Genomic DNA, 72,089 nt, shown 5'->3' with positions numbered 1-72,089 from the left:
TTATACTGTTGTCTGAGGTCAACTTATGACGTTCGCGCGCGCAAGAAAGGTGATAGCCCGTCTGAAAAACACAAAAACACACTTCGCAAGCTGGAGTTACAAGTCCGAGTCTGATCACGAATGAACCAATAACACCTTCTCCAGCCTGTGACAGCGTGCTAAGGTATGTAATCAATAGATATCAAACGATCTGTATCAATGCAATACTAACACATATAAAAAAAAATGTTTTACTCACATAAGTGTGTTGCACCGTTCCTGTCGGATCCAATAAAGAAGGCACAGCATTGTGTTTTAATCTCAATCCAGTCTCGACCTGTATCTTGTTTACAATCGATTCCACAGTGAAATGAAGCAAACAAACGCAATGTCTTACACACGTGAGCTGGAACCGTCATGTTTATTGCTCGACCCGTTTAGCTCCACGAGTCGGTGGGCGGGCTTGAGGCGGTGCTTCTGCGTCCTACTACGTCAGTGGTCGGCATATTGTGAGAGCTCTCGTTTTCTGGGCCTGGTGTCTATAAAAGCTTTTCTTTGACTAACAAGGACTTTTTCAGCTCTGAAACTTACAGGATACTCTTATCTCAGAATGAACTTTTATATATCAAAGGCTCAAAGGAAAGTTGATTTCTCAATTCATCACCCATGTAGGGATAATGTACATCCAGCTGGTGGTTATCGCAGAATAAACCCAGACAGAGTGATCAGGTCTTGCGTCACTCTGAAGGGGTTTATTCTGTGATAACAACCGGCTGGATGTACATTATCCCGCTTATTACACGGCTACTTGTCTCAAGTAAATTAGACACAAAATATTGTTGAGAGTTTAAATATTTTATTAGCTCTTAGCTCTTATTAGCTCTACTCCACCCTCAATACCATGACTGAGGTGAGCTTGATCAAGGCACTGAACCCCCAACTGCTCCCCGGGCGCCGCAGCAATATGGCTGCCCACTGCTCCGGGTGTGTGTTCACGGTGTGTGTGTGTTCACTACTGTGTGTGTGTGCACATGGATGGGTTAAATGCAGAGCACAAATTCCAAGTAATGGGTCACCATACTTGGCCACACGTCACTTCACTTCACTTCACTTCACTTCAAAGCTTCCGCAAAGAAAAACAGTTCCAAACTGCTTTAAACCTTTATCTATTGCTGAAAAGATGTGTTTTTACCATATATGTTGAAATTAATGCTGAAAGGGATAGTTCACCCAAAAATGAAAATTAGCCCATGATTTACTCATCCTCAAGTCATCCTAGGTGTATATGACATTCTTCTTTCAGACGAATAAAATTATATATATAAAAAAAAGTTATATTAAAAAAGTCATTTTTTCCAAATCCTTTTTTCTAAAAAGTCTGCTGATCAAAGCTTTATAATAGCAGTAGTTTTTGAAGTCCATAAAATGCATCTGTCTGTCAAATGACATGCTCCACACAGCTCTGTAGGATTATTAAAGGCCTTCTGAATTGAATCGATGCGTTTGTGTAAGAAAAATATCCATATTTAAGACTTTATAAAGTAAAGTTCAGGCTGTGAAACCCTTGAAGTCTTCCATTGTAACCCGTGGTGGTTAAGTGTTTTTCAATCACAAGATGGTGCCAGACAGTCAACGAGAGCGGAGTGACATTTTATGCATAAGTACTACCAGTCGTAGTGCCCGGATGAGCGGTGTGTTATTCATTTTGGCGGTTGTTATCTGGGAATACGCGATTGACCAATCAGAATCAAGTATTCCACAGAGCCGTGTAATAAGAACTAGTAATGAACTGCACTTTTAAAGCATTTATTGGTAACACTTTACAATAACAGTACATGAATAATCATGTATTAATACATGAATTAATAGTTTATTAAACATGAACTCATGATTAGTGAAGATATGAACTAATCATGAACAAATGAGGAGCTATCATGAACTAAGACAGGAGTCATAATGATTCATGCATGAATAACAGCAGCATTAATACATGTTAGTACATGTTTGATAATTAATGCATTAATTAACATGTATGGTTAAACTAAATCAAACAGGCTCCTTAAGAATAAATAAGAAGTACTCTGATTTTGAATTAAACATGTGATTTAATATTGTCATAATTTAAACTGTAATAGCCTATTATAATCTGCCATCTGCAGCTTTGTGATTTTTAGCCATTTTTTTGAGCCATTAATTACACACATTTGTCTAATCAAACGTGGAAAATAGACTAATAACTATCACTAATTATTTTAATTTGATATAAACCGTTTTCAGATTTTTATAGTTCAATTAGGCTACGTTTAGTCACAGCTAGTTTTCTTCCCGGAACTACAGTATGTAGGGTTTGTTTCTGGTGGGATACTCATTACACCGCTCTCAGTGCTCCTAGCGCGTTAGTTGTGTTCCTTCGGTATTGCTGGCATTTGCATCAAATAATATATGTCGACTGCTTTGGTTACCCAAAATAATAATTTAAGACATGATTGTTGTATTGGGATATTTCTGGAGGTGTGTAATTAACTGTATTTTTTAAATGTAACTTATATGCTTCGATTAGCATTAGCTGGTGGATGCGCCCTGTTTTACATGTAAACATGCCTTATGTGTGTCTTTACAGGTATGTTTGGGCTTTCTTTTAAGTCCATATATGTTTAATTATATAAATATAAATATAAATAAAAGAACTAGCCTACAAATACTTTTTATCTTTGTTGTTTTTTTGTACCAAGGGTGTAAAGGAATAAGGATTCTTAGTGTATATGTTTATTCATTTTGTATTGAATGAATTGTTAGTGCATCATTGTGTCATGACTTTACTTCAGGGGGCACAGCATTACGATCTCACGGTTAACTTACCATACACTAACATCAACTAATGGCTTGTTACTGTATGACTATGTCATGACTTTACTTGAGGGGGCACATCATGATTAATTCACTGTTAATCAAATTCAGCTCATGATTTATCATAAACTTACTATCAAATACACATGTAACTAGTATAACTAGTATTCAGCCCAGTTAAGAGAATGGAGGTACAGTATCATCACGGCCTGTGTCTGGGTGGAGAGAGAACTGTACGGATCCCAGCAGACGATCCCTCACTTCCTGACTTCACTGCATGTTTCCTGTTTGGTTATTTTTTGGTAACTGATTTCTCAGGAACTGTTATAAGTCACAGTAGGTTTAGTTTGATGGGAAAGAGAATATCACAAAACAGAGACCTTTTGAGATAAAATATAGCAGATTTAGTATTTTCTATGTTTGATAAGGGTGATCAGTGAAAGTAATGAAAAACTATTCCTGTGGCTTTCAGTAATATTTATGATGAAGCTTCTGATAAAAATGGTTTAAATTATGACAATAATACATTTTTTTATTGTATTTCAAAGTCAAAATATTTGTTATTCATTCTTAGAAAGCCTGTTTGATTTAGTTGAACCATACATGTTAATTAATGCATTAATTATCAAACATGTACTAAAATGTATTAATGCTGCTGTTATTCATGCATGAATCATTATGACTCCTGTCTTAGTTCATGATAGCTCCTCATTTGTTCATGATTAGTTCATATCTTCACTAATCATGAGTTCATGTTGAATTAACTATTAATTAATGTATTAATACATGATTATTCATGTACTGTTATTGTAAAGTGTTACCACGACTTCCGGCCAGCCCAGTGTCTCCACACTTATATTTATACAGTGTTTAGCTCACTGATCATATTCTTCATCATGACCATCATCATCTCTCTGCTCCTGCTGGCCTCTCTGCTGCCACACCTGACCTTCACTGGTGAGAATGATTATTTAACAGCATATTACAATGATTTTGAACAATATTTAATTGGTATGCCCTGAATACATTCACTGACAGCACTATCTCTCTCAGCTCATGTGAATGTGGGTATAGTGAACGGCAGGGAAGCCAAACCCCACTCCAGACCTTACATGGTTTCTCTTCAGAAGTATGGGCATTTCTGATCAGTTTGTCTTGACTGCTGCACATTGCCAAAATAAGTAAGTCTTTAATTTAGTATGAACTGCAATATGTGTTGATGTCATAATTTCAAAGAATCAGGTTAAAAAGGGGTATTGTTCATTATACTAATAAGACATTTTCTTCCTCAGAAATGAGAGACTAACAGCTGTGTTTGGTGCACACGACCTAAAAAATAAGCATGATTCTGTCAGTGTCAGTGTGAAGTCCTACCACAAGCATCCGGACTTTGACAATGACACTTTGCTTAATGACATTATGCTACTGGAGGTAAAAGTAGTTCAAATGACCCTTATTAAACCATTAATTGACCCATTAAATATGTATTTTAATGATGGTTATGTTAATGTATCACAGCTAGAGAAAAAGGTCCAACAAAACCACAATGTCAAGATGATTTCCATACCAACACAAGAGGAAGACATCAAACCGGATTCTGTTTGCAGTGTCGCGGGCTGGGGCAGACTGAGCTTTAAAGGGCGAAAGAGCAACCGTCTCATGGAAACAGACGTGAAGATCATGAATAACAAAGCATGCAAAAATAAATGGAACAACCACTACTCAGCCCCAAAGATGATCTGTGTCTATGGCCATGGAGGAAGCTGTAGTGTATGTAAAAACAACACCATTTTGAGACCATCACCATTGAGAAGTATCACTTTAGTCATGTGATGATCTGTTTTTTAACAGGGGGATTCCGGAGGTCCTTTGGTTTGTGGAGACACTGCAGTCGGTGTAACATCCTTTGGTGATCCAAAAGTCTGCAATAGCCGTGACCGAACTGAAATTTATGCCAGGATTTCAGCATATCTTCCGTGGAATTGCTGCATAATTTCAAACGTGAAGTGATTTTTGCAATGGAAAAGGTTGAAGTATTTGTGTGATTTCTTTTGAACTCTGTAATGTTCAATAAACTAACCGTTTGTCAAGCATCAATTTCAAGTTGTCCTCATTATTGCACTCCTAAAAAATAGTGAAAAAGATCCAGGTAGCCAAAATTACTTTGTCAACACTTTACAGTAAGGTTCATTAGTTAAAGGTGTCATGAACTTGCTTTTTTTTTTTTTTTTATACTGTTGTCTGAGGTCAACTTATGACGTTTGCATGTTTTTTACATTCAGAAACATCATAATGAATAAGTAATAGGCTATTTTCTGCCTTGGTTTTGAGGCTCTCTGGAAGTAAATGCCCACGGCTATGATTGGATAAGATTTGCATATTTAATGAGCTTCAGCTCCCCTCAGTACATGTGGGGATTGTTTTGAAAGCGTCTGGAGAAACGCTCACAGGACTCTCATCTCTCATCCACCCGCGATTGATTGGGATGTTATTTCTGTATCATTTCGCCCAATCATCAGTGAATATAACCGCAAACCGTACACACACTCGCGCGCAAGAAAGGCGATAGCCCGTCTGAAAAACACATAGCCCCGGGACTTTGGGCTTTGCGAGCTGGAGTCCGAGTCTGATTACGAATGAACCAATAACACAGGGCCGGCCCAAGCCCTTATGGGGCCCTAAGCAGAATTTTATTCGGGGGCCCCTCTGTGCCACCAATACGATTGACTATTGTCAATTCTTGATAACTCACACACCCAGTATCAATGTTAGTAGTTGTTGCTGTGTTGCTTACATCATATATGGCTGTCATGTTTTTACCCCTTTACAGTTTTTAATTGTACCAGTAACAAACCCACAAGAGTGGTCAGGTGTTAAAGGGTTAGTTCACCCAAAAATGAAAATTCTGTCATTAATTACTTACCCTCATGTCGTTCAACACCCGTAAGATCTTCGGAACAGAAATGAAGATATTTTAGTTGAAATCTGATGGCTCTGAAAGGCCTCCATTGGCACAATGCACGGTTCACTCTCAAAACCCTTAAAAAGTACTAAAGACGTCGTTACAAAGTCCATCTCACTACAGTGGTTCTAAAATAACTTTATAAATCGGCGAGAATAGTTTTTGTGCGCAAAAAAACCCTAAATAACGACTTACATAGTGATGACGATTTCAAAACAAGGCATCATGAAGCTTCGAAGCGTTATGAATCAGCGAGTCGAATCAGCGGTTTGAATCGCCAAATTTCAGCAGTTTGGCAGTTTGACACGCAATCCGAATCATGATTTGGCTCATTGATTCATAACGCTTCGAAGCTTATGCTAAATATGCTAACTTTTCCCCAGGATTCTTTGATGAATAGAAGGTTCAAAAGAACACCATTTCTCTGAAATAGAAAGCGTTAAAAAAAAATCCTAAAAACATTGTACACAACTGTTTTCAACACTGATAATCATAAATGTTTGTTGAGCATCAAATCATCATATTAGAATGATTTCTGAAGGATCATGTGACACTGAAAACTGGAGTAATGATGATAAATTCAACTTTGATCACAGGAATAAATTACACTTTACACCAAAAAAAAATGGTGCTATATGGCACTAAAAGTGGCTCTTTGTCGTAATCATGGGGAACCACTTTTGGTGCTATATCCCAGCAGGCACACAACATCATAAGACGTTGATATTGGGTTACATTTTGGTTGTGACGTCAGATGACCAAAATTCAACGTCAGCTCAACGTCTAATGCCAAAGTTAATTTGACGTCCAATACCAATGTCAGCTGATGTTAATATGTAGTTGTTTTTAGGTTGTGTTGTAAAGTAACCAAAATCCAACGTTGAGCCAACGTCTCAAGCCAACATCATATTGACGTCAGATTCTAACATCATTAGACGTTGATCCTTTGTTGGTTTTAGGTTGTGGTATTAACTAACCAAAATCTAACGTTGAGCCAACGTCTCAAGCCAACATCACATTGACGTCAGATTCATTCATTAGACGTTGATATTTTATTTGTTTTAGGTTGTGAAACTCTAACATGAAACAGGAAACTCTAACATCATTAGACACTGATATTTTGTTGGTTTTAACACATTTGTCTCATATCAGTGTTTCCCCTTTCAGGGGGGGTGGTAGACCTCCCGAAACTACTGGTGTCGAGGAGCGGGCGTGTTACGGATACGTGGTGTTGTCAGACGCGGCACGCAGTAGGCGGATGTTTGTATTGGTGCATTTCTACAGTGAGCTGAAATGACAAGAGTGCACATTTGGTAAATAAATATAAAACAACATTTATTCATCACACAACTATTTACAACACAACCAAGGAGGCTTTGCTAGAGTTGTTTCTCCGGATTTTGTTGTTTTTAAGAAAAAAAACCCTAATTGTGTCTGTTTAGTATTGTCACCTTTTCCGTTCTACATGGAGCTAAAAAAAAACAACGAGTCCGTTGTTGTTTTTTTGTTGTTTTTTTATATAAGGACTTGTATGATGATTTTTTTCTACTTGCCCTGCCAAAATTTTCACTGGCTCCACTACAAAAAAAAGTAATAAATAAAATAAAATAAAATAAGCCCAGTATTGTTTTTGTTGTTTTTGATCCATATAACCTTAATAAATAAGGTTATGACTCCAAAAACTACTAGCCTAACTAATGTATATTTTAAATATTTTAATCAGTAATCAGTAATATTACAATCAGTAATAAAATAAGAACAAATAATCATATTACGAGCAACAGCACAAATCAATACAGCAGAACAAACATACAAATGATGTAGGCTAATATAGGACTAAACTAGATTTTCAGGTACACAAATAGTAATCAAATGTAAAATATTACTGCAGAGTCTGCATTAAATTATATATCACTGCATATAAATATAGATTAACCCTTATTAAAAGTTATTCCGTCAAGAGTCGTGAGTGATTTTTTTTTCTGTCTTTTGTTATCTCTACGATATTTTCCACTTTCCATGTTATACGGTAGGGGGCGCTATTACCCTGAACGAGTACAGCATCTCTTGATTAAAACAGGCGAAGAAGAAGAAGCAGCAACGACAACGATTACAGACTGGTGATATCACTGAATTCATAGTGTGAAATATCCTAAACCATTGCTTTTGGTTCCATCTAATAATTGCTCAGTCAGTTGTTTGTTGTTTCTTCTCTTTTTTGTGTACATATTCACAACATACCTAAGTAAATGTTTAGACATTTTTAGGTTTTAGATTTTGGAATTGCAGGTTATCACTTGTGTTGCCAGAAGATAAAAACCTGGCAATCTGGGTGAGCCCATGACCTTCCATCTAGCACCAGAGTAGAACCAGTGTGATATCTGCATTAGATATGACGAACCTGACAAAAACTATGACAACCGGTTCATAATGTGTTACGTATTATTAATTATTTGGACATCCTTTTCTTTTTATATCCACAGGCTGATGACAAATGAGATAATGGCCAGTTTCAATATGAATGTAATGCAACGTCTGTCCAACGTTGGAGGTTGATGTCAATCTGGTGTTGAGTTTAGAACCCAATGTCAAATTGACGTCAACCTCCAACATTGGACGGACGTTGCATTTTGGTTTAAAATGAAAATCGGGTTGACGTCAGAGCCCAACATCAGACTGATGTCAGAACCCAACGTCAGACTGATGTCAACATCCAACGTTGGACGGATGTTGCAATTTGGTTGAAAATGAAAATCGGGTTGACGTCAGAACCCAACGTCAGACTGATGTCAACATCCAACGTTGGATGGACGTTGCATTTTGGTTGAAAATGAACATAGGGTTGACGTCAGAACCCAACGTCAGATTGATGTCAGAACCCAACGTCAGACTGATGTCAACATCCAACGTTGGACGGACGTTGCAATTTGGTTGAAAATGAAAATCGGGTTGACGTCAGAACCCAACGTCAATCTGATGTTGTGTTCTGACATCAACCCGATTTTCATTTTCAACCAAAATGCAACGTCTGTCCGACGTTGGGGTCCAACGTCAATCTGACGTCATATTGACGTCCGGTGCCTGCTGGGATAGCACCATATCTTAACAGGTTCTGTATATGGTAGCGGTGCTATATAGCACCTCAGCCAAAGAACCGCTGAAGAACCACTGAAGCACCAAGATTGGGGCTATATAGCACTAAAAGAGGTTCCCCTATGATTACGAGCCAAGAACCACTTTTAGTGCTATATAGCACTTTTTTTTAGAGTGTACTATATATTCACATAGAAAACAGCTGTTTTACATAATAATAATTAATATTTTTGCTGTATTTTTGATCAAATAAATGCAGCCTTGGTGAGAAAAACAAGAAATGTTGATTTATTTCAAACATTAAACAGAGCTTTTATTTTGCTAGAAATTAAATTAAATTTTTTGCATTCCATTTGAATGTGTAGAAAGAACCTTTTTATTTTCTAAAAATAAACTTCCAAAATGTAGGCTACACAATTTATAATTCCAAGGGGACGATATAGCACTTGCAGACAAACATTTACTGAGAAACTGGAAGCTATGCTGTAGCCAACTCCGTCCATCCATTCATAAAAAGGTTACCGTGCAACTGACAAGTATGCTTATTTTTCTTGCACTTTGGACTTTGAACCCTGGTGAACAGGCGAATAGTGTCCGATGGTGCTGCGAGCTCGTGCAGAGCTCAATCCGTGCATATTTTAGAAAACGTAACATTTTGCAGTTTATTTAGTAATTGTTTAAGGCCATTTCGTGATTTCAATCATCAAAATAACATGCAGCAAAAAGTCATTTCATGTGCTCTTGGGGGCCCCTGGGGACACATATAAAAAAACATGTTTTACTCACATAAGTGTGTTGCACCGTTCCTGTCGGATCCAATAAAGAAGGCACAGCATTGTGTTTTAATCTCAATCCAGTCTCGACCTCTATCTTGTTTACAATCGATTCCACGGTGAAATGAAGCAAACAAACGCAATGTCTTACACACGTGAGCTGGAACCGTCATGTTTATTGCTCGACCCGTTTAGCTCCACGAGTCGGGCGGGCTTGAGGTGGTGCTTCTGTGTCCTACTACGTCAGTGGTCAGCATATTGTGAGAGCTCTCGTTTTCTGGGCCTGGTGTCTATAAAAGCTTTTCTTTGACTAACAAGGACTTTTTCAGCTCTGAAACTTACAGGATATTCTTATATCACAATGAACTTTTATATATCAAAGGCTCAAAGGAAAGTTGATTTCTCAATTCATCACCCATGTAGGGATAATGTACATCCAGCTGGTGGTTATCGCAGAATAAACCCAGACAGAGTGATCAGGTCTTGCGTCACTCTGAAGGGGTTTATTCTGCGATAACAACCGGCTGGATGTACATTATCCCGCTTATTACACGGCTACTTGTCTCAAGTAAATTAGACATGAAATATTGTTGTGAGTTTAAATATTTGATTAGCTCTTAGCTCTTATTAGCTCTACTCCACCCTCAATACCATGACTGATGTGAGACTTGGGCAAGGCACTGAACCCCCAACTGCTCCCCGGGCGCCGCAGCAATATGGCTGCCCACTGCTCCGGGTGTGTGTTCACGGTGTGTGTGTGTTCACTACTGTGTGTGTGCACTTGGATGGGTTAAATGCAGAGCACAAATTCCAAGTGTGGGTCACCATACTTGGCCACACATCACTTCACTTCACTTCAAAGCTTCCGCGAAGAAAAACATTTCCAATCTGCTTTAAACCTTTATCTATTGCTGAAAATATGTGTTCCCTTTCGAAAGGGAACTCTCGCTGCGTCTAGCTGACGCTATGGGGAACGCCCTCGGCGTGACTGGTGTCTGAAGCTACTATCGAATCACGGCAAAGTCTTTGACCGACGTCAGCCCATGACGTCATCAACGTGCGACCCGGAAGTATAAAAGGGCGCCGTGCCAACACATACACATCTTTCTCGTCTTCAGGGACTGTCTGTTTGAACTGCTATACGAGTTAAGGTAAAACAAATTCAATTATTAATACACACGAGTGTGTATTTACTGCCTGGGATCAAGAGCATGCACAGTCAAGTTCATTTGAAGTTGTTTGTGTGTGAGTGTGAGCGGTTTTCAATCTGAGATCGTTCCACTCTAGTCTGGCTTTTTTCATGAGGGAAGAAAGTTTGGCATCTGGGACTGGATGATGCTGTCCCGCTCAAGCTGAGGCTGAGCGTTGGCATACATCATGGGTTCTCAGATGCAGCTCGCCGATCGTCGCGACGATCTGGCGGCTAACGAGACTAAACAGCAAGTGCTCTTAGGGATGGCTGGTGAGAGTGGTATGAATCCTCTCAGCCACCTTGACCGTGTATGCTGAGCTGATGAATGTTATGGAACGTGCTGCGGGCAGGCTGCTGCTGCCATGTTGGCGCGTTAGAGGAGAGATCGCTCGTGATAAATTGCATGATCGATTTCTCCTTGGCCATAAACCATCGGCTCAGATGAGCCTTCCATTCCTTCTTGATCTTCTTACAGAGATCGAGAGGGCATGGAAGAATCCATATTCTACCCAATGTTCATCAACATCAGCGTTTTAACTTCGCTGATGTCGAGGGGATAGGGGAATATGGATATGTGTTGAGGCTACCGACTGGCGAGGAAAGTTTGCGAACTTTTCTCGCATTTCGTGGGCATCAACACTGAAGAGCTCAAACTCTGCCTTTCTAAATCACGTTGTGCTTTAATGGCAGGGGCATACACGGCAGCGGGTCAGGCTGGTGCTGCTTTTCACACCATGGCGGTGTTTCAGGCGTACCAGGCGGACCTACTGGAGGATCTCGACCAGGGGGCCGGGCTGCCCCCTGAGGCGGTTGCTGAGCTGCGCCGCACCACAGATCTGTCTCTCCGGGCCACCAAGCAGACTGCTGCTGCTATCGGCCGCTCTATGGCGGCTATGGTGGTTACGGAGAGGCATCTGTGGTTGGGCCTGGCTGATATCGGGGAGAGAGAAAAGGGTTTTCTCTTCGATTCGCCGGTTTCGCCTACTGAACTTTTCGGCACCTCCGTGGAGGCGGTGGTTGGAAAGTTCAGGGAGGCGAAGGCGCGCTCAGCGGCATTTAAGAATAAAACATGCATACCGCTGAGATCCGCGCCCCCACCCAGGCAGGCGGGAACTGGTCCTTCACGGTCTGAGGACCGTAGGCAGGACCAGAGTGCTAGCGTCTCCTCTCGTGCCCCCCCCCCCCCCCTCCTTGGAGGAGCAGGGTACAGAGGAGATGGGATTCCCGCGGGGAAAAAGGATCTAAGGGAGGTGATCCAGGACAAACGTTCTCAACGAAGGCGTTGGTGATGGATCACTTCCCTTGAGGGCGATTACATCATAGCCCTCTCCTTTTTCCTTTTTAATGTCTTTTTATGATTTTTACCCAGGCGCTTCTTACATCAGGCCTGAGGCGGGCCTATGGTGAGTAGAACTATGTTCTGATGGCCCGCCCGGACTTGCTCAGTGAGAACGCCCCTTTCAGGCATTCAAGGGCGGTAGAACATGGTGGTGAGAACCGCACAATGAGTCTTCGCTCAGCATGCCGCAGGTGAGAGTGGTCATTTTTGTGTGTTATACTAAAAATATGTATTTCTTACAGACCCCAGGTTCCTGTATAGAGTTGGGTATTCATCAGAGAGAACTGTCTATTCCCCTGCTTAGTTAGGCTTTAACACAGCACCATTATTTGGGCTATGTTTGTGAGCGTGTGTTGGCTTTCCCTGGTTGGTCAAGATGGCGCCAGATAGGCCACCGCTTATGGTTATCAGAAGATGGGCCTCCTCTCATTTTGAGAGTAGTGTTTAGGCCGCCGCTCTTTTCTTTGAAATGTTTGCGGATTACTAGGCGGTAGCACACTTTTCTGATAGAATGTAGTGTTTGTCTACCGCCTAGGGTTACTATGTGTCTTCGGTTCCCTAAGCCACTGCAGGTTGGATTAGTTTGTCTCTGTTACGACTGAGCGCTGCGGCGTCAGTTGGTATGTGGATGAAGGAGGCGCGTTGCTGAGGCACCGTCACCTTTTTGTTGTACTTAGATCGGAGGCCTCCTCTCATTGAGAGTCGTTGGTTTTAATAGCAGTCAGTTTGTTTGTCTGGCAGTTATTTCTCGTTTTTTGCGAAACTCGTACAGCTTGTAGGCTTCTACAAGCCTCCCTGGAACGGGTCCCCATAGTAATGGGTAGCTATCATGTGTTAGGCCTCAGCAGGCCTCCATGAAAACGAGCCGTAGGGTCTAATATTACTACAACCCACATTTTTCAAATATGGCTGTCCCAGTTAGCAGGAAGGATTGCACCGTTCTCAAGATTAAACGGTGACAGTGGTAGGCCTTATCAGGCCTCTAGTAAGGCAGGTGACAATGCTTAAGCATCAAGGTACTACTAGCCTAGCTGGCTATCAGGTTAAATAGGGGTAAATACGCTCTCCTGAAGGTCGGCTGTCAATTGTAGGCCTCAGTAGGCCTCTTGAACAAGGCGCATTATCAGTTGGAAGGCCTCAAACAGGCCTCACTGGAGGTATGTACCGATGTGCGCATCAGGTCAGCTAGCCTGGAGGCTATCAGGTTGTAGGCCTCATCAGGCCTCCCCGAAATCCCGCTGGTAGGTGTAAGGCCTTACTAGGCCTCCTTGAGGGTGAGCTCTCAGGTTGTGATCACTACCAGAAGCAGGTTGTAGGCCTCATCAGGCCTCCCTGAAAGGCCTGCTGTTAACTCTAAGACCTTACTAGGCTTTCCTGAGGGTGAGTTCCCAGATTGTGGTCGCTCTCAGAGGCAGGTTGTAGGCCTCATCAGGCCTCCCTGAAAGCCTGCTGTTAATTCTAGGCCTTAATAGGCCTCCCTGACTCGAACAAGGTAGTAGGCCTCATCAGGCCTCCCTGAGGTGTTCCTGGGGTCCAGTCATCTGAAACAGTTAGCACGCATTGCAAACAGGTAGCAGGCCTCTCAAGGCCTCCCTAAAGGCTGCTTATCAGGTAGTAGGCCTTAATAGGCCTCCCTTGAGGGCGAGTTCCTTAATCAGGATGCTCGAAAAGCCTGCGTAGCTTGACTGTCGAGTCCCAGATGGTGGTCACTCGAACGAGGTAGTAGGCCCCATCAGGCCTCCCTAAGGTGTTCCTGGGACCCAGTCATTTAGCACGTATTGCAATCAGGTAGTAGGCCTCTCCAGGCCTCCCTAAAGGCTGGTTATCAGGTAGTAGGCCTTAATAGGCCTCCCTTGAGGACGGGTTCCTTAAACAGGATGCCCGACTAGCCTGCGTAGCTTGACTGTCAAGTAGTAGGCCTCCATTAGGCCTCCTTGAGAAAACAAGGGTAACCTCAGCAGGCGGTATTGCTGTCAGGTAGTAGGCCTCACTAAGGCCTCCCTGAGGACGGAGTCCCGAGCCTGGATGCTTGGGTTTCCAGCATGGCTTGCGGTTAGGTAGTAGGCCTCTATAGGCCTCCCTGGAATACCCGCTATCAAGTAGTAGGCCCACAGGGCCTCCTTGAAGTTGAAGTTCCTGAGCTAGGCACTTTGATTACCAGTTCTCTGTGAGAACTTGTGGTAGTTGGGCCTATAGCTGGAGGTTACTCGCCAGGCAGGCTCAGCTGCTCCCCTCAATGAGGGTCGTCTATGAGTGCTCAGCCGCCTGAGCCTGGTCAGACGGTCGTAGGCCTCTCATGAGGCCTCCCTGTTAGATCAGTCCTTAGGCCCTTTCGGCCTCCCTACTGCTTTGAAACACAAGCACCTGGTAGATCCTTGATTTGAGCAGGCAGACTCCCCTCGATAGCAAGGGTTGAAAAGCACTACGCTGAGTGTTGCTCTCTTGGATAACCCGTCTCTGAGTTCCGGGCTAAGTAAGACTGCCTGTGTTTCAGTCCCTTAGCTTGGACGCCCTTTGGGCACCATCCAGAGGCTCTGTTTTGAACAGACAGGGTTGGCTAAACCGAAGTGTCCATAACACGTAGGGCACCAGGTCAGGCCTCCCTGGTGGCACTCGGGAGAACTTTTTCCCGAGTAGTGACTGGCTGGGGTTCCTTCGGGTCCCCTAGCCACATTCCCTTGAAGGGACCCCTTCATTGGAAGTAGTGGTCCCGGGCCTTCGAGCGGTCTAGATGGAACTCCACGCAGTGCGTTAGGGTTCCGTATAGTTGTATAGCTTGGGCTATGACCGTAGGGAGTGCTGTCACTGTCAGCCCAGGACCTGAGGGGGAATCGCTCAGGTTTTTCTATGAATTACTTGAGTTGACAGTTGTCACTGCCAATGGGCAGACACTCCCCTCAGCATGGCGGCGTTGGTATATCGTTCCCCATAGCGTCAGCTAGACGCAGCGAGAGTTCCCTTTCGAAAGGGAACGTCTAAGGTTACGTATGTAACCTCTGTTCCCTGAGAACAGGGAACGAGCGCTGCGTCGCGTTGCCATGCTTCAGGGCCTATCTGCCATACAGTCCCTTCAGACGAGAAGATGTGTATGTGTTGGCACGGCGCCCTTTTATACTTCCGGGTCGCACGTTGATGACGTCATGGGCTGACGTCGGTCAAAGACTTTGCCGTGATTCGATAGTAGCTTCAGACACCAGTCACGCCGAGGGCGTTCCCCATAGCGTCAGCTAGACGCAGCGCTCGTTCCCTGTTCTCAGGGAACAGAGGTTACATACGTAACCTTAGACGTTTTTACCATATATGTTGAAATTAATGAAAATTAGCCCATGATTTACTCATCCTCAAGTCATCCTAGGTGTATATGACATTCTTCTTTCAGACAAATAAAATTATGTATATGAAAAAAAGTTATATTAAAAAAGTCATTTTTTCCAAGTCCTTTTTTCCAAAAAGTCTGCTGATCCAAGCTTTATTATAGCAGTAGTTTTTGAAGTTCATAAAAATGCATCTGTCTGTCAAATAACGTGCTCCACACAGCTCTGTAGGATTAATAAAGGCCTTCTGAATTGAATCGAAGCGTTTGTGTAAGAAAAATATCCATATTTAAACTTTATAAAGTAAAGTTCCGGCTGTGAAACCCTTGAAGTCTTCCATTGTAACCCGTGGTGGTTAAGTGTTTTTCAGTCACAAGATGGCGCCAGACAGTCAACGACAGCGGAGTGACATGTTATGCATACAAGTAGAACTGGTCGTAGTACCCGGATGAGCGGTGTGTTATTCACTTTGGCGGATGTTATCTGGGAATACGCGATTGACCAATCAGAATCAAGTATTCCACAGAGCCGTGTAATAAGAACTAGTAATGAACTGCACTTTTAACCTTAACTTAAAATAAACATTGTAATATGAAACATGACACCGCCCACTAGGGGAGCAGCCCGCTAGAAGAATTTAAAGTACCATTTCCATGGTAACGCAACGTCCAATTTCAAAACGGTTTTCACAGGAGGAATTTTGAGTTCGTAAGCTTTCGATTTTTGGTACCATGAGAGTGCAATAAGTCCATTCGTGAAATTTCCTCACAACGAAATATTCCACGGTCAACTGTTAGTGGTATTATAACAAAGTGGAAGCAATTGGGAACAACAGCAACTCAGCCACGAAGTGGTAGGCCACGTCAAATCACAGAGCGGGGTCAGCGCATGCAGAGGCGTACCGTGTGCAGAAGTCGCCAACTTTCTGCAGAATCAATAGCTACAGACCTCCAAACTTCGTGTGGCCTTCAGATTAGCTCAAGAACAGTGCATAGAGAGCTTCATGGATGGGTTTCCATAGCCGAGCAGCTGCATCCAAACCTTACATCACCAAGTGTCTGAATACTTTCAGTCTAAAAAGTAGACTGAAAGTATTCTTTTTATATTTGTAGTTTAAAAGAAGTATACTAATAGCACACTTGATTAAACTTCTTTTTTATAAGGGGCATGCATATGAGCTCAATTCTTATTGTCTATCTTTATTCTGAATGCAAGACCAGAAGGATTAACAGGAACTGTATCTTTTCATCACTGTGTTGCTCATACTGCAAGAAGAAAAAAAAGACTTAGTTTGATCTTAGATATGAGATTCTGACAGTTGTGGTTGGTGAAAGCATATTCATATATCTTAAAACTTCTGGTTACATGAGCCTAAGCTCTTTTCAATAAAATCCATGCAAAAGTTAATATCAGATCATTTTAGAATACAGTATAGGATGTACCGAATATTCTTATGCAAAACAAAAAAAATACGACAAATAGAATATCATTTTTTTAATGCTTTTTTGCATAATTCTGTTTGACACAGGAAAACTGTAACAATGTATCATACAAGGTAACACGATGTAACCTTGCTCTCACTTGAAATGTGTCACCACATTAAGTCCTTGAATTTGAGGGTATTTGACCTGGAAAGTCTTTGAAAGTTCCTTGAATTAACTTATTAATTAATAATGATAAAAATAATTAGTTACATTTATATAGCGCTTTTCTAGGCACTCAAATCGCTTTTACATAGAAGAGGGTAATCTCCTCATCCACCACCAATGTGCAGCATCCACCTGGATGATGCGACGGCAGCCATATTGCACCTGAACGCCCACCACACATCAGCTGATTGGTGGAGAGGAGACAGAGTGAAGAAGCCAATCATATGGGGATTATCAGGAGGCCATGATGGACATAGGCCAATGGGCAAATTTGGCCAGGATGCCACCACAGAGCGGAGAGACCTCGGTTTAACATCTAATCCGAAGGACGGTGCTCTCTGACAGTATAGTGTCCCCATCACTATGGGGCCTTAGGACCCACACAGACCACAGGGTGAGCACCCCCTGCTGGCCTCACTAACACCTCTACCAGCAGCAACCTAGTTTTCCCAGTTGGTCTGGCTCAGCCCTGCTTAGCTTCAGTGGGAAACCAGTCTTGGGTTACAGGGTGATATGGCTGCTGGTAATTAACTTAACCAAGGAGTGGGAACCCTGCTTTTTGAGAGCTGCAAATCCTTTGAAATCTTTCAGAGTCAAACTCTTCTGAGTATGTGAAGAGGAACAATTATAGCGTATCTCTGTCAACAATTGTACTACACAATTTTGAAACAGGGTTACACAATATACACTGATCAGCCACAACATTAAAACTGACAGTGGCAGGTGAAGTGAATAACATTGATTATATAATTTCAATGGCACCGGTCGAGATATAATCGGCAGAAACTGAACAATAAGTTCTTGAACTTCATGAGTTGGAAGCAGGAAAAATGGGCACGTGAAAAGATCTGAGTGACAAATAGTGATGACTGGGTCAGACAATCTTTTGTAGTTCAAATAAGTTTGAATACTAGCATTGTACCAATTAATGATATACACTCACCTAAAGGATCATTAGGAACACCATACTGATACTGTGTTTGACCCCCTTTCGCCTTCAGAACTGCCTTAATTCTACGTGGCATTGATTCAGCAAGGTGCTGAAAGCATTCTTTAGAAATGTTGGCCCATATTGATAGGATAGCATCTTGCAGTTGATGGAGATTTGTGGGATGCACATCCAGGGCACGAAGCTCCTGTTCCACCACATCCCAAAGATGCTCTATTGGGTTCAGATCTGGTGACTGTGGGGGCCATTTTAGTACAGTGAACTCATTGTCATGTTCAAGAAACCAATTTGAAATGATTCAAGCTTTGTGACATGGTGCATTATCCTGCTGGAAGTAGCCATCAAAGGATGGGTACATGGTGGTCATAAAGGGATGGACATGGTCAGAAACAATGCTCAGGTAGGCCATGGCATTTAAACGATGCCCAAATGGCACTAAGGGGCCTAAAGTGTGCCAAGAAAACATCCCCCACACCATTACACCACCACCAGCAGCCTGCACAGTGGTAACAAGGCATGATGGATCCATGTTCTCATTCTGTTTACGCCAAATTCTGACTCTACCATCTGAATGTCTCAACAGAAATCGAGACTCATCAGACCAGGCAACATTTTTCCAGTCTTCAACTGTCCAATTTTGGTGAGCTTGTGTAAATTGTAGCCTCTTTTTCCTATTTGTAGTTGAGATGAGTGGTACCCGGTGGGGTCTTCTGCTGTTGTAGCCCATCCGCCTCAAGGCTGTGCGTGTTGTGGCTTCACAAATGCTTTGCTGCATACCCTCAGTTGTAACGAGTGGTCATTCAGTCAAAGTTGCTCTTCTATCAGCTTGAATCAGTCGGCCCATTCTCCTCTGACCTCTAGAAAGCTTCCTAGTGGGACTTGAGAGGGGTTCAAGTCCAATGTATTTACGATCACTTCGATAGCACGTGAAGGCAACATAAAACTGAGGGACTTGATCTTAAAGTGCACATAATAAAGGTCTTTTGGCTCGCTTTACCATCAACAATGCTAAATCAATGGTGAGATTCATACACTGTAGCAATAAATATCCAACCTGGTGGTGCCAACAGTTTCGTTCTGTTTACAAAGTGTCAGATCATACAAAGCTAAAGTGTAAGATAAATTATTTATTCAATTTCAACTGAATATTATTTGGAACAATTTGTCATCCATCCAACTTCATCTACCTCTGCAATTCCCTCAATTCAACACCAGAGGTCAACATCCCCAGCTTTATGAAGCCACATTTCCACCGAAATTACCCAGAGAACATTTGTCCCAGGAAGGGTTTTCACCCAGACCCTTTGCTGTCTGCGTTTCCATCGCATTCTTAAGTATTGTGAAGATTAGGCAAATTAGTCTGGTGATGTAGGACTGCGTGACTTTCCAGTTCCCGCTGGATTTCGTCCTCCACATATAAAGCCCTGTTTCTACCGAAATTACCCAAAACATTTTAGCCACGTTTCCACCGCAGGAACTTTTCCCAGGAACTATAGGGACATCCAGGTGGTACTCAATGGATGAATCCGAAATCGCCCCCTAAACTCTCAATCACTATTCCCTACTTAAGACCACTAATACAGTTCACTTGAAGGAGTGAAAGAAAACGAATTAGTGAACTCGGACAGCCGCTGTGTGTACATCGGCTATAATCTCGTTATTGCGGAGCAATGTGGGATAGAATGAGTGCACTCAATAACGTCCACTATGGTTTCAGACACTACTACAAATTGCTGTCCCCTCAAATAGTGCCCTATTTAAGGGTATAGGGGGTGATTTCGGATTCAGCCAGTGTGTCTTGACCGCAGGGACCAGGGTCTAAATGAAGTTCCGGGTAAAAATGTTGCCCTTAAATAGTCAGGTGTTGAACCCTGGTTCCTGCAGTCGAAACACACGAGTATCATAATGAAAAATGAAAAGATGTAAAACTTTACTAGATGTTGCTGTGTTGCTGTAATCAGTCTGTGAAAAAGGTTCATGGACTGTGGTCCTTGAGACCACAAAGATTAACAAGAACAATACTTACTCATCCACAAACCAAAGGGGAAAAAAAAAGACTTACTGGCAGCTCAGTGTCTCCACCCACCCTTATATGTATACAGTGTTTTGTCATGAGAGCTCACTGATCGTCTTCTTCATCATGACCATCATCATCATCATCTCTCTGCTTCTGCTGGCCTCTCTGCTGCCACACCAGACCTTCACTGGTGAGATTGACTGACTGAAATGAATGTTGATTCTTCTCTAAAAGATGTCAGTATGGTCTCAGCATTTTTGTTGATGCCCGATATGTTTCTTGTGTGGTGAATAAGTGGAGTGACAGCTCTCTCTCTCTCTCTCTCTCTCTCTCTCTCTCTCTCTCTCTCTCTCTCTCTCTCTCTCTCTCTCTCTCTCTCTCTCTCTCTCTCTCTCTCTCTCTCTCTCTCTCTCTCTCTCAGCTCGTGTGAATGCGAGTATAGTGAACGGCAACGAAGCCACACCCCATTCCAGACCTTACATGGTTTCTCTTCAGAAGAACAATGCACATATCTGTGGTGGATTCCTCATTTCTGATCAGTTTGTCCTGACTGCTGCACATTGCCAAATGAAGTAAGACTTTCATTTAGTCTAAACTGCAATAATGATTGATTATATATGGATTGTATCTGAAATGACAGTAGTATATACATTTTGTCATCAAATCAGTACACTCAATATGCTTTTATAAAACAATGCATAAAACTGTGATAAACGTTCACTATAATACTACTTTCTTTCAGAAGAAATGAAATACTGACAGCTGTGGTTGGGGCACATGACCTGAAAAAAGAAAATGAAGGTTCTGTCCGCATCGGAGTGAAGTCCTACCTCAAGCATCCAAAATGTAGTGTGGGACCTGTTCAGAATGACATTATGCTTTTGAAGGTAAATATCTTGTTCCAGTTGCAGAAAAACATAATTAAAGGGTTAGTTCACCCAAAAATGAAAATTAGCCCATGATTTACTCACCCTCAAGCCTTCCTAGGTGTATATGACATTCTTCTTTCAGACGATTACAATCGGAGTTGTATTAAAAAATGCCCTGGCTCTTCCAAGCTTTATAATGGCAGTGAATGTTGCTTTGTTTTTGAAGTCCATAAAAGTGCATCAAAAGTGTCCATCATATAACTGCTCCACAACTGCTTTAATAATGGCCTATAACTGCCTTTTTATTTTATTTTATCCTATAATTACTGCCTTCTGAAGCGAAGCGATGCGTTTGTGTAAGGAAAATATCCATATTTAAAACTTTAAAAAGTAACATTTCTAACTTCCGACGGACCGTCTTCTGTTTTCAACTTACGGAAAAAGAGTAATGCCTCTTGCAGTTCAAAATGCTTGCGCCACGTCTGACGACATTGCACACCGGTTACGCTCATCCGACGTAGTGTAAGCATTTGCTTCAGAAGGCCTTTATTAACCCCCTGGAGCCGTGTAGAGAAGTTATATGATGGATAGATGCACTTTTACTTCAAAAACGAAGCAACATTCACTGCCATTATAAAGCTTGGAAGTGCAAGGACATTTTTTAATAGAACTCTGATTGTGTTCATTGAGAAGAATGTCATATACACCTATAGGATGGCTTGAGGGTGAGTAAATCATGGGCTAATTTTCCTTTTTGGGTGAATTAACCCTTTAAAATAAAACAAATTAATAAGTAAAAATGCGCTTTCAGGGCTATACTGTACTAACTTCATAGTAAACTTAGAAAACAATATAATAAACTGTGGTTTAATTTTATGGAAGATGATGATTAAATCTGGTCATTAATAATAAATGCTTTTGAATTACAGCTGGAGAAAAAAGTTAAACGAAGCAAACATGTTGATTGGATATCATTACCAAAGAAAAAATCCACTGACAAAACAAAAACTGACTGTAGTGTTGCGGGCTGGGGACGTCCGAACATGAAAGGTCCAGAGAGTGATCGTCTAATGGAGGCCAATGTGAATATAATGGATAACAAAACATGTAAAAAAAAATGGAAACAAAGTAAAATAAAACAGAGATTCTCAGACTCCCAGATGATGTGTGCATATGGCTGCAGTGGATCCTGCAAAGTATGTAAATCATTTTATGAACTGAGTTTTAACTGTGATATGGCATTTTAGTGACGTGTTGATCTGTGTTTCTTAACAGGGGGATTCAGGAGGTCCTTTGGTTTGTGGAGACACTGCAGTTGGTGTCACATCTTTCGGGGACCCTGGTCGCTGTAATTCACCTGAGCATCCTAATGTGTATACTAAGATTTCAGCATATCTTAAATGGATACATAAAAAAATGAAAAATGTTAAGTTACTTCATGAAAAATAAAAAAAGAAAGTACTTTTTTTTCTGAATTCTTCCAAAAACTAAATTTTCATTAAAAGTATCACATGGCAAGCATCAATCAGTCAAAGTGTCTTCATTATCACAACCATATACTCCATTTAGGCATAACATTATGACCAGTGAAGTGAACAACACTGATTATCTCTTCGTCACGGCACCTGTTAGTGGGTGGGATATATTAGGCAGCAAGTAACATTGTCCTCAAAGTTGATGTGTTGGAAGCAGGAAAAATGGGCAAGCGTAAGGATTTGAGCGAGTTTGACAAGGGCCAAACTGCAGCTCTTGGGGGGTGTTCCCGGTAGGCAGTGGTCAGTATCTATCAAAAGTGGTCCAAGGAAGGAACAGTGGTGAACCGGTGACAGGGTCATGGGCGGCCAAGGCTCATTTATGCATGTTGGGAGCGAAGGTTGGCCCGTGTGGTCTGATCAAACAGACGAGCTACTATAGCTCAAATTGCTCAAGAAGTAAATGCTGGTTCTGATATAAAGGTGTCAGAATACACAGTGCATCGCAGTTTGTTGCGTATGGGGCTGCATAGCCGCAGACCAGTCAGAGTGCCCATGCTGACCCCTGTCCACCACCGAAAGCGCCAACGGTGGGCACGTGACCATCAGAACTGGACCACGGAGCAATGGGAGCTAAGGTTGCCAAAACTGGAATAACTATATTACACTGAGATTCTTTAGCTCAAGGGTCAGTGACATGACATGACATGCATATTTTTGTGTCCAAGTGCATTATTTCCTTTTAAAATAATCTAATAAATTCATGGAATGTTTCACTTTATTCTATAAAACTATTTAATTTGAATACATTTTCAGTAAATTAAAATAATAACTATTATGTTTCGGTATCTTAACCCCCCCAAATGTCAGGATGGCATAACTGCAAACATGCTTTTATTATTATTATGAAGTGAAAATCTAATAACTGTAAACATTATAATGCATAATTCTGGATGAACCCAAATGATCCTTGTGGTAGAGTTAAAAGGTTTGTAGAGCTCTCTCAAATATACTGAAAAAAAATACTGGTTATTTAATCATAAAACTCTTGATTGTATTTAAAAATATATATGTATGAACTTGTGGTAATGTGGCAAACGAAGCAAAGCTTTTTTTAATAATTCCAATCAATTTAATAATTCTGTTATTTTTAAGTTATTTTTAAGTTATGTATCAAAAGAGGTAAACCTGAAATTCTAATGTAAAATATAAAAACAAACGGCATTCTCTTGACATTATTATGTATTGTTTTGCTGTATCATACAAACATTTCAAGTTGTTTTACACTGTAGTAATTAATAAAATACAACCCCAAATCAGAAAAAGTTGGGACAGTATGGAAAACGCAAAAAAAAAAAGAAGTGATTTCTAAATTTACTTTGACTTGTATTTCATTGCAGACAATATGAACACAAAATATTTCATGTTTTGTCTGGTCAACTTCATGTCATTTGTAAATATGCATCCTTTCCTGTCATTCAGACCTGCAACACATTTCAAAAAAAGTTGGGACAGTAAAGCATTTACCACTTTGTAATGTTGCCATTCCTTTTCACGACACTTAAAAGACGTTTAGGGACTGAAGACACCAAGTGATGAACTGTTTCAGGTGTAATTTTGTCCCATTCTTCCAGCAAACAAGTCTTAAGGTGGGCAACAGTACAGGGTTTTCGTTGTCGCATTTTGCGCTTCAAAATGCGCCACACATTCTCTATTGGAGACAGGTCGGGACTGCAGGCAGGCCAGTCAAGTACCCGTACCCTCTTCCTCCGCAGCCAGGACTTTGTAATGTGTGCAGAATGTGGTTTTGCATTGTCTTGTTGAAATATACATGGACGTCCCTGGAAAAGATGTCTTCTTGAAGGCAGCATATTATGCTCCAAAATCTCTATGTACTTTTCAGCATTAATGGTGCCTTCACAGAAGTGCAAGTTACCTTTGCCAAGGGCACTGACACAACCCCATACCATGACAGACCCTGGCTTTTGGACTTGTTGCTGGTAACAGTCTGGATGATCCTTTTCTTCTTTGGTCCGGAGCACACGGCGTCCATTCCTCCCAAAAAATACCTGAATTACTGATTCATCTGACCACAGTACACGTTTCCACTGTGTGATGGTCCATCCCAGATGCCTCCAAGCCCAGAGAAGTCGACGGCGCTTCTGGACACAGTTAACATAGGGCTTCCTTTTGGCACAGTACAGTTTTAACTGGCATTTGTGGATGTAACTACGTATTGTGGTACTTGACAAAGGTTTGCCAAAGTGGTCCTGAGCCCATGTGGTGATATCGCTTATAGATGAATGTCGATTCTTGAAGCAGTGCCGCCTGAGGGATCGGAGATCACGGTTGTTCAGCTTAGGCTTGTGCCCTTGTCCTTTACGCACTGAAATTCCTCCAGATTCCTTGGATCTTTTAATTATGTTATGCACTGTTGAATGTGAAATATCCAAATCTCTTCCTATCTTTCTTTGAGGAACATTGTTTTTAAACATTTCAATAATTTTCTCACGTATTTGTTTGCAAACTGGCCATCTTTGCTCCTAAAGGATTAGACCTTTCTTGGATGCTGCTTTTGTACCAAATCATAATTGCAATCACCTGTTGACATCACCTGTTTCAAATCACATCATTATTTAACCATTTTACCTCATTACTAGCCCTAAATTGCTCCTGTCCCAACTTTTTTTGAAATGTGTTGCAGGTCTGAATGACAGGAAAGGATGCATATTTACAAATGACATGAAGTTGACCAGACAAAACATGAAATATTTTGTGTTCATATTGTCTGCAATGAAATACAAGTCAAAGTAAATTTAGAATTTTTTTTTTTTTGCGCTTTCCATACTGTCCCAACTTTTTCTGATTTGGGGTTGTAATATAATTATTATGTTTTTGTTGATGTAGGTTGTTCCTTTGTATTTGGTAGTTGTTGTTAGAAAATAAATCAAGAACGTACAGTGTGATAAGTATCAAACACATCCCACAAATAGATTAAAGTCGGCGTGAAACGGAAGTTGAGACCGTCTTTTTCTCCATATTGTGACGTATATCCGAGTGAAATGGCTTCTGAAATTAGAAAAAATGTAGGACGGGGCATGATTTCGTCCTTCGGGAATTGATTGGATCGTTGGAAGTTAGGCGTTGCTAACAAAATGGAGGCAGATTTGAATGCCAGTTTGCACTCAGTTGTGGAGAAAAACTCAATCTATCTCTTAAATAAATTAATTTTCTGTCTAAATCTTTTCTACATACACTCACCTAAAGGATTATTAGGAACACCATACTAATACTGTGTTTGACCCCCTTTCGCCTTCAGAACTGCCTTAATTCTACGTGGCATTGATTCGACAAGGTGCTGAAAGCATTCTTTAGAAATGTTGGCCCATATTGATAGGATAGCATCTTGCAGTTGATGGAGATTTGTGGGATGCACATCCAGGGCATGAAGCTCCCGTTCCACCACATCCCAAATATGCTCTATCGGGTTGAGATCTGGTGACTGTGGGGGCCATTTTAGTACAGTGAACTCATTGTCATGTTCAAGAAACCAATTTAAAATGATTCGAGCTTTGTGACATGGTGCATTATCCTGCTGGAAGTAGCCATCAGAGCAGTACCGTCGCAAAGGCTGTGCCAACTGTGCGACTGCACAGGGCCTCGCGCCTCATCAGGGCCTCGCGCAAAAGAAAAGTGACAGCCGACTTGATGATGTAAAGCCAATAGTTAAAGATGCGCACTCATTCAAGGATGCGCATTTATTGCATGGACGGAGAAAGCGCGGACGTCTGCATTTCATCTGACTGAACACAAAAGGTTTTTATTTAACACTATTAAAGTTAAATAAGCATAACCTAACTATTACTCATCTGTCGGAGCATCAGTGAGAGCAATGGCACTGCAGAAAGAGTACAGCCTACTCTATCTCTAGATGTTTTAAACGTTTTTAAATCTGAAAACTGCAAAAAGCAACAAAATTGTCAGACATCCATTTACTGCATGTTCACAGAGGAAATACTGAAAAACAGTGCTGGTTATCTGAATACTGTCTGTTTATTTAACTGAGAAATCACTTCAGATGACGTGAGCGAGCAGTCCAAACTCATTCAAGTGGATTCAGGCCGTTTTGCAAATGTGTTTGACCCATTCATAATTTGGAATATCATTTTTGCGTCAAAATGTACGTGTGCACTGCGCAGTTCAGTTACACAGTTTAACTACTTGAACCTAATGCTGTTAAACTGAATATACATTTTTTTCTTAAATATCCACATAAACAGCAAATTGTTCGTCACTATAGCAACAGTAGACCCCCGTTAATAGGCTATACCCCTGGGCCTCGCACATCACGTTCGCACAGGGCCTCGCACCCCCCTTGCGACGGGCCTGCATCAGAGGATGGGTACATGGAGTTCATAAAGGGATGGACATGGTCAGAAGCAATGCTCAGGTGGGCCGTGGCATTTAAACGATGCCCAATTGGCACTAAGGGGCCTAAAGTGTGCCAAGAAAACATCCCCCACACTATTTCACCACCACCACCAGCCTGCACAGTGGTAACAAGGCATGATGGATCCATGTTCTCATTCTGTTTACGCCAAATTCTGACTCTACCATCTGAATGTCTCAACAGAAATCGAGACTCATCAGACCAGGCAACATTTTTCCAGTCTTCAACTGTCCAATTTTGTTGAGCTTGTGCAAATTGTAGCCTCTTTTTCCTATTTGTAGTGGAGATGAGTGGTACCCGGTGGGGTCTTCTGCTGTTGTAGCCCATCCGCCTCAAGGTTGTGCGTGTTGTGGCTTCACAAATGCTTTGCTGCATACCTCGGTTGTAACGAGTGGTTATTTCAGTCAAAGTTGCTCTTCTATCAGCTTGAATCAGTCGGCCCATTCTCCTCTGAACTCTAGCATCAACAAGGCATTTTTGCCCACAGGACTGCCGCATACTGGATGTTTTTCCCTTTTCACACCATTCTTTGTAAACCCTAGAAATGGTTGTGCGTGAAAATCCCAGTAACTGAGCAGATTGTGAAATGCTCAGACCGGCCCGTCTGGCACCAACAACCATGCCACCCTCAAAATTGCTTAAATCACCTTTCTTTCCCATTCTAACATTCAGTTTGGAGTTCAGGAGATTGTCTTGACCAGGACCACACCCCTCAATGCATTGAAGCAAGTACCATGTGATTGGTTGATTAGATAATTGCATTAATGAGAAATTGAACAGGTGTTCCTAATAATCCTTTAGGTGTGTGTATGTTACAGGGCATATTTCCTTACGTTTCGCTGGTTTATGCTACAGATTTCACTAATTTTAAGCCTTTTATGGCTTTATTTCTGTAAAACTTTTTTCTCAGCTCTCCCTTATAAGAGGGGCCGCTGTAAGCGCATTCACACACGCTGCATTCCTAAGTGCGAACCATCACGACAAGCTGTTCGTCCGACTATATTGAGTAATTTTTACATAAAAACAGCTTTTATTTCTCACATATTTCTCTCTTTTTGCCTCAAGTCCTTCATGAAGAAGGTATTGTGTACACTGAGAAAAATGCACCTAACCACCATATTGCTACGATCAGTGACAGGTTTCTAAGAGGCAGTGCAGAAACGAGACAGGGGGCGATAAGCCCGCCCTTGTGCCGTAGCACATGACAGGAAGAGAAGTTGTTTCGATGGGGGAGGGAAAAAGTTAACGTATTTGATTAGAGATTATAAGGGTAAATTCATTTTTAAAAATTAATGAAGTAATTCAGAAATGCTAAGCTATTCATAAAATTTAAACAATGTTTTATTCCAATTCAAGAGCGGAACTAGACAGAATAAATAAAAATCACTCCTCCAGCACAACGATTAGGCATGTTTTCTTTTAAAATGAGCCAAAAAGAGATTAAATGCCCATGAGAGGGATGCAATACTAATGCAATACTAGACATTGCCGTTAAGGCATGACCATCGGACAGTGAAATGGTCATTGGGTCAGACAAAGGTGGCAAAGAAAAGACACATTAACTGCCGAAGAATTAAGTATTAAGTGTGAAACCCTCAGGAACGCCACCATTTTCCAGAACTGCAACCTACCTGGAGTCTCCAGGAGTGCAAGGTGTCAGTATCTCAGGGTGCTTTCACACTAGCAGTTTTGGTGCGCACCCGGGTTCGATTGATGTCAGAGTTTGGTTCATTTGGATGATGTGAATGCTGTCTTCCGAACTCGGGTGAGAACCTGTGAACCATACACGAGTCCGCTTAAGGTGCTTTCACACCTGCCTCATTTCGTTCGGTTGAATCGTACTAGAGTTTGTTTTTCCCTTTGGTGCGGTTCGTTTGGTCAGGTGTATCGCACTCCGTTGCGCACCAAAAGCGGACCAAACAAGCGTATCGAGACCTCCTTGAAGAGGTGGTCTCGGTGCGCTTTCAAATGAACTCTGGAGCGGTTCGTTTGTGGTGAGAACGTGATCCGACCTCGAACAGACCCAACTGCAAAAAGTACTGATCATTTTTGGACTAAACCAGCTGCGGTAGTCAGCTGCGCTGTGCATTATGTGATGAGGAAGTGTTTGTTGACAGTTTGCACTTTAGCATGGCAGCTCGCGGACAAACTTGGAGTAGTGAGGAGGTGCGGAGCAATTTGGTCTGATGACCATATTAGGTCTCAACTTTCAAAAAACTCACAAGAACAGCGCGATCTTCGCTTGATCTTCGTTTGCAGTGCATTAGAACGTTGTTTTCAAGCCACATCCGCACTTCATTATAGAAATGTATTGTTTGCATATTGTGGTGTATACAAAAAAATCTAATAGACAAAACCAGCCCGTGCAGTCGCAGTTTAGGAAATACGCCATGGCCAATGAGTGATGTGGATGTTGTCATGTGACTGCATTTTGGTTAGTTTCAACTGGTTCGGACCAAAGCAATCAGTGCGGTGTGAAAAGGAACCAAAAAAGCTGAAAAATGCTACAATGTATAATTGTTTGCCCTTGGTTTGGAACAAATGAATCGAACTAGAGATGTGAAAGCACCCTTAAAAAGGGTGGTCTGGGGTCCGGTTCATGTGAACTCCGGTACGGTTCGCTGCTGATGTGAACGCAATCGTACTAAATCGTGGAAGTGAACCGCTATTAATGACGTATTAATGATGTTTCACTAATTTTCCTGGCGAGCGTGGCTGACTTACTGCAAGAGAGCTGTAGATCTCATTTCTGTTCGCCTTCAGCGTTCTTTAGAGCATTTGCAGTACATTCGTGGCAGATAGACGCAAGTGCCATTATGTAGTGAAGCTTTGGAAACAAACCAACAGTTCAAAAACAAAAATATAAAAGTGAGGTGAGCAACGATATGCATTTTCCCACCTTCACGCTCGCTGTCGTTACTAAACAACGGGGTAAACAGCTGCTGCTTTGATGATGCAAACGCACCACGGTTCAGACCCAAATAATATAATATGAACACAGTCCAGCGGGAGCAAGGCAATCAAACTCGGGTTCGGTCCAGGCAATCGAACCAAGTGTGAAAGCACGATCTCAGAGACTTAAAGGGTTAGTTCACCCAAAAATGAAAATTCTGTCATTAATTACTCACCCTCATGTCGTTCGACACCCGTAAGACCTCCGTTCATATTCGGAACACAAATGAAGATATTTTTGTTGAAAGCTGATGGCTGAGAAAGGCTTCAGATAGGCCTCCATTGGCATTCAGTACATTTATACTCCCAAGGCACTTAAAACGTCGTTACAAAGTCCATCTCACCACAGTGGCTCTACAATAATCTTACGATGCGACGACAATAGTTTTTGTGCGCAAAAAAAAATCAAAATAACACCTTTATCCAACTTGTTATTGTCTTCCGTGTGTGCCTCCACGACGCATGCGCGAGAATATGACGTAGCGCCAGCGTTCGGGAATCCATGAAATGCACACTTTAGTCCCATTTTGAGAACTACGCCGAGACATAAAGCACGATCAATGTAGAATCCAACAGCTTAAACACGCGCGTCTTCCTCTGCTTGTAAACAAATCGCTTCTGGGTCATGTGTCCGAATGCCGGATCTGCGTCATATTCTCGCCCATGCGTCGTGGAGGCACACACGGAAGACAATAACAAGTTGGATAAAGGTGTTATTTTGATTTTTTTGGCGCACAAAAACTATTGTCGTCGCATCGTAAGATTATTGTAGAGCCACTGTGGTGAGATGGACTTTGTAACAACGTTTTAAGTGCCTTGTATGGGTCTTGGGAGTATAAATGTACTGAATGCCAATGAAGGCCTATCTGTAGCCTTTCTCAGCCATCAGCTTTCAACAAAAATATCTTCATTTGTGTTCCGAATATGAACGGAGGTCTTACGGGTGCCGAACGACATGAGGGTGAGTAATTAATGACAGAATTTTCATTTTTGGGTGAACTAACCCTTTAAGGTAAGACTTAAGGACTTTTAGGTAAAGAATACTAAAAAATGACCCCCACTCAATAAGAATCACATGTTGAAGTGTTGTAAAATACATGAAGATGTTTTTGGCTTTATAGACAGATAGGTTGAGAGTGACTCTTGAAGGACCAGCACCACATCCTCTTGTACCACTGTTTGAAGAAAATTATCTCTGCAAAACGGACTTCAGGATAGGAGATGGACTAAAAATGTAGACAAACCTACCAAGACTTATCGAATGTCAGGTTTTCTTTATTGCGATCATAATATTTATCAATTTACTCATTTGAGTTCTGACATCAACATGTTTAAATGCTTCTGTCGCCCGGTCATCATCTGATTGGTTGCTGTCACTCTTTTGATGCTGGTGATTGGATATTGTGAAGTGGCAGATGCCACCTGACAGATTGTCTGGCAGCTTGTCTTCCAGCTTTGTTTCTGAACCCCCTCTTAAAAGTTTTGCAAGTCATAGAGTTCTAACCACAAATAATGAGTCAATTTTCCTAAGCTCTCAACTGATTTCTCACATCTAACATAATTTACAGGAAATATTAGACATGGGGTAGATTCATTTACTCCTATCAAGAACTCAAACATAACACCTATCTTTTCCACTTCATTGCAAAGTGAGACCTACATGAAGCTGTGAAAGAGGAAGTATGAGCACTACTAGGGGGCTAAACCAGCCCACTTTACATTAAATACCACCATCGACACTGAAGAGAACTTCAGCACTCCAGAGAAACCCCAGAACAGCATCATGATCTCTGTGCTTTTGCTAGTCACCCTGCTACCATATCTGACCCTTGCAGGTAAGTCCGATAGAAAATTACAGACTGTTGTATTATGTTTTATACTATTATGTGTTCTTCTCATGTACCCAGCCGAAACTTATTTCCCTCTCAGCATCTGTGAAAGTGGGTATAGTGAACGGCACAGAAGCCAAACCTCATTCAAGACCCTACATGGTTTCTATACAAAGAAAGAACCAACACATATGCGGTGGCTTCCTTGTGTCTGAACAGTTTGTCATGACGGCTGCACACTGCTTTACAGAGTAAGTTTTTTTGTTCCGTTAGAATTTCATTGTGAGTCCCAGACTGCTGCAAAGGGGTCTTCACTTGGCGTGACTACTTTCAGAATGACACATACTATGATAGTACCATACCAAGTGGGTAGACGACTTCTAGGGAGTCAGCCAATTATTGACCCAAACCAAAGTTACCAAGCTAAAGTTGAGCTAAAAATGTGTGGCTTTGCAATGGGAGCATCATAACAAAGAGTGTTATCACAATAATATGGTTGTAAATGCATATTGTTATGGGTCAAGCCTAAAATGCAAAACTCTCTCTTTTTTTTAATGCATGTTTTCGTTCTTGTCTTGACAGAGGTGAGAAGCTGACAGTTGTGGTTGGAGCTCATGATCACAATAATGGGTCTAGCCGCATGGATGTCAAGTTCTACCACATCTACCCTGGGTACGAATCTAAAGGTCTGCTAAATGACATCATGCTACTTCAGGTATGACTCAGCAAGGTTTTGCAGGCAAACTATAAGAAACAATTGTATTCTTAACTATATGCTATACAGATTTTCAAAGAAGAGGAAAAAATACTGAAAGTCCTATACCCTTTAGGCTTCGTTCACATTGCACAGAAATCTGATTTGGTTTCAAATCTGATTTTCAGGACAAACCACATATGGATGTGGTTTGTATTGGGATTGTAAATAACATTGATTTTAAGTTTAGTTTTTTCAAATTACAAAATAAAAAGTCATTTGAGATAATTTGAGAATAAGCAGATATACATAGGCAGCAAACTGAATAATTAAATAGTATAAATCCTTTAGTACTTGTATTTCTTTATACAACTAAATAAAAAAAACATATACATTGATGAGCCAAAACATTATCACCACTCACAGGTGAAGTAAAAAATGTTGATCATCTCCTATGATCACATGTCAAGGTCTGGGTTGACTAAGCAAACAATCAGTTCTAGTTATCAATGTGTTGGATGAAGGAGAAATGGGCAGGAATAATGGAACATGATGAAGAGTTCAAGTTGTCGCCATGGCCTCCAAATTCACCAGATCTCAATCCAATTGAGCATCTGTAGGATGTGCCGAACCAACAAGTACAATCCACTGCAGCTCCTCCTTGCAACTTACAGGACTGAAGGATCTGTTGCTAACATCTTGGTACCAGATGCCACAGGACACCCTTTTCAGGGGTCTTGTAGAGTCCATGCCTTGGCGGTTCGGTGCTGCTGCTTTGGCAGCACGCACCAACAGCATACTGTAGGCAGGTGGTGATAATATTTTGGCTTATTGGTGTATGTAGCAATTATAAAGTACTAGAATACATATTATTCCCATCCTTATAAGTAAAATAATTTGGTTACGTTTGTCATCTAATTTATATTAATTTTGAAAATGATCAGCATTAATGATTTAATTATTTGTTGTAGCTACATGTAAAGGTCAAAAAGAGCTACAGAGTCAACTGGATCTCCATACCAGACAAAGACAAGGACATCAAGGCCAAGACCAAATGCAGTGTTGCAGGATGGGGGAAAATAACCACCAATGGTAGAGCAAGTGCTAAACTTAGGGAAGTTGATGTCACAATCATTGATAAAAAAGCATGTCAGAAGTACTGGAAGAATTTATACTCCACCTCAAGGATGGTGTGTGCAAGTGGTCATGGAGGATTTTGCCAGGTAAAAAGTATATTCTGACTAATCACAAATAGCAGTTCAATTTTATTCACAGCTCAGGTAACTTTCTCCATTTTTCAGGGTGATTCTGGAGGACCCCTGGTGTGCAACAAAGTTGCAGTTGGCATCGTTTCATTCAATCAGAAAAACAACTGTGACTCACCTACATTACCAAATGTCTACACCAAGATTTCCAAATTTCTGCCTTGGATAAAATGTATTTTGGGAGGTGTGAAGCAATAACTTGATTAATAAACATTTGATTTTCTAACAACACTCTGTTGATTGTAAGTGTGGATTTTTGGAGATCATTTTAGAATTTGACATCTTGATCGATTTGTCAGATGTGACAAACACCAAACCCTTTTCAGTGGAAAGATGGTTTCGACCCTTCTCAGCAGGCTTGGTTTCCTGTGGGGGGTCGATCTCATCGCATGTGGTCAGACACCCTGTGAGAAACACTCTAGTTTATCTGATGACTGTGCAAAGATATGAAACTCACCACAGATTATAAAAGTTATATTCTTACTGGAAGAACCTGAAAATGTGCATGTCAGCTCATACCTATTATGAGCATTACATTGTCATGGAGAAAACTGAGGACATTCTTTTAAAATAAAACTGTTTCCACACAGGTTTCTCAGAACATCCTCCTCATCTGCCATTGGTCAAACAGCCACGCCCCAAACTCACACCATTGGCTGAACTGTTGCTATGTCAGGCTGGTCAGGATTTTCAAAGCAATTGAATTTTTTTAAGTCAACTAAAATGTGTTATTTATAGCCTTAAAGGGAAAGTTCCCCCAAAAATGTCATAATTTACTCACTTTCACTTTTTTTCCATACAATGAACAATGTTAGTGTGTTCCAATATTGTTTTGGACTGCACTGACTTTCATTGTATGACCAAAAATGGTTCAAAGATTTCTCAATATCTTTATTGTGTTCCACATGAAAAAACAACAACAACATAATGGTGAATAAATTATGACAGAATTTTCATTGTTTGGGTAAATGATCCCTTTAAGCTGGGAATCCATGTAAAAGGCAAATTTTCCAACTCCCCTAGAGTTAAACAGTTGAGTTTTACCGTTTTCGAATCCATTCAGCCAATCTCCGGGTCTGCCGGTAGCACTTTTAGCATAGCTTAGCATAGATCATTGAATCTGATTAGACCGTTAGCATCTCGCTCAAAAATGACCAAAGACTTTCAATATTTTTCCTATTTAAAACTTGACTCTTCAGTAGTTACATCGTGTACTAAGACAGACGGAAAATGAAAAGTTGTGATTTTCTAGGCCGATATGTCTAGGAACTATACTCTCATTCCTGCATAATAATCAAGGAACTTTACTGCCCTACCATGGTTGCAGCAGGCGCAATGATATTACGCAGCGCCTGAAAATAGTCCCCAGTTGTCACGTTGGTTATGTTGATGGAAGTTAGCCTATTTTCAAGCGCTACAAGTTTTAAATAGGAAAAATATCGAAAGTCTTTGGTAATTTTTGTGCGAGATGCTAACGGTCTAATCAGATTTAATGATCTATGCTAAGCTAGGCTAAAAGTGCTACAGCCAGACCCAGAGATCGGCTGAATGGATTCGAAAACGGTAAAACTCAACTGTTTAACTCTAGGGGAGTTGGAAAAAGAGCCTATTTTCAAAAAAGTGTTCCTTTAACATACATAACAATTTACAGTTTAAAAAATAACAGAAGAAACATCCAGGAAATGTGTGGGGTGTCTGTGCTGTGAACAGATGCTTGCTCATTTACCAAAAAGGCAGTGACACTTTGCACATAAAGGCACAATGAAGTGCTTCACTATGAATTTGCTCGCCACAGCTGTGATCACACTTCACATCAGGTAGATTCTTTCATTAGTAATCATTGACCGTTACACACACATTGCAACAGTGCCATTAAAAAGAGACTATTTTTTGAGTTGATAGTTATTTTGGCTCAAATTCTTGTTTTTTCTCCTCCATTGTTGTGGTTGGAGATTACATAATAAACGGGGGGAAAAAGCTTAAAAATTCTTAAATGGTATCACAATATGTGACCCTGGACCACAAAACCAAGTCGCATGGGTATATTTGTGACAATAGCCAACACTACATTGTACGGGTCAAAATGATCGTGTAACGCGGTATCCACTGGAGGCAAGTTGAAGGACCCAAGTGCAGTTTATTTACAATAAAACATAAATCTCAACATAAAACAAAGACTTGACTAGATCCAAACATAAAACAAAGACTTGACTTGGCTTGACTTGACTTGGCTTGACTTGACTTGACTTGACTTGACTTGACTTGACAATAACGAAACTCACCAACAGCGGGTTACAACATTCAATACTTGACAAAGACACATGGCAAACATGAGGGCTTAAATACACACACAGACTAATGACAAGACAAGTGACACCTGTGAACAGTGATGAGACAATGAACCAATGACATGACAACACATGAGGGCATGGGAATCACGTGACAAGACCAGGAAGTGCACGACAAGACTGTGAACATGACAAACTCAAACATAACCATGAACATAATAAACTGAAAACAGAACCAAGAACAATGAACAATGAACATGAACCAACACCAAAACACCCTGTGACAGATCCCCCCCTCTATGGGCGGCCCCTGACGCCCAAACAATACCATAACACCCATGGCCTAACCGAGAGTCTTAACAAAAAGTCTTGGGGGGCGGTCTTGGGGGAGGGATGGTGGGCCAGGCCCGTGCAGGGGCACCGGACCCAGACATGACCTGGACGGGCCTGGGAGCGTGGGCGGACCTGGACCCTGTGGCGTGGGCGGACCAGGACCCTGTGGCGTGGGCGGACCTGGACCCTGTGGCGTGGGCGGACCTGGACCCTGTGGCGTGGGCGGACCTGGACCCTGTGGCGTGGGCGGACCTGGACCCTGTGGCGTGGGCGGACCTGGACCCTGTGGCGTGGGCGGACCTGGACCCTGTGGCGTGGGCGGACCTGGACCCTGTGGCGTGGGCGGACCTGGACCCTGTGGCGTGGGCGGACCTGGACCCTGAGGCTTGGGCGGACCTGGACCCTGAGGCGTGGGCGGACCTGGACCCTGTGGCGTGGGAGGACCTGGACCCTGTGGCGTGGGAGGACCTGGACCCTCAGGCGTGGGAGGACCTGGACCCTGTGGCGTGGGAGGACCTGGACCCTCAGGCGTGGGAGGGCATGGCGGCAACGGCAGTTCATCAGGCCATGGCGGTAACGGCAGTTCATCAGGCCATGGCGGTAATGGCGGTTCAGGGGGCCACAGAGGCGGGGCCTTCATGGCCTCCATGTACCCCTTGCCCCCCCCCCCCCCCCCCCCCCCCCCCCCCCAAAAAATTTTCTTGGGCGGGACAGCGGGGCCGTGGGCTGGAGCCTGGACGGGGCCGTGGGCTGGAGCCTGGACGGGGCCTTGGGCTGGAGCCTGGACGGGGCCTTGGGCTGGAGCCTGGACGGGGCCTTGGGCTGGAGCCTGGACGGGGCCTTGGGCTGGAGCCTGGACGGGGCCTTGGGCTGGAGCCTGGACGGGGACTTGGGCTGGAGCCTGGACGGGGACTTGGGCTGGAGCCTGGACGGGGACCTCCCACCTCCACCCGAAATGCAGAATCACTGACAACATTCAAAAGACAACTGAAAACTCTTCCGTGAGCACTTAACCTCATCTTAAAAATAAATAATAAAAAAAACGTTATTTTCCTCTTTCTTCCTCTTTTCCCTCCCTACTCTAGCTTGTGCTACACTGAGTAGTGTACAAAACGTAGTATTTCAAGCACTTTTTGTGTTTCTTCGTCTCTTCATGATGCTTCACTTCCTGTACTCCTCAGTTGTAAGTCGCTTTGGACAAAAGCGTCTGCTAAATGCATAAATGTAAATGTAGATGGACTTTTTTAACGACGACTTTAGTACCTTTTATGGGTCCTGAGAGAGGAAATGTCAATGCTGCCAATGGAGGCCTTTCTGAGCCATCGGATTTCAACAAAAATATCTTAATTTGTGTTCCGAAGAAGAACAACGACATGAGGGTAAGTAATTAAAGGGATAGTTCACCCAAAAATGAAAATTAGCACATCATTTACTCACCCTCAAGTCATCCTAGGTGTATATGACATTCTTCTTTCAGACGAATAAAATCGGAGTTATATTACAAAATTCCAGGCTAATCCAAGCATTAGAATTGGTTTAATAGTTGCTCTGTTTTTGAAGTCCATAAAAAGTGCAGCTGCTCATCAAATAACATGCTCCACGCGGCTCTGGGGTGTTAATAAAGGCCTTTTGAAGCGAATCGATGCGTTTGTGTAAGAAAAATATCAATTCAATTTATGGAAAAATTGTTGAAAGTTCCCCTGTCGATCGAAAGACTAACGCGGCCAGGTCCGCTCGTCATGACGTCACGTACGCATCTTGAGTTTCACTTTCAACATTCAACACTTTTCCACGGAAGGCGGTTGGCCAAAAGTTTACTTGATAAAGTTTTAAATATGAATATTTTTCTTACACAAACGCATTGATTCGCTTTAGAAGGCCTTTATTAACACCCTGGAGCTGCGTGGAGCACGATATATTTGACAGCCAGATGCACTTTTTATGGACTTCAAAAACAGAGCAACTATAAATCCAATTCTAATGCTTGGATTAGCCTGGACTTTTGTAATATAACTCCGATTTTATTCGTCTGAAAGAAGAATGTCATATACACCAAGGATGACTTGTGGGTGAGTAAATTATGGGCTAATTTTCATTTTTGGGTGAACTATCCCTTTAATGACAGAATTTTCACGTTTGGGTGAACTAACCCTTTAAAGGGATAGTTCACCTAAAAATGAAATTTCTGTCAGCATTTGCTCACCCTAACCTGTATACATTTCTTTGTTCTGCTGAACACAAAGGGAGATATTTGGGAGAATGTTTGTAACCAAGCAGATCTCAGCCCCCATTGACCATAGTAGGGAAAAAATACTATTGTATTCAAGGAAAGCAAAACTTAATTGGAACACAAAAGGTAGCAAATTCAGCATTTTGCGTCATCTCTTTCTGTCAGGATGTCGTGTCATGTGGTGGAGCCATATATATATGACTGTGGTGGTCTCACCAGCAGCGTCTTTTCAAGATGACTGCAGCGTACAGCCTGTTCCTCTCAGTGGCTTTGACAAGCCTAACACTGACTGGTTAGTAAAATCATGCTTTACTGATAATACAATAACTGAATTGCTTCTGGTTAACTCAGACTTGCATCGTCTTTGATTTAGGTTCATTTGGAGCTGAAATACTCAATGGCAAAAAAGTTAAGAAGAACTCCATGCTTTACATGGCATCAGTTCAGATTGATGGAAAACACAAATGTGGAGGATTCCTGATCGACCCGAGCTACGTTCTGACGGCTGCACACTGTAATGAAAGGTAAGCCGCTGGTTAACCTATACTGTTAAACTGGGATATGTTTGGTGTTCAAGAAAACCATTCACTAATCTGCAATTGTGTTCATGTTAAAGAGGCAACATGACCGTGATCCTGGGCACCCACAACATCAGCCCACAGGCGACGAATCAGAAAATATATACAGTGCAACATAAACATAAGCACCCATCTTTCAAAAATGTGAAAACTGGCAATGACATCATGCTTCTGAAGGTACAATATTTCATAAGATTATGTATTGTATTATAAAATATAATATTAATAATGTATGTAATGTATTATAAAATATAATATTAATTATTATTAGGTTATAATTTAAATACAATTAAACAATTTAATTATAAACTTAATTGTAACAAAACATTCTAAAATAAAGTTAAAATATATTTTAAGAATGTATTTATTTTGTTTATATTAAAATAGATCTATAATATGTATTATTATTACATTGTAAAATTAAATACAAATATTTAATTATCAATTTATATTATTTAAAATGTAACAATACATATTTAACTATCCATTTATCATTTAATTATAAATTAAATAATATAAATGTGTATATATATATATATTTTTTTTAATAATATCAAATTGTATTATAAAGTAAATAATATAAAATATATTGTTTTAAATGTAATAATGACATTATATGATAATGACAATAAAAATAATAAATACATGAAATTATACATTTATATTTTAATAATAAAGTAAAAATTTGTAAAAAGAATAACACGTATGGCACTTTTCTTGTGTGAAACTCTAGCTGTCCAAGAAGCTGAAAACTGGCAGAGGTGTGAAAACCATCAAAATCCCAAACAAAATCCCAGACAAACCACTGAAGCCTAAATCCAAGTGTCAGGTTGCGGGATGGGGTAAAACCTTAAAGCATGATGTGGTGGAAGATCTGCTGGTGACAGACGTGTCGACTATCAACTTTACAACCTGCCAGAATATGTGGGACAAAGTGTCAGTGAAACTCCCCGACACAGTCCTGTGCACTGGGGGTTTCAAGACTAAAAGCGCCGCTTGTCAGGTACGTCTACAGCAATATTTTAGTGAAAGTTCATAATTTGCAAATCGATATTCTTCTGAACTCAAAAATGTGATTGTAATCAATATCAAACGTACTATTGCAGGCCGATTCGGGTGGGCCGCTAGTGTGCCGTGGGAAAGCGGTGGGCATCGTCTCTTCAGAACGCTGTGACCCAACTGTCCCCAATATTTACACTCAAATTTCAAAATACACAGTCTGGATCAAGAAGGTGATCAATGGAGGTGCCTGATGCCTTTGAAACGGAATTGTATTGTTGTTGTGTTGTGTTATCAGACGTCACTCAGTTTCATTTAGCTGTTTCTTAGATGGTCACAAAAATGCTTTTTTTTTTGTGGGGGGGGGGGTTGCTTCAGAAAGTGCATTTGCTGTTCTCATCATTCGTTGTGTTTCCTTAGGTTTAAAACAGATCTCTGCTTAACTAGGCCATGATGCACAAAACCCACAAACCCTGTGTTTTTTACCACGCACATACGTGTTCTCTTAATCTAACATGTTCTGATAACAACGTGTGCGGACACAAAAAAAAACTTTCAAAATGAGTCAAGACGTGCAGAAAGGAGTTCATCTTGACACAAATGCAGCATCACTCTGTGGTAAAGCTGAAAAGTGTTACTAAGAAACGCTTTTATGCGGTTAACAGATCATTTCCTAGATCAACTTTAGTCTTTAACAGATTCACGCAGAAGAACTACATCCATCCAAATATTAGCACATGGGCAAAACAAAAATAATGTGAAAAAATGGGTTTATACCATTATAATCTTCATGTCTTACATTTTACAAACTCTAATTGTTGTTCCTCAACTTAATGTGATTCCGTCCGATGTATACGAGTGTGAAAATGAAAAGTTTGCTAATTATGATTACACATTTATTACTGACCAAATAAATCGTTTTGCTAATGACTGAGTCTGTATTTTCACAATTACAAAATATGGGCATGCAGAAAAAAATACCTTAACATGTCAGTGCTTGTGTGTATATTATGGGTTACTTTAGAGAAATAATGCATTCATAAACATACATATCACTGAAAATGTTGGTCTGAAATACACATTTGAGATTTTATTTTCCTTCAATAGGTCACAAGGTCCTGGAACTTGTATTTTTTCTTTTAAACAAAAGGTCAGTGGAAGGAGGAGTTTAGCATTCAGAGAAGGTTGATTGACATATAGTTTAAAACTCATTTGTGTGATGTAAATTTTCTAGGAAGATAGGGTCGCAAATTTCGCCAAAATTACTGAATACAGTCGAGATGGCCAAGACCTCAAAAGTGGGACAGGCCAAAATCACCATGTAAAGAAGACATCTGCTGTGCTTAAAACTAGGTGCGATGTCATACTAGATGTTATACACCAATGAGCCAAAACATTATGACCTGATTTGCTGTTGGTCCTCTGCGTGCTGCCAAAACGGCACCGACCCGCTGAGGCATGGACAAGGCATCCTGTGGCATCGGGTACCAAGGCGTTAGAAGCAGTCCTGTAGGCTGCGAGGTGGGGCTGCCGAGGATTGAACTTGTTGGTTCAGCACATCCCACGGATGCTCAATTGGATTGAGATCTGGGGAATTTGGAGGCCATGGCAAACATTTTTTTTCTTTATCATGTTCCTGTGTGCAATACAATTTGGCATGTCAAAGTCACTCAGATCTTTATTCCTGCTCATTTCTCCTGCATCCAACACATTGATTATGAGAACTGATTGTTTGCTTACCGTCTAATTTACCCAAACCTTAATATGTGGCCTAGACGATAGGAGATGGTGAATGATATTCACTTCCCCTGTGACTGGTCGATATGTTTTGGCTCATCAGTGTATATTAAACATATCCAATAACTTCACAATAAAAAACATAGGATGTGCGCATCCTAGAAAGTAATGGGACCCTATTCATGAAAAATGGCATGTTATTACAACGCCCATGGACCGTTGGCTGAACGTCTGATGCATATGCCACACTTTTTTGGAACCACTTCAGGATTTTCAAAGTCGTCATCTGATTGGTTGAATGCATGTCCGTGAGACGTGTGTTGCATTTTTTAACTGTCCACCTAGAAACAAATGCCATGACACCATCGTGTTTACAACTGTGACAATGAACGCTTACCAGGATAAACTAAACACTGGATATGTGAAGTTCGCGGCTCTATTGTTGCAGTAAACTTGCAAACGTTCTAGAATGAATCATTTATAGATGCGCGCCGGTCTGTTATTGCAGGGACATCGACTTTACATTTTCACGCCCCTAAACATGACGTGTTACATGTCAGTCAAACGTCCTCTTGAGCGGTCCATGACCAATGAAAGCTGCGAAAGAGTCCAGACCTTCTGCGGTCAGTCTGAAAGTCTGGCTAGTTAGACTAGGTCTAGCCTAGCCTGAAAAATACGCTTTTTTAACGCTATTTGAGCTTATGAAACAACATCTGTATGAGAGTTTGTGCCAGATTCTGTTGCTGATTTAAAATTGTATTTACTTGTGAGGTTGGCAAGCAAAAGATTTTCAAGATTTCCCCCATTCAAATATATAGGACTTGGTCTTGGATGGCACAGAGGCATTGCAAATGGCCGCTGATGGAATAGACTTCCATTGAAAGGGAATCTGTGGTTTCTCCCCGTTTGAAAAACTCCAAATCGCAAATCAATCAGCGATATGCAGATTCAAGTAGCTTTATTAGCAAGGTAAAAAAGCTTTACATTGCCAAAGCATTGGCAGAGCTCTGATCCAATTGCGTTGAGCATTGTCAGGCAACAATGGGCAGGCAGTGATTGACAATGCCGTTGTGTATTGTCAGATTAACCGTACCTGTTCTTGACAAGCGCCAGATTAGAAAATAAGTGCTCCCCCCAGCATTGGTGACAGGTGTTGTGCCAAATTCTGACCCCCGCGGCAGATTATTACCCCCCTGAGTCCCAGTATAGGTTTAGAATTAGGCAAACAGTTAGTGGCCTCAACAAGGGGGTGATAATTGGGAAGAGTTAAAATTTGGCACAACACTAGTGTGAAGTGAGTTTACAACTGAAACTGACGTAGGAAGGGATGATGTAAGATTATCCATCATGGGCGCTGTACTCGTCAATAGAGACAGAGCGACACGCGTCATAATCTGAAGACCACGCCCACCTGGGGGGAAAACAATCAAACGCTCTCCATTGACTTTGCATTGCGCGAGGCTGCCTCCTTGTCATTTCGGACTTATAACAAAAAACAGAACAATGTATAAAAGCGGATATGTGACAAAGTGTACAAGCTAAACAAAACCCAGAACCAAAAACCCAGAAGTTTTATAAGCTGTTGACCCAAAAAACGAGCATTTAAGGACACAAAAGTGGATATAGGCCATTGAGACACGTTATATTACACTGAGAACTACGCCCACTGGAGGGGAACGTAATCGGTGACAGGAAATATAATATGTAAAACTGACATTTGGATATTTGACTTAACAGTGACAAGATGTTAAAATTGACCAATTCTTCCTACTGAAGCTTCACGTTTCATTGCCTTTATCCACTTTGGTCTCCTTAAACGCTCGTTTTTTGGGGTCGGCAGCTTATAAAACCTTATTTCTGTGTTTTTTAGCTTGTTTGCTGTACACTTTGTCACATAGCAGCTTTTAGACATTGTTCTGTTTTATTGTTATAAGCCCGAAATGACCAGGAGGCAGCCTCACTCAATGCAAAGTCAATGGAGAGCGTTAGATTGTTTCCCCCCCCTGGTGTGGGTGTGGCCTAAATACGCTCTGTCTCTATTGTCTGTTATTTTAAAACCTCTGCCCAGTAACACTAATAATTCCTAGAGTACTGTATAAATGGATTCATCAGAAAACAAAAAAAAAAAAAAAAAAAACTGAGCCTACAGCCCAGGTTACCCTACCACTGCCTAAAAGGTTTGCGTTGATATGCTGGAGAAAAACGTATTAGTATCAAACTGTGGAAAAGGTAGCAAAATTCATCAGTTTGCGTCATCTCTTTCTGTCAGGATGCGTCATGCCATGTGGTGGAGCCATATATATACGACTGTGGTGGTCTCACCAGCAGCGTCTTTTCAAGATGACTGCAGCGTACAGCCTGTTCCTCTCAGTGGCTTTGACAAGCCTAACACTGACTGGTTAGTAAAATCATGCTTTACTGATAATACAATAACTGAACTGCTTCTGGTTAACTCAGACTTGCATCGTCTTTGATTTAGGTTCATTTGGAGCTGATATCATCAATGGCAAAAAAGTTAAGAAGAACTCCATGCTTTACATGGCATCAGTTCAGATTGATGGAAAACACAATTGTGGAGGATTCCTGATCGACCCGAGCTACGTTCTGACTGCCGCACACTGCGATAAAGGGTATGTTGGTTACAGTTAAACTGGGATATGTTTGGTGATCAACAAAACCGTTCACTAATCTGCAATTGTGTTCATGTTAAAGAGGCAACATGACTGTGATCCTGGGCACCCACAACATCAGCCCACAGGCGGCGAATCGGACAAGATATACAGTGCAACATAAACATAAGCACCCATCTTTCAAAAACGTGGAAACTGGCAATGACATCATGCTTCTGAAGGTACAATATTTCATAAGATTATGTATTGTATTATAAAATATTAAATAATTATTATTAGGTTATAATTTAAATACAATTAAACAATTTTATATATATTATCATTACATTCTAAAATAAAGTTAAAATATATTTTAAGAATGTATTTATTTTGTTTATATTAAAATAGATCTATAATATGTATTATTACATTGTAAAATTAAATACAAATATTTAATTATCAATTTATATAATTTAGAATGTAATTAATAATAATAATAATAATAATACATATTTAACTATCCATTTATCATTTAATTATAAGTTAAATAATATAAATGTGTGTGTATATATATATATATATTTTTTTAATAATATCAAATTGTATTATAAAGTAAATAATATAAAATATATAATTAAATATTTTGCATTTTATTTTAAATGTAATAACATTATATAATAATAATAATAATAATAATAATAATAATAATAATAAATACATTAAATTATACTTTTATACTTTAATAATAAAGTAAGGAATTGTAAAAAGAATAACACTAATGGCACTTTTCTTGTATGTAATTCTAGCTGTCCAAGAAGATGAAAACTGGCAGAGGTGTGAAAACCATCACAATCCAGAGCAAGGGCAAACCACTGAAGCCTAAATCCAAGTGTCAGGTTGCGGGATGGGGTAAAACCGAACAGCATAATGTGGTGGACGATCTGCTGGTGACAGACGTGTCGATTATCAACTTCCCAATCTGCCAGAATATGTGGGACAAAGTGTCAGTGAAACTCCCTCACAACGTCCTGTGCGCTGGGGGCTTCGGGACCAAAAGTGGCGCTTGTCAGGTACGTCTACAGCAACCTTTTGGTCAAAGTTCCTAATTTGCTATTCTATTTTCTTCTGAACGCAATTGGGAATCAATCTGCATTGTTCTTGCAGGGCGATTCAGGTGGACCGCTAGTGTGCAGTGGGAAAGCAGTGGGTGTCGTCTCTTTCAACTACAAGGGCCGCTGTGACTACCCAAATGTTCCCAATATTTACACTGAAATTTCAAAGTACAAAGACTGGATCAAGAAGGTGATCAATGGAGGTGCCTGATGCCTTTGAAACTGAATTGTATTGTAGTCGTGTTGTTTAATCAGACGTCATTCAGTCTCATTTTGCTGTTTCTTAGATGGTCACAAAAATGTTTTCGGGGGGAAAAAAGGGAAGAAATCGAAAAACGTAAGCCTTTGAAACTGATTTGTACTGTTGCGCAGTTCACTAAACAGATTTTATGGTGACGCGTGAATGCTACCTGTCAAAAATGCTCAATAAAAGCTCAATAAGCAATGACTCTGCATTTCTTTATTTCTGAAGTGCCACTTCACAGAGACTGAAACCGCTCAAGGGCTGTTTGAAACTCAACCACAGCTAAAGTTCACAGACATCACCACATCCTATAAGTTACACAATAGTCTTGTTAAACTAAAATAGATGCAGCACTGGGGGGGGGGGGTTACGGAGTTAGAGAAGATACATAAACTCCAAAAATAAATGTATAAAGTGTCTCTATAGACAATTTTTCTGTTTCTTAGACGGTAACAAAAACGTTGTGTGTGGGTGCATGAGGTTGAAAGAAAAAAAAAAATAATAATAATTCACCCAAAAATGAAAATTCTGACATTTACTCACCCTCATGTTGTTCCAAACCTGTATGAGTTTCTTTCTTCTGTTGAACACAAAAGAAGATATTTTGAAGAATGTTTGTAACGAAGCAGATAGAGCAACCACTGACTACCATAGTGGAAAAAAATACTATGATAGTCAATGGTTGCTCTATCTGCTTTGTTACAAAAATTCTTCAAAATATCTTCTTTTGTGTTTAGCAGAACAAAGAAACTCATACAGGTTTGGAACAACACGAGGGTGAGTAAATTATAACAGAATTTTCATTTTTGGGTGAACTATCCCTTTAACTAGGCCAAGATGCACAAACCCTGCATTTTTGTTCCACGCACATACATGTGGCCGCACACGTTGTGTTACCAGAACATGTTAGATTAAGATCTAACATGTTCTGGAAACACAACGTGTGCGGCCACAAAAAAAAACCTTTCAAAATGAGTCAAGACGTGCAGAAAGGGGTCCATCTTGACACAAATGCAGCATCACTCGCTGTGGTAAAGCTGAATAGTGTTACTAAGAAATGCTTTTATGTGGTTAACAGATCATTTCCTAGATCAACTTCAATTGTCTAGAACAGATTCACGCAGAATAACTACATCCCTCAAAATATTTGATATGATTTATTTTACATTAGACAGAGCAACATGAGATTATATACAAAACTCAGTTGCAGTCCATTTGTGCCTATATAAAAGGAGAATTTAGGAGTCCAGAATGCCAGAACAGACCATTTCCAGGAAGGGATTTCTCAAATAAATAAAAGAGCTGAACAACAATATACATATAGAACACGCTTATATTTTTATCTTCAAATTAGGATTCATCTCAAACCTTTACGACTTCAATATTAATGTTTCTGTCATTTCTGTAATCGAAAAGCACATGCGCAAAAAAAGGGAACATTTTGGTTTATACCATTATAATAGTCATATTTGAATTTTATAAACTCTTAATTGTTGTTCCTCAAAACTTAATGGAATTCAGTCCGACGTATGTGAGGGTGAAAACGCTTCTTGATGTGTGTCTTCTCCGCCGATGAAACTTTTCGATATGCTAACTTTGAAGGTCTAAATGTTCATTTTAAATGGTTTTTAATGTATTGCAGGCCTTGTTTGGTGTAGTCACTAACTGTGGACGGAGCAACAGATAGGCCGTGGATAGACTTCTGGACCCCTGAGTAAAAAAAAACGGAGTGATTACAAGACTACAGTACATTCATACATGTATTAAAAACTGATTATTTATATATATATAAAAAAACACACACACACACACACACACACACACACACACACACACACACACACACACACACACACACACACACACGCTGGTCATATAATTAGAATATCATCAAAACGTTGATTTATTTCACTAATTCCATTCAAAAAGTGAAACTTGTATATTATATTCATTCATTACACACAGACTGATATATTTCAAATGTTTATTTCTATTAATTTTGATGATTATAACTGACAACTAAGGAAAATCCCAAATTCAGTATCTCAGAAAATTAGAATATTATGAAAAGGTTCAATATTGAAGACACCTGGTGCCACTCTAATCAGCTAATTAACTCAAAACACCTGCAAAGGCCTTTAAATGGTCTCTCAGTCTAGTTCTGTAGGCTACACAATCATGGGGAAGACTGCTGACTTGACAGTTGTCCAAAAGACGACCATTGACACATTGCACAAGGAGGGCAAGACTGGCTGTTCACAGAGCTCTGTGTCCAAGCACAATAGAGAGGCGAAGGGAAGGAAAATATGTGGTAGAAAAAAGTGTACAAGCAATAGGGATAACCGCACCCTGGAGAGGATTGTGAAACAAAACCCATTCAAAAATGTGGGGGAGATTCACAAAGAGTGGACTGCAGCTGGAGTCAGTGCTTCAAGAACCATACGCACAGACATATGCAAGACATGGGTTTCAGCTGTCGCATTCCTTGTGTCAAGCCACTCTTGAACAACAGACAGCGTCAGAAGCGTCTCGCCTGGGCTAAAGACAAAAAGGACTGGACTGCGGCTGAGTGGTCCAAAGTTATGTTCTCTGATGAAAGAAAGTTTTGCATTTCCTTTGGAAATCAGGGTCCCAGAGTCTGGAGGAAGAGAGGAGAGGCACACAATCCACGTTGCTTGAGGTCCAGTGTAAAGTTTCCACAGTCAGAGGTGGTTTGGGGTGCCATGTCATCTGCTGGTGTTGGTCCACAGTGTTTTCTGAGGTCCAAGGTCAACGCAGCCGTATACCAGGAAGTTTTAGAGCACTTCGTGCTTCCTGCTGCTGACCAACTTTATGGAGATGCAGATTTCATTTTCCAACAGGACTTGGCTCCTGCACACAGTGCCAAAACAACCAGTACCTGGTTTAAGGACCATGGTATCCCTGTTCTGAATTGGCCAGCAAACTCGCCTGACTTTAACCCCATAGAAAATCTATGGGGTATTGTGAAGAGGAAGATGCGATATGCCAGACCCAACAATGCAGAAGAGCTGAAGGCCACTATTAGAGCAACCTGGGCTCTCAGAACACCTGAGCAGTGCCACAGACTGATCGACTCCATGCCACGCCGCATTGCTGCAGTAATTCAGGCAAAAGAAGCCCCAACTAAGCATTGAGTGCTGTACATGCTCATACTTTCATGTTCATACTTTTCAGTTGGCCAAGATTTCTAAAAAAATCCTTTCCAAGATTTCTAAAAATCCTTTCTTTGTATTGGTCTTAAAGGGTAACTAAACCCTAAACCAACTTTTTTTAGTTAATGATCTGTAATACTGGGGCTTTATTAATGCTGTTCATTGATTCGAGTAAATGTTTTGACATTTGAGTATAAAGTGTTTTAATTCTATAAAATATGGTGTAAAACCGCCAAAGTGCTCTTAAGGTTGAACAGTGGCTAAAGCAGTTGAATTTTCCTATTGGATGTTGTGGTACATCGTGACGTAGGATGGTACTTCCAACGGCTCACTATCCGCGCCCCTGGCACGAGCTCACCACGCCCTCAGAAATGTTTCCCCCAATCACATGATGAGAACTGCTTCACTCCAGTATGAACTGTCATGTTACATGAAGTAAACATTATGAATGAAACGCACTTGACACTTGCTTTAACATTGTATTGAAGAAAATACGGTTAAATAATGCAGTTGTCAGTACACGTCAGGCTTTTCTTGCGATATTATTGTCGCCCGTCATGTGTACAGATAATTTTCATACATGAGACGCGCTTTCAAACCCTGACACGCAAGTGGTTGCCTCGGTAACGAACAACAATACCGTTACGTGCTGGCGTATATAGTCTTAACTTATTTGAGGAAATCTGTTTATAATAGGCTTTTAGGTCTGAACTTATTGATTTAGTTAATTTGAATGAATATAAATCGTATGTATATCAGATATCTGATCTATTTTTAGTGGCATTCAGTGTAAGGATTTGATTGTTCATAGATTAGGTACGTTTTCTTGCGCTGCTGCAAACGCAGTTTGAGCCAGCGGCTCGCATTGATAAGGCTCCGGGTTTGTGTCTACAGACCTTTCACCCTCCTCCACTTCAGGTGAAGGTAGGAGAATGACCGCTCTGTTGCAAAGCTGGTGTCACTCCAGTCATTCTCCATCTTTGCGACTCTCGAGTCAGACAGCTGTCAATCAATCCGTCACTGCGGGTCTCAGGTGCACGCCCTCCGCTCAGCCCCGCCCTCGGTTCGTCCCCTCTGTCTTCGCTTGGCTCTGCCCAATTTTCCAGCATTTTTCAAAAATAACCAGTGGGTGGAGTTAAGCTCTGAGCAGGGGTTTAGTTACCCTTTAAGTAATATTCAAATTTTCTGAGATACTGAATTTGGGATTTTCCTTAGTTGTCAGTTATAATCATCAAAATTAAAAGAAATAAACATTTGAAATATATCAGTCTGTATGTAATGAATGAATACAATATACAAGTTTCACTTTTTGAATGGAATTAGTGAAATAAATCAACTTTTTGATGATATTCTAATTATATGACCAGCACCTGTATATATTTATATATACACACACACACACACCGATCAGGCATAGCATTATGACCACTTTCCTAATATTGTGTTGGTCCCCCTTATGCTGCCAAAACAGCCCAGACCCATCGAGACATGGACTCAACTAGACCCCTGAAGGTGTGCTGTAATATCTGGCACCAAGATGTTAGCAGCAGATCCTTTAGGTCCTGTAAGTTGCGAGGTGGGGCCTCCATGGAACAGACTTGTTTGTTCAACACATCCCACAAATGCTCGATTGGATTGAGATCTGGGGAATTAGGAGGCCAAGTCAACACCTCAAACTCGTGCTCCTCAAACCATTCCTGAACCATTTTTGCTTTGTGGCAGGGCGCATTATCCTGCTGAAAGAGGCCACAGCCAACAGGGAATACCGTTTCCATGAAAGGGTGTACATGGTCTGCAACAAACTGCGATGCACTGTGTATTCTGACACTTGAACCTGAGCATTAACATCTTGAGCAATATGTGCTACAGTAGCTTGTCTGTTTGATCGGACCACATAAGCCAGCCTTCGCTCCCCATATGAATCAATGAGCCTTGGCCGCCCATGTCCCCGTCACCGGTTCACCACTGTTCATTCCTTGGACCACTTTTGATAGATTCTGACCACCGCAGACCGGGAACACCCCACAAGAGCTGCAGTTTTGGAGATGACCCAGTAGTATAGTCATCACAATTTGGCCCTTGTCAAACTCGCTCAAATCCTTATGCTTGGCCTCTTTTCCTGCTTCTAACACATCAACTTGTTCACTTGCTGCCTAATATATCCCACCCACTAACAGGTTCCGTGATGAAGAGATAATCAGTTTTATTCACTTCACCTGTCAGTGGTCAAAATGCTATGCCTGATCAGTGTGTGTGTGTGTGTGTGTATGTATGTAAACAGTAGGCTCTTAGCATATATATACACATACACACACACACACACACACACACACACACACACACACACACACACACACACACACACACACACACACACACAGTTCCAAACAAATAAGCCATGATTTACCTGAGTTCCATGCATCTAGTGGGGAGAACTCAATTTTGGGCGTGGCAGGAAGCTAAAACATAAAATGATATAAAATAAAAATGTTATAACAAAGCGGCTAGAAATAACACATAATAATACTACACTAAGGCCACCATAAAAAAGTATTCAGGTTAGCATTACACACCAATTACAAAACTACATATTAACTACTGTTAAAAATTCTGAGGTCAGTACAATTTACTTATTTATTGTTTTATGTTTTTGAAAAGCATCCCCCAACTAGGCTACATCTCAATGATCTTAAAGATTTTTTTTTTTTTTTGGATGAACTATCATCCTTTACTCACCCTCATGTTGTCCCAAACCTGTATGAATTTCTTTCTTCTGCTGAACATAAAATATATTTTGAAGAATGTCAGTAATCAAACGGCTGACATTAACTTCCTTAGTATTTTTGGTTAAAAATCGCTTCTTTTTAGTTCAACAGAAGAAAGAAACGTACAGGTGTGGAACAACTTGAGGGTGAGAAAATGATGACAGAATTTTCTTTTTTGGGTGAACTAGCCCTTTAAACAGCAGTGTATTCCTTCCCTGCTGTCACATTGTTGTAAATGAAAGTCAGGTGAGGTTTAGTTGGTGACATCTGCCGTTCGTTATATGCATTTGCACTGCACTGAATGATGACACAGGCTCTACTTTCAGTTTCAATAATACGTTCAGTACCTCAAAGCCAAAATACTTCATCCACTCCTCCACAGCAGGTGGGATGGCTGCTTTAGCTCGGCTCAAGGCAACAGATCCCTCCTCGCTACCTCCAAGCAGTCCCGAATCATATGCCACATATAGGGCTCCTCCTGCAATGGTCACTTTTGTGGCAAACCTAAGATATACATAACAATTCAGTCATTCAATGTCAAAAAGCCACATTGAGGAGATGTCTGTTAGCATACTAGCTATCCTTAACCTTTATGTAAATGAAGACAGCTCTTCAAATACATGCTCATTTAATTTACAAGTAATAAAAATGTATATACAACTATAGAAAATATAATGCACAAAATAGGTCAGGTAACATGACATGTGTAAGCTAACTGCTAATTAGCTCCATGTAAAACATCGCAATGACACTTACTTGACTACAGGCAAAATCTTAGCAGCCATTGTCTTAAAAGCAATAGTATGCTAAAAAGCACAAAACTATGAAACAAAACCCAACTTGACTAAATATTTTGCTCTATCTTGACAGCGAGTTCCACTGACAAGGACATTTGCGCCAGGGGGAGAAACTGAAGGCAATAAAGTTGATTTTGAATGCGTAAGGCCGTTCGAAATCCGCACATTCGACAAAATAAACGTCGGAGGTATATACATATGTTATTTGTGTATTTTCATTAATAATAATTGTACAAAAATTAAATAGATAAATAAAAGTAAGCGTTAATAGACCACTTGGTTTTATTTATTTGTTGAAAGTGCCGCCATAACAACTCCGTGCACTTGTTCTCAGCCGCTGCTTCGGTATTATTAATAGTATCATTAAATATATATATATATATATATATATATATATATATATATATATATATATATATATATATATATATATATATATATATATATATATATATATATATATATATATATATATATATATATATATATATATATATGTGATGTTGTGGTTTTATGTGAACGGAATCTCTTTCCAATCCATACCAACGTCAATGTCAAATCGGATATCTAACTCAATAGCCTAGCCATGCAGAAGTTACTAAAAAAATGTATCCTTAATCATGACTTTCGGTTTATATTTCCAACGATTAACAACCAAATTCAAATAATTGTATACCCTAATAATAGGCTACTAATAATAGCATATAGTGTGCTTTTATTGCTCTCAAGATTATTTACACCACTAAATCAGATTGTACTTTGGTTTGGCTCCGCCTGTCTGAAACATAAAAAGTAGGATTTATACGATCCGGTTCTGCAGGTTCTTTGGTTATGTCGACTGACTTTTGACAGTTGATCAGTTCAAGTTCACATTCGGGAAGCTGTGCTGTCGCATCCTCCATAGTTTTACACAAATGAAGCTGTATGCAAAGTTACTGTTATTGTGCAGCATAGGCGTCGCTTTCATTGCGGTTCGATGGAGTGCTACGTCGTTTAATGAGGGTGAGTTGTTTTCTGTTTATCTGTGCTGTAATAAAATGTTATGTTCGTATAGCATATAATACCAGATTAAAGTCATGTGCAAGACCCGTGATAAGTCAGCCCAGGAGTTAGGAGGTATACATATTTCTGTATTCCTCTTATTTAGCAATATTTGTGTGCCTAATAGTAAATAGTTATAGGCCAGTGCCGGCCCGTGGCATAGGCGGAATAGGCAAATGCTAGGGGCGCCACCCATCCATAGGGGCGCCAAAATGTATTAATTATACTATTTTATTAATATTAATTTGAAATATTACCAAATAAAGCACAAAAAAACGTAACTAAGTCCCCCGCATCTTCCCGATCCACCTCATCAATCTCCCCCCGCCGATCTACTTGAAGTGCGTCAGAAATACAACGCGCGATCAGTTTATCATTAGGGGAATTTGTTGTGTTGCGTCGGCTCTCGCCGCATCCAACGCAGACAGGATTGCTTTCATTTTTTAGGGTGCTTGGCCGTTCGCTCCAGGTGTTGACACGGTGTAAGTTGCCTGAATATTTATGACGGATGGCCGAATTGAAGTGTCAAAAAAGACAGAAGCCCTCTGATGCAGGGAAGATAAGGGATACACTGCTCTTCTTAAAGTATTTGCGTCTTGTTTCTAGTCTAAATATCTAAAAATTCTTAAATCAAGGTGCATTACTAGATAAGTAAAATGACAGAAGATAATTTTCTTGTTTTCTTGAAAATAAAATCAAAATGATGTGAGTTTTTGCTTAAAACAAGCAAAATGATCTGCCAATGGAGTGAGAAAAATAATCTTGTTTCTGATTGAAATCTTGTTTCTGTCCCAAACAGAAATTAGATTATTTTTTCTCACCCCATTGGCAGATAATTTTGCTTGTTTTAAGCAAAAACTCACTTCATTTTGATTTTATTTTCAAGTAAACAAGAAAAATGTCTTATGTCATTTTACTTATCTAGTAAATATACCTTGATTTAAGAATTTTTAGATATTTGGACTGGAAACAGGAAAAAGATTCTAAATAAGAAGAGCATTTTTTGCAGTGTAAAGAAGTAAAGGGATGTCAAATAAATGAACAGTTTATTTAATTGCATAGTAGTAAAATAGTAATGTTTGCTAATTAATTCCAGTTATTTTTACCTTAAACTTTATGCAAGCAGCTGTTCTGGGTTCTCCAGAGGCCACAGTCAGTGTGATTTTGTAAAAAAAAAAAAAAATATTAAACGCATAATATCACTTTTTTAATAGCCTAATGTTTTTACTCTGCAGTTGTGCAGTTTTAAGGGGGTGTATAGCAATTTTAAAATGTATTTGCCGAAATTAGTAATGTTTATTTAAAATAGCAACATTTTATGTAAAATTCACATTAAATATCAAAATTTCTCAGTTGAATTCCTGGTGAAAACATGAAAATGCTCATAGTTTAGTGGAAGATTGCTGCCATCTACTGGAAAACAAACACTTTTGCTAGTTCTCAATGAATAGTTTGTGCATGAATGTTAGATGCACTCTTGCTCTTTGTGTTTAGGCTGTAATGTGGCATAGGCGCAATTTTTGTACAGTTTTACTATCATCAGCCTTTAAAAAAATAAAATAAAAAATAATATCATGAACATAATGACGGGACAGAATGGACTGGACATCATATAAAACAACAACAACAATAAAAATAAAACATCAATGCATTACAAAAATAAAACAGTACAAGTGTTTCCGCAACTTAGGCTGATAACGTGTAGTGCTTAACCTTGATACAAGGGGCACCAAGTCAAATCTTGCCTAGGGCAGCAAATTGGTCAGGGCCGGCCCTGTTATAGGCTATTTCAGGAAATTATAGTAAATAGCTATTTGCACTTTTGCAGACTATTATTTTATATTGCCTACCTTGCTGTTCTAATGTAATTCTGAAATAAACCCATTATTTCCCCTTTAAATTATGTTAATATGTTCCACAAAGTAAGCACTCAGAAATGTGATATTTATCCAATATACTGTAGTAAAGTTTGGAGTTTGACATCAGCAAAAATGCCATTCATCATTATCTTCTTGTGTCACTTAGAGACATAAAATCAGCTTTGTGTTGTGCAAGGCAAGATAACAGAAATTGGACATTAACAGAAATTATCTGAACAATTGCATATGCATAATGTCAGTTTATTACTTTATGTGCAAGTAAGTGGGTGAGTGTGTTAAAAGAAAAAAACATGATAACCCTACATGAACTTTGTAAACTGAATGAACAGGCCCATTCATAACAGTTTTAATATAGAGCATTGCAGTTCATCTCCCTCTAGGGTCATTGGAAATTGTTTTTCTCAAATTTCAACTCACGTGATATATTTCTACAACTGTATTTGATCAACATGACAATCAACATGACAATTCAGACAAAAATATATGTATAGTGAATATGGTTACCAAATATCCCACCAAGAATTAGTTAAGGCTTTTATTTAGCAGCCTACAGTGACATTTATACAATTAAGCGTCTCTGCCCCGCAGGTTAACAGCTGTACAAAGGACCTTGTTTTGCCCTCAGTATAATTACTGTTACCGCTGAGTGTTTGTCAGAGTACAGAGAGGCTATTGGATAAGTTTAATACATTTCTACCCTCAATGGACATGACTAATGGGAAAAGGCCATAAATAAAATCTTTTAACTAACTGATAGTGAGATAACCCAAGCACAGAAAGCTGGTTTTGTCATTTGACCTATACAACCATTAAACAACATTAAATACACCATTATGAGGCATTTATGTAATGATATTTAGTTAAGATTAAACTGTGATTTGTGTCTTTAGAGTCATTGAAAGGTGCCCGGGTGTTGGTGACCGGTGCCAGCACTGGCATCGGCGAGCAGTTGGCGTACCACTACGCCCGTTTAGGAGCCCAACTCGTTATCACAGCGAGGAGAGGAAATGTCCTAGAACAGGTCAATGGTGTTTTCTTCTTTTGTTCATCATTTATTTTTGATTGAAGGAGGTATGATTGTTTCGAAATGATTCATGTGACTGCAGGTTGTGCACAAGTGCCAGGAAATGGGGGCTCAAAGGGCCTTTTACATCCCTGCGGACATGGCGAGCCCCTCCGATGCCGAACGCGTGGTAGAGTACGCCATCGAACAGCTCGGGGGGCTGGATTTCCTGGTTCTGAACCACATCGGACCCAGTCCATACAGAATGTGGAATGGAGACGTGGAGCACACACGATGGCTGCTAGAGGTGTAGAATCTTTTTTTGGACAATCCACCTTATTCCTGACGAGCCTACTGCGTTTTTAATTGTATGGGTCGTACTTCCGGTTTGGGGAACTTCCATTCAAAAAGACTGAAACTAATAATTTAAAATCAAAAGGTTGCGCATCAAAAAAAGCTTATCCGTCAGTTTGACTGAATGAGCTGTTAACATGTTTTATTTTCAGCGTGACATGTTACAACAAGAACATTTCTTCAGTCACTGCATTCTCTTCCTCCTGATTATTTTCTTTTCCCCCTTTGCATTCCGCTGTAATAGCATGAAAGGGAAAACATATACTGCACATTTGTGGTCTGTTCTCCCGATTTAATTTACAATATATCCCATCAATAATTGTCTGGAATGCACAAAGAATCTCTTGTTTTTCTCCTCAAATACTCACGTCATCAACATTTTATTATCTGTCAAAATGATGGAAAACACTTTGATATAGTATCACACAATGCTGAAGTTAATGAACATTTTTGATTTAGGCAACGTATGTTACATATTACAAATATATTCCTACAGTGATATTTAACCCGTTCGTTATTGCTGTGGAAAGAATCATGCTTTTGGGCTTATTCATGGTCTGTTGGAAGTACCTTGTTGATGCTTTTACACTTTTAAATGTCCTCTTAATGTTCGATGGTTGAAGGGTGAGTAGAATAATATCATCGTTGTAATGTCAATAATGTATCATTCAGGGATGCAAACGGGTGAGGGGTAAAAAAGGTGAGAACATTGCGTGGATGGAGAAAACATTCTCAGAGGTCAGGTTTTTAAAAATATATATTTACTAGGGCTGTCAAAAGATTAATCGCATCCAAAATAAAAGTTTGTGTTTACATAATATATGTGTGTGTACTCACACAAGCATGTATATATTTAAAGGGGCTATATGCAACTTTTTCCCCAAAATAAACGTAACAATAGCCTTTTTATTTTACCATTTTTGACTCAAACATCTCCTGATGAGCATACTGACACCTTGTCCGCTCACAGTGGGTGCACCTATAAGCCTGTATCCTATTTTTCCTATTTTCTGTCGGGTCGGATTTTTCCCGCGCTGTCTGCGGATGTGACGTCACCACCACTGCGAGAGCGAGCAGAACATAAGAGCAGTTCTGTTTTTTGGCCACAGGTGTCAGTCGCGAGTTTAAATTTCAGAAAAACGCATATAGCCCCTTTAAGAAAAAAATATTATTTTTATATATAAAACATTTATATTTATATATATTATAGATTATATAAATGTATCTACAGTATATACATGCAAATATTTCTTAAATATATACATGAATGTGTGTGTATTTATTTATAAATAATAATTAACAGAGTACACACACATATATTATGTAAACACAAACTTTTATTTTGGATGCGATTAATCGCGATTAATCTTTTGACAGCCCTAATATTTACTTTTCATGCTCATTTCTAGTCACTATTAATTTAATAGTGACTAGAAATGAGCATGAAAAGTAAATATATGCCGACGTTATTGTACGCCAGTTAGATGGCCCTACTGTCGCCAACTCGAAATCTGATTGGCTGATTAAATCGGAGTGGTTAACTGATTGGTTAAAGCGCAAAGTTTCATTGCCATTCATTTTAAGCTAGCAGCGCCCGCAATATTGATTCTGAAGGCATCAAGGCAGATTTCTTTGACCTGGCAACACATGATGGCTGAAATATGATTGGATAATGATTCTAACATAAACAAATACTACTGGAAGCAGCGCAACCACGAGAAAAAGCTATGAAGTTAAGAAAATAGACTATTGGGAATAATTTAACACACATTTATGGAAAAAATATATAAAAATTGAAGTCCTAGCCTGGAAACGAATTCTGCCCCGGTACGGGTTGTGTCGACCCATTCGTTAGTCTTGTTGTTTGATGAGAAAAATATGAAATGTAGTTGCGATAAATGCGTTAAGAATCTGGAACTGAAGAAGAACCGATGACGGAATAGTTTGATCTTCGGCTGACCAATCAGCAGAAAGGGGCATATAATTCCCGCCCACATGTGGAAATCGAATATTCAATCTGTTTATTCATTTTTCTACCTCTGTACGAAAAATCAAGCTGAAATCTTGTTTTTCTGAGAAAATTAAAAACGCTGTTTTCTCATTTTTCTACTTTCAATATTAAATCAAAAAATGACTGAACGAATGATACACGGATTCTGAACGGACCCCCACCCCCCCCAAAAAAAACACTCTCATCGGATCTACGCAAATCTCGTAGGTGACCTATTTTGATCTTAAAAAGGTGATTTCTCACTGAAAGGTGAGGAGTTTGCATCTATGATACCCAGTTTAAAAAAAAAAAAAAAACGTATTGCGTTCATAGATAGCCTTTCCTTGATTGTTTACAGCTTAACGGAAGTTACACCCATAATTCGCGCAAAGCGTCATGGGGTGTAGGAATAAGGTGGATAGGGACTTCATAAAAGGCTAGTTCACCCAAAATGAGATTTACTCACCCTCATGTTGTTTCAAACCTGTATGATTTTCTTTTTTCATTGAACACAAAAGAAGATAGTTTTTGCATGATGTCCTGACTGCTCTTTTTAATACAATGAAAGCTGATGGGGACCAAAAAGAACGTACTGTAAAAGTAACCATTAAAAGGTAAAAGGACCTTTAAAGGGATAGTTCACCCAAAAATGAAAATTAGCCCATGATTTACTCACCCTCAAGTCATCCTAGGTGTATATGACAATCTTCATTCAGACGAATACAATCGGAATTATATAAAAAAATGTCCTGGCTAATCCAAGCTTTATAATGGCAGTGAATGGCGGTTTCTGTTTTGAAGTCCATAAAAGTGCATCTATCCATCATATAACTGCTCCACACGGCTCCGGGGGGTTAATAAAGGCCTTCTGAAGCATTTGTGTTTTGAAAAATATCCATATTTAAAATTTTACAAACTGTAATCTCTAACTTCTGCTAACTGTCGAGACTGGCGTTGACGCAACGTATGACGCAAGACGCTCCTGTGAGGATATGCTAGTTCTCGCGAGAACCAAGTTTTGTTTTGCTCCATCCTCTGCGCTTCCACGTTCGTCACCGGAACTTACGCTAAGCCTGCATCCTACGTCATCCGCTGGAATGCCAGTCTCTCGTGAAAGCGCATACGACAGTTAGCGGAAGTTAGAGATTAGTTTGTAAAGTTTTAAATATGGATATTTTTCTTACACAAACGCATCGCTTCGCTTCATAAGGCCTTTATTAATCCCCCGGAGCTGTGTGGAGCAGTTATATGATGGATATATGCACTTTTATGGACTTTAAAACAGAAACAGCCATTCACTGATTGTATTTGTCTGAAAGAAGAATGTCATATACACCTAGGATGACTTGAGGGTGAGTAAATCATGGGCTAATTTTCATTTTTGGGTGAACTATCCCTTTAATAGTAATGTAATAACTAATTAATAGTAGACCAATAAAAAAATTGTGAGTAGCTCTATAATTTCATTCAGACTATACTCAAATATGACACATCTGGTCTTCATGGTAATGTTTGGGTGAACTATACCTGTTACTTTTGATCCCATATGGTAAAACTATAACTGCAATATATGACTTGATTTGTCTTTCTTTCATTGTACACCCTCTTTATAGGTGAATTTTCTCAGTTACCTACAGATGGCTCAGAAAGCTTTGCCGACTCTTGAAAAGAGTAAAGGATCGATAGTTGTTGTGTCCTCCCTTCTAGGTGATTAAAACATGAAACTTTTCTCACAGCTGTAGGTGCTTCACCAAACGAACAAATGCTGGAATAACATCTGTTTTCCACAGGAAAAATCTGCGGCCCCTTTGCTTTGCCGTATGCCGCAACTAAGTTTGCACTCAACGGTTTCTTTGGAGGCCTCCAGCATGAGCTAGCAATGCAAAAAAGCAACGTGTCCATAACCATCTGCATACTTGGACTGATCGACACGGAGAGCGCTATGGAGAAAATCAAGTCAGTACAAACTAACATCAAAGTCTGTGGTTCTTTATGCTAATTCATTAATAGTTAGCTTTATCTGGTGGTGCTACTGTAGCTCAGTACAAGTTAGGCTACTAAAGAACAAATGGGCTGACAATGTCATGAATAGCAGTTGTTCACTTACTTATGGAGCTCATAGTTTGGTAACACTTTATTTTGATAGTCCACTTTAGACATTCTACTAACTATAAGTAACTTTGCAACTACATGTCAACTAACTGTCTTTAGAGTATTTGTAGACTGTCTGATTAATATTTACTAAAACTTTATTTTGTTGGTCCCCCAACAGACATTCTACTGACTATAAGTAACTTGGCAACAACAATTCAACTTATTCTACTAACCTGAACCCTAACACCTAACCATAACCTACCAGTCTACTGACAGTCAACTAATACTCTAATGACAGTTAGTTGACATGTAGTTGCAGTTACTTATAGTTACTTATATATAAGTTAACTATAAGTTACTTATAGTTAGTAGAATGTTTAAAGTGGACTATCGAAATAAAGTGTAACCCATAGTTTTGTACCCAGACAGCAACATAGTGTCGGGAATGACGGGTGGAATCCACCACATGTACACTATGTTGTTCTCTGGGTAACAATCCATATCTCACATGACCGCTCGAGTTCCTGATAAAAGACTCATTCTTCATATCTCTGATTTTTTAATGCAGAGGTTACATCAATATGACCGCCTACCCTGCCCAGGATGCCGCCTGGCACGTTATCGAAGCTGGAGCAACTCGACAGTCTGATTCATTTTACCCCTGGTACACCTTCTATGCCTCTTTCTTCAGGGATTGGTTCCCCTGCTTAAGAGATCAGGCAATTCAAAACTCCTACACATATAATCCATAAATTAATAAGGAACCAATAACTGAAAGCTGACAGTTCCTTTGGAATCATATGTGGTTAGTGCACCACAAGCTCTGGTGCTCCTGAGGGTGATGAGAGGACTTCTTCCAGATGTAGTTGAAGACCAAAACATAAAACATAAAAATTAGCATTCAACCTGTTTTAACCGAATTTAGTCTATTAAAGATGGTTTAAGTGTTTTATAGTACATTAATCAAGGAATTATTGCTGCTGTGAGGATTACAAGTTTAAACGGGTCAATTTTACCATGTCTGTTAACTGTACTGTTCATAACTGTATGCCTTTTTTGAAGATCTAATTAATTGTTTGTAAAGTCTGAAACCATCAACGTTTTTTCCTCTATGACTGTAAAGAACTCTGAACTTACCTTTTTCTAATCAGTCACTTACCATCTACCTGACCTATTTGCTGACTCGAAAATCTGGTAAGCCTATCAGACTTGACAATAAAGATTTTCCAAATGCTTGCCGCTTGAGTTGTATTGCTGATAAAAACCCAACATTTAGAGCTTACAACATTTGATAACGAGTGTGATGTTAAAGACAACGCTGTCGCGCGCTGTCTCATCCCGTCACTATAAATGAATTATGCAAATCAGGAAAATCTGCGAATACGAAAACTGCTCTCTCTCTCTCTGAGGTAACATATATATATATATATATATATATATATATATATATATATATATATATATATATATATATATATATATATATATATATATATATATATATATAACAGCAGATATTACACTGTTTCGAAAGTATAACCATAACATTAAGTTACATTCAATCCCTGTCCTCGGAATATGAGGGTTATTTTCTTTACCTCAAGCATAGCCTACTGTTTACTTTGGATGTTGTAACACAATATGTCCGGAAGAGGGCAGCAGTCTCTTGATAGTAGCAATTGTAGTAAGTGCACATGTTCTCCATTCACCGTTTGACCAGTAGGTGGATTGCTTGTGTGACCGCCAAGAATCAATATTAAGACTTTTCTCTTTTGAGTGAGTCCTTCATTAGAAAGATGCTCCACATTAATTCCCTGCAATTACCAGGGTTGGCTCATAATATACTGAATTCACCAAAGAGCTATGAACTGAAATGATGCCAGGCTGTATCAATTCTCATGTAGGGCTACTTGACTGGGTTTAAGAGGAAAAATCAAAAGCCAGAACCGCCTCCTACTTAACGTGGACTGCCTTACGCATTACGCATAAGCTATCTCTTTTTACTCACACTTTCCCCTTCTTTCTCAGACACACACCCACACATGCCCGCATACACACTCATGATGGGGCCTCCGGGGGGAAGGAGCAGGCCCGGCTGCCTGGGATAGCAGCCAGTAACACCTGCAACAGATTAGAGCTCCTAATGCTGAGCAATAAATCCCCCACCCTCTCCTGCATCACCATGAACATGAACTGCAAATCTATCTATCTATCTATCTATCTATCTATCTATCTATCTATCTATCTATCTATCTATCTATCTATCTATCTATCTATCTATCTATCTATCTATCTATCTATCTATCTATCTATCTATCTATCTATCTATCTATCTATCTATCTATCTATCTATCATCTAGAAGAAGCATGATTCGTAAAATAACTGTTTGGATCTTTTCAATAAATCAGTTAAATCAGTTCACAAAACTGGTTTGAATGATTCCATTCGAGTCAACACACTGTCTGTCTAATTAGGTACTGATCTAAGTCTGTTTTTACTATATCTCCAAAAAAATAAATAAAAAGATTCAACCTCCAAAATCCAACCTTTTACATTCTAAAAAGACCCCGATGTCTCCAAATTACATCTGAATCTATTAACAGTACTGCTGTTGTTCTGGACCTATGATGTCCTGTTCACTGTGAGAAAGTACTACCCTTACGGAAAAAAAAGTGTACTTCAAGTTCATTTTATGAAGTATACTTAAGTAATGTTCAAGTATATTTGTTAGTATACTTTATGAAGTATACTAATATCAATGTGTACTAGTAGTAAACTTGTAAGTGTACTATTTCAATGCTGCTAGGGACTAAATTGGCCCACTTTAAATATATAAAAGTATACGTTTAAGTGTACTAAGTGTAACAGAAGTGCACAACTAGGTTTCTCATTTGTACTGCATCTGTAAGTGAACTAATAAGTACACTAATAGTTTACCATTTAAATTTTTTTTAGTTTGTGAAAGTGCACTTTGAAGTGTACTCTAGGTAAACTACTAGTTAAGTAGTTTATACTGCAAGTATACATTATACATATATTATAGTTTACCATTTATATATAATTTTTGCACTTTCAGTATACTACTATGTTCAAATATAGATATAAATTTTTTTATACTTGATTTTAAGTAAAATCTTGAAGTAGATTTTAAGTAAATTCCTATGTACACTACCAGTGCACTAGCCTACACTAAAATTCAGATACGCAGAATAAGGATAATATCGGTTTTATATCAATACTCTAATCAATATTTTCAAACAATGTACGTTTAATAAGACTGTATGTAAAACTATGTGAAAAAAGTTCTCAATCAAAAGATTAAACACAATTACAAACTAGTTAGAATACTTAGGCCCCGTCCACACGAAGCCAGAACTTTCCCTATCGGATCTTTTTTTTTCCTCATTTCAAGAAATATCTGTATTGATGTGCGCATGCCCAGCGCCCGTAGTTGTATCTCCTCTAGTCTTCCCCGCGCAGGACGTGGTGTGATGACATCACCGTTTCACAAAATATACGGATTGGCTGTATACACGAAACCGCAAGGGTGTCGTTTTCAGATTTATCCACTTTAGGACCCGGTTTCAAAAAATAGCGGTTTCAGTCTCCCAAAACGCCAATACGATAAAAAATGTATACGTATACAGTGATACGCGTCTCTGTGTGGACGGGCCCTTAATTATACTTTAAGTATATCTCGATCAAAATATTGAGTACAAATACTGACCAAATATACTTAGAGTTTTCTGTCAGTTTAAGTCAAGCACATCATGAAGCTTCGAAGCGCTATGAATCAACGAGTCGATTCAGCAGTTTGAATCGCCAAAGTCACGTGATTTCAGCAGTTTTCCGGTTTGACACGCGATCCGAATCATGATTCGACTCGCTGATTCATAACGCTTCGAAGCTTCATGATGCATTATTTTGAAATCGGTCATCACTATATAAGTTATTTAGGTTTTTTTTTCGCACAAAAACTATTCTCGTCGCTTCATAAAGTTATTGTAGAACCACTGTAGTGAGATGGACTTTGTAGCAACGTCTTTAGTACCTTTTATGGGTCTTGAGAGTGTAAAGTGCATTGTGCCAATGGAGGCCTTTCTGAGCCATCGGATTTCAACTAAAATATCTTAATTTGTGTTCCGAAGATGAACGGAGGTCTTACGGGTGTCGAACAACATGAGGGTAAGTAATTAAAGGTCCCATGGCATGAAATTTTCATTTTATGAGGTTTTTCAACATTAATATGAGTTCCCCTAGCCTGAATATTGTCCCCAAGTGTATAGAAATGTTGATCGGTGTAAACCCGAGTTCTGGCTGTCTCTCTCTGCCCTTGAGAAAATGACAGGCCAGACGAGCCAATCCTGAAGTCTCCTGGTTTGACGTCCAAGCAGGAACGGTTACCTCCCTTTCCTCCACCCAGAGAATCTGGCACTACCATGCAAGCGCTCGAGAGATCATTGCACAAGCAGTGAACACTGGCAGTTTCTCAGTGTTTGGATGTACAAATGAAAACAGAAGTCTTTTTTCAGTTCCTTCTGATCTGTGATCAGTGATTTCTTATGTGTAGCTAATTATTTATTATTCGTGCACACGCTGCGGCTTCTCTCTCTCCCGACAGAACGGTGTTTTCGAGTTTTCTATCTTGTGAGTCAGTGTTTTTGTACGTCCTCGTCGCGTCTATCTGTTCTACAATGTGCATACAGTCGTTTCTGCTCAACATCAGCAGTAGGGTTGGGTATCGTTTGGGTTTTTTTCGATTCCGGTGCCAAACCGATACTTTTAAAACGGTTCCGGTGCCTAAACGGTGCCTGAACCGATACTTTTTTTTTTTTTTTTAATGGCCACAAAACGAGATGGATAACATTAAATGGCTTTTTATTTATTTATTTAAATTGAACCATTTATTAAAAGTTTAATGTATACTTAAATGTATGAATATAAATAAATACAAAACACAATTGACTTATTTACAAATTATAATTGACTTATTTACAAATTCACAGTAAAACCTAATAGCCACCTAACCCAACTACAACAAGCCTAATATAACTCTAAATAACAGTTACAGTAATAACAGCAGTTAGCCTAGTCTGTATTCTCGGTCTGCTACTAACCAGCTTCGAGCTTCAGCTTTATTTTGAAATATGATAATTTTCTCTGGCTAAATATTTTAGAACGCATCGCCTTAATGTTTCCATGACGACGCGTCATGTTTCTCACATGACACAGCAGCCGCAATAGCGCTGACAGCTCAGCTGTATCGGGTTTATTTCGTTTTTTCTTTTTATTCAAAATATTCACAAACTACTTAACTGTGTCACGAACTATCTGATGTTCAAATGTGTGAGTCAATGTGTGTTAGTTGATCTATAAAGCGTCAACGCCATGTTAGTTTGCGCCTCAGAATCGGATCTGTCGGATTTCCAACACTTGAGTTCATTCTCGTCTTACAAAATACATTAAAGTAAGTGACCAGTGAACTGGAAGACGAATAGAGTAAACGATATAGCTACTATTTAATGTGCATGTATCTGATGTGAATAAAACATGTAACGTTAGTCAAATTATAACCGCCTGAAAGGATTGTCATTGCCGCTTTCATAGACATCAGTGTGTTTTTTGCTAGTAGCCTACTTATGAGCATTTAAATGTCTGAAACCTGGAATAAACATGATGTCGTTGAAAACACTGAATAGTTGTCATGAGTTGTGATGTGACCAGCGCTGAGCGTGTCTCTGGCTCGGTGCCAGCCAAAGCACCCGAAAGCACGTTTGAATTTTGGCACCGAAATGAGGAACCGAAATCTGCGTTCTGATTCGGTCCAGTACATACCGGTTATATAAGTACCGGTGCCATATTGGAACCGGATTTCGGTACCCAACCCTAATCAGCAGAGTAACATCTTTAGAGATAAACCTTACACACGCTGAGGCTCGGGCTGCACTGACCAGTCGGCCTCCAACATCCCCGACCCCCAGTACTGCATCTGGCCCACAGCGGAGGCACCAAACGCGGCACGAGATTAAGCAGAAGGGGGGTAAGCGTGAGGGTATCTGGGCTAGGCTACCCAGCTATTCCCACAATAAACTGGATTACATTCGATTACTGCTGTTGTGTCTTTGTTTGCGCTGTGTACTCAATGCACGTCACTGACGCTTTCCATATGATAGGAACATATCTAAAAGTAATGGTATTATCAACACTTACTCATAACTCGTTCATCTCGACAGCTGTAATGGTACTTTGCATGTGTTACAAAGATGGTAATAATGATGAAGATGGACTCGGCGTGACTGGGACTTGTGTTTATTCAGAACTCTCAAATACAAACAAAATAAACTCGCGCTGACAGCGCTCTCATAACTCAGTAGTTACTATAAATAACTTTGTTAGCAATCGCTGAACTCAGTCTCTGGTACATTAGTGATGTCCGGTTCGCGAACGATCTTTCTTTTGAACCGGTTCTTTTTAGTGAACCGAATCAGTTCACCAAATCGGACTGAATCGTTCTAAACGGTTCGCGTCTCCAGTCAGCGCTGATCCATAATTTACTAAAGTTACTAACTTTCTGACATGAGTGACAGCCCCTCCGACTAGAAATAGACTAATAACATGAAGTATATGCTGTAACTAAAACAGTTCACTGAACTGAGACTGACAGAACCGATGTGAAGTGAACTCCGGTCCATCCATCTCTCTGGCAGCAGCTCGTGCCTGCTCGTGCCTCGTAGACCTCGTTAAACCACGCCCCCTCCGCTCATATCATATCAAATGCAAAGATGTCAGCCAATCACAACAGTGGGCGTTTTTACTGAAGTCTCACAGCAGACACGCCTCTTGTAACAGGGCCTTCAGCCACAGGGCAAAAAGCAGTATAGAAAAAATGCCTTTTATTTCTAAATTATTACATTTTATGATGTAAAAATCATACTACCAATATAAGTACACCTCAGGAAACATTATAAAATAATAGAAAAATGCCATGCCATGGGACCTTTAATGACAGAATTTTCATTTTTGGGTGAACTAACCCAAAGAAAAATTTTAAGTATATTTCTGAGAAGTATATAAAAAGTAGACTGAAAGTTTACTTACTTATTTTTAGTTTTAAAGAAGTATGCTAATAGAACACTTGAATCAACTTTTCTCGTAAGGGTAGTCAAGCGGAGGGTGACTAGACGCTGGAGGGGGTGTTTGCAGTTAGATAAAAAGGGTGTGTTAGCCCACCCTCTAGCCTCCTAACCTCTCTCCCTCCATGCTTTTCAAATAGCACACAATGGTTGACACCTGTGTCCTTTCAGAGCGGCCACTGTTATTGTTTACACACTCGGCAGAGGGGAGGAAGAGGCCACAAGAGCTGTGAAGCGGGCCAAAGCCGCAGCGGCGCAGCCCTTTACCTCCCTCCTTTTAATTAGGACGCTTCACCCAGACCCAAACACACACATGAGGTGTATGTGAATGTGTCTGTTCATTTCTGCACCAGCAGCAATTCAATTTAAAGGATTAGTTCACAAAATTCATGAAAGAATTGTTCGTATGACTCTATAGAATCAGTTGATCCAGTTTACAAAACCAGTCTAAATGATTTGTTCACAAATCAGACGGATTCATTCTTGAGTTTTCTCTATCTATCTATCTATCTATCTATCTATCTATCTATCTATCTATCTATCTATCTATCTATCTATCTATCTATCTATCTATCTATCTATCTATCTATCTATCTATCTATCTATCTATCTATCTATCTATCTATCTATCTATCTATCTATCTATCTATCTATCTATCTATCTATCTATCTATCTATCTATCTATCTATCCATCCATCCATCCATCCATCCATCCATCCATCCATCCATCCATCCATCCATCCATCCATCCATCCATCCATCCATCCATCCATCCATCCATCCATCCATCCATCCATCCATCCATCCATCCATCCATCCATCCATCCATCCATTAACTTTTTATATAAATTAGTTTACAAATTAGACTGATTCCTGAAAGAATTGTTCTTATAAGTAATCTTTTCAGTGAATCAGTTGATCCCGTTCACAAAACCAGTCTAAATGATTCTATCAACTCCGTCTTTATGAGTTTGGAACAACATGGTGATGAGTGAATATTGACAGAATTCACTTTTGGGTGAGCTGTCTTTTTAAGCACAGATTGTACTCCTTGTACAGTTTCCGGGTGGTGTTTGTACTTGAACCACAAAGGGTGTGTAGGTTTATTTGTTGCTTTTCCCTGTTTGCTAGAGGAATCATTTGTGCGGTTGTCTGTTGGCTTGGTTTGTATTTGTGGTGATGTATTGATTAAATAATTAGGGGGCATCTGCCGTGGGTCTGAATGTGTTTGCGGGCATTATTTCGACATGCCATGTTTTCGCTCTGTATCTGAGCTTAATGAAGTCCCATGCACAATTGCGCATCTTTTTGTACCCTAGCCCTTCTCTTTCCCTTCTGTTTTGGGGGGCTCATGGGTGGTAGGGTGGGGGCTAGATGAATTCTTCTTTCTCTTTTTCTCTATTAAGGAGAGAAAGACCAATTAACAAAGGATAAGAAGTGAACCGTAAATACCCTCAACAAGGGCCAGCAAGAACAAGAACTGGCTTTCTCTCTCTACCTCTCTCTCTTTTCCCCCCATCTTCTATTCCCTCCACCTTTCACAAAGGGAAGGCTCGGAGCTTACAAAGTGCCAATTAACACTGAATGTTTGGCCCTTGCGCTTCCCTCCCGGAGCCACTGACAGCGATGGTGTTTGGGTTAATACCGAAGGCCTGCAAAGAATTATAATTCTCCTCCTTCGCCCCCCTCCCCCATCACTCCATCTCCTCCCATCCTCAATCCCTTTATTTTGTTTCCAATGGGGTGGTTTTACAGTTCAATGCACGTTCAAAGGGTGATATAAGATGACTTTCCAAAGAATTTGGTTTGGAGTGGTGGAGAGGGGCAGGGTAGGGGTTGCCATTGCGGAGGGACGATCGGTTAAAGGACAGCAATTGAAAAAAAAGAAAAAAATCAGACAGACAACTGAGGCTTCCTTTAGTTTGTGGTGTTTGGCAAGCATTTTGGATTCGAACAAAAAAATCACTAAGGAGTGAATTGCCTAACGGCTGCCCAGTGTTAATCTCCTCAACAAAATTACTGAAAAAGTTTGTTATTGAGGGCTTGGAACTGTCAAAGAAAGTGAGACGAAAAAATCCACATCATGACGATAATAAAATGATACTAATTAAAACAAACTTTTAAAGTCGTCATGAAACAAAGCTTGCAATAGTCTTTTCTTCCTTATATAAGTCACGCACATGCTCACTCTTCAAAAACTTCATGAAACTGGCTTTTTAAAAAAATATATATATACTGTTGTCTGAGGTCAACTTATGACGTTCGCGTGGTTTTTACATTCAAAAACATCATAATGAATAAGTAATAGGCTATTTTCTGCCTTGGTTTTGAGGCTCTCTGAAAAACGGTCGGTTTTGATGGGCGTGCCGCTTTAAAGACCCAGAAGATTTGCATATTTAATGAGCTTCAGCTTCCCTGTCAGTACACGTGAGGAATTGTTTTGAAAGCGTGTGGGAAAACGCTCATAGGGCTCGAAAAATATCTTTATCAAACAAACACAATGATTCATCTCTCATCCACCCGCGATTGATTTGAATGTTATTTCTGAATTACTTGGCTCGCCCGATCATCAGTGAATATAACCGCGAACCGCACACACGTGCGCGCGCAAGAAACAAATATGTTATTTCACTACAGCCCGTCGGCAGGCCGGTGATAGCCTGTCTGAAAAACACATAGCCCCAGGATTTGGGCTTTACAAACTGGCGTTACAAGTCCAAGTCTGATCACGAATGAACCAATAACACCTTCTCCAGCCTGTGACAGCGTGCTAAGGTATGTAATCAATAGATATCAAAAGATCTGTAACAATGCAATACTAACACATATAAAAAAACGTGTTTTACTCACATAAGTGTGTTGCACCCTCTTACACACGTGAGCTGGAACCGGCATCGTTTAGCTCCACGAGTCGGCTGGCGGGCTTGAGGCGGTGCTTCTGCATCCTAAATCATCAGTGGTCGACATATTGTGAGATCTCTCGTTTTCTGGGCCTGGTGTCTATAAAAGCTTTTCTTTGACTAACAAGGACGTTTTCAGCTCTGAAACTTACAAGATATTCTTATATCGCGATTAACTTTTATATACCAAAGGCTCAAAGGAAAGTTGATTTCACAATTCATCACCCCTTTAATTCTCTTGACAAACTATAAGACGTAAATAACATTTGTATATATTGAAAATATAAGATAGATTGTACTGAATGTCAGCTTGCTTGTTTTGCACAAGATAAGGATGAATTAATTCCAAATCATGCAAACAAGAAACTATGCTTTTCAACACAGGTTCGAGAGTTGTCATTCCAACCACACAACTTTGCGATGGTGTTTGCGAATGTTTGTTGGAACTATGGTTTTAGAAAACACTGACTCTTTGAACTATGCTGACATATACTAACTATACTTTCGGGAAACACACCCCTGTTTAGTTCCGGTCTCTATGAAGCCCCTCGTTCTGAAAAGCGTAATGTGCTCTGATTGGTCCTTTGGACCAGTGTGTTGTGATTGGTCAACCGTTTTGAGCGTGTTTCTAAAATCTTGTATATCCGTGTATAAGTGAAATGGCTTCTCAAAAAAAAAAAAAAAGAATGTAGTATGGGACTTGATTTTGATTGGGGAATTGATCGGATGGTTGTGGTTTGCTATTCGTCGATCTCGTGTGAGTAGCCGCGTTTCCATTACAGATTTATGCAAAACTTTTGCAATATTTTCTAAATATTGATAAAAAACTATTGCGAAATGACGACGTTTATGCGATAACCAATATGCGTCTCTTTTTTTTCTCTCGCAAGAAGTCATTCCAAAATGTATGCCATGGATGTTGGAAGTTTATGTATATCCCATCCACCGCACTAGCCATTATTTTTAATGGAAGGAGATGTAGGTGTGTTGTCCAAGCATTAATGGCAAGGTAAGCACCTTATACTTCAGAAGTACGTTTCTGGGTGTTTCTCCCTCATATCTGCTTCAAGGTCTTCATGATCATTTGTGGCATTTCTTTGTTGTCTAGAATCCAGAGTTTAATAAAGAACTCTGTCTCGTCTTCTGTCCAAACATACCACGTCATCTGTAAAGAATGATCGA

At 40.0% G+C, this 72,089-nt stretch overlaps 6 protein-coding genes across 7 annotated transcripts; 5 read left to right on the top strand and 1 right to left on the bottom strand.

Annotated features, from left to right (window-relative positions):
• Positions 1-3,722: 3,722 nt before the first annotated feature.
• LOC307120188 (cathepsin G-like) lies at positions 3,723-7,085 on the top strand (the record flags this gene model as incomplete). Its single annotated transcript, XM_079807074.1, has 6 exons — positions 3,723-3,783; positions 3,880-3,955; positions 4,119-4,257; positions 4,345-4,596; positions 4,678-4,802; positions 6,956-7,085. 6 exons carry the CDS (start codon positions 3,723-3,725, stop codon positions 7,083-7,085), a joined length of 783 nt encoding a protein of 260 aa, XP_079663200.1.
• Positions 7,086-31,649: 24,564 nt separating this feature from the next.
• Positions 31,650-33,843, top strand: LOC307120187 (granzyme-like protein 1; the record flags this gene model as incomplete). The annotated part of the gene is made up of 5 exons (XM_079807073.1): positions 31,650-31,692; positions 31,787-31,937; positions 32,269-32,401; positions 33,352-33,603; positions 33,682-33,843. Exons 2-5 carry the CDS (start codon positions 31,846-31,848, stop codon positions 33,841-33,843), a joined length of 639 nt encoding a protein of 212 aa, XP_079663199.1. The 5' UTR covers positions 31,650-31,692; positions 31,787-31,845.
• A 4,879-nt stretch (positions 33,844-38,722) lies between these two features.
• Positions 38,723-41,002, top strand: LOC307120432 (granzyme B-like). The gene is made up of 5 exons (XM_079807462.1): positions 38,723-38,788; positions 38,870-39,020; positions 39,113-39,251; positions 39,808-40,077; positions 40,181-41,002. Exons 1-5 carry the CDS (start codon positions 38,731-38,733, stop codon positions 40,325-40,327), a joined length of 765 nt encoding a protein of 254 aa, XP_079663588.1. The 5' UTR covers positions 38,723-38,730; the 3' UTR covers positions 40,328-41,002.
• A 3,148-nt stretch (positions 41,003-44,150) lies between these two features.
• LOC307120433 (mast cell protease 1) lies at positions 44,151-45,742 on the top strand (the record flags this gene model as incomplete). The annotated part of the gene is made up of 5 exons (XM_079807463.1): positions 44,151-44,208; positions 44,290-44,440; positions 44,523-44,661; positions 45,226-45,489; positions 45,584-45,742. The coding sequence occupies 5 exons, from the start codon at positions 44,151-44,153 to the stop codon at positions 45,740-45,742; spliced, it is 771 nt and encodes a 256-aa protein (XP_079663589.1).
• Positions 45,743-45,976: 234 nt separating this feature from the next.
• Positions 45,977-52,652, bottom strand: micos13 (mitochondrial contact site and cristae organizing system subunit 13). 2 transcript variants are annotated; one of them, XR_013815796.1, is made up of 5 exons: positions 52,470-52,652; positions 52,061-52,217; positions 51,356-51,407; positions 46,519-47,485; positions 45,977-46,416 (listed from the first exon to the last, which is right to left on the bottom strand). XR_013815796.1 is itself a non-coding variant. In XM_079807461.1 (4 exons), the coding sequence occupies exons 1-4, from the start codon at positions 52,496-52,498 to the stop codon at positions 47,388-47,390; spliced, it is 336 nt and encodes a 111-aa protein (XP_079663587.1). In that variant the 5' UTR covers positions 52,499-52,652; the 3' UTR covers positions 45,977-47,387. The 2 variants fall into 2 exon arrangements, 1 of the variants encoding a protein (XP_079663587.1); XM_079807461.1 differs by having other exon boundaries at positions 45,977-47,485.
• A 373-nt stretch (positions 52,653-53,025) lies between these two features.
• hsd11b1la (hydroxysteroid (11-beta) dehydrogenase 1-like a) lies at positions 53,026-62,108 on the top strand. Its single transcript, XM_079806975.1, has 6 exons — positions 53,026-53,512; positions 56,322-56,452; positions 56,538-56,741; positions 60,392-60,485; positions 60,569-60,734; positions 61,441-62,108. Exons 1-6 carry the CDS (start codon positions 53,425-53,427, stop codon positions 61,622-61,624), a joined length of 867 nt encoding a protein of 288 aa, XP_079663101.1. The 5' UTR covers positions 53,026-53,424; the 3' UTR covers positions 61,625-62,108.
• Positions 62,109-72,089: the final 9,981 nt, after the last annotated feature.

The sequence above is a fragment of the Gobio gobio genome (assembly GCF_949357685.1).
Source record: "Gobio gobio genome assembly, chromosome: 24".
Classification (NCBI taxonomy): domain Eukaryota; kingdom Metazoa; phylum Chordata; class Actinopteri; order Cypriniformes; family Gobionidae; genus Gobio; species Gobio gobio.
This window is presented reverse-complemented; position numbering and strand designations above follow the sequence as displayed.

What these genes read in the sequence shown, in the direction of transcription:
- hsd11b1la (XM_079806975.1), top strand. Translation starts at nt 53,425, where the DNA reads ATGAAGCTGTATGCAAAGTTACTGTTATTGTGCAGCATAGGCGTCGCT. An exon ending in TGTTGTGTCCTCCCTTCTAG is followed by an intron (nt 60,486 to 60,568) that starts GTGATTAAAACA and finishes TGTTTTCCACAG; the next exon opens with GAAAAATCTGCGGCCCCTTT. An exon ending in AGCGCTATGGAGAAAATCAA is followed by an intron (nt 60,735 to 61,440) that starts GTCAGTACAAAC and finishes TTTTTAATGCAG; the next exon opens with AGGTTACATCAATATGACCG.
- LOC307120432 (XM_079807462.1), top strand. Translation starts at nt 38,731, where the DNA reads ATGACTGCAGCGTACAGCCTGTTCCTCTCAGTGGCTTTGACAAGCCTA. An exon ending in GACAAGCCTAACACTGACTG is followed by an intron (nt 38,789 to 38,869) that starts GTTAGTAAAATC and finishes TCTTTGATTTAG; the next exon opens with GTTCATTTGGAGCTGAAATA. An exon ending in CTAAAAGCGCCGCTTGTCAG is followed by an intron (nt 40,078 to 40,180) that starts GTACGTCTACAG and finishes GTACTATTGCAG; the next exon opens with GCCGATTCGGGTGGGCCGCT.
- micos13 (XM_079807461.1), bottom strand. Translation starts at nt 52,498, where the DNA reads ATGGCTGCTAAGATTTTGCCTGTAGTCAA. An exon ending in AAGATTTTGCCTGTAGTCAA is followed by an intron (nt 52,218 to 52,469) that starts GTAAGTGTCATT and finishes TGTATATCTTAG; the next exon opens with GTTTGCCACAAAAGTGACCA. An exon ending in ACTAGATGCATGGAACTCAG is followed by an intron (nt 47,486 to 51,355) that starts GTAAATCATGGC and finishes TTTTTTACTCAG; the next exon opens with GGGTCCAGAAGTCTATCCAC.